Consider the following 72,089-nt stretch of genomic DNA (forward strand, 5'->3'; position numbering starts at 1 on the left):
TGAAGTTTTGAGTATTAAAGGCTAACAGAGAATTTCATACAACTTGCTATGCCATTACTCATTATTGGAATCATGAGAGCTTTATATATAGATATACACACAATGATTTTCAGGTACCAGTTTGTTTCTGTAATCTTCACCAACAGTGGCCTTAAGCCCATACACAATACTTTTCTTTTTTGTTCCTTGAAAAATACAATTATCAATTCAATTTCTAATTTTTCGTTGTCAGATATAACCATAAAAGAACTCTACTCATCATTATATCAACAATTCATTACAATGAACTCTGACTCAGTGTCTTATTCCTTAATAACTATAAACATTTGCTAATCATATACACATGCTAAAAACACTTATCTGTTATCGAGGATCTGAAATTCACAGATGAATCCTCTCCACCCTTCAAATGAGAAGTTGGCTATCACATCTAACCTTATGCCCCTAAGCTCGATGAATCCTCTCCACCCTTCCAATGAGAAGTTGACTATCACATCCAACCTTCTCCCCCTAAGCTCCTCAATTCCTTCAGAACAGTTTCTAAGGTAGCAGTTAGTGGTCTTGGCCTCAAGACTCCAAGTCCAGCCTACAAACATTTTCTTCCACCAAAAAAGATATATTCTAAAAGTTTTCCCACTGAATCTTGTTCAGCTCAGGGAACCCCCTCCTTCATTTTTTGCCAACCTCTACCCCTTCTCTCCCTTTCTTTTTTCTTGAAAAAAGAAGAGACAAGGAGATAACTGCTCCTAACTGATCACTCCTCTAGTAAAAAAGAGAGTTACTAAAATTCATCCGTAATTTCTCATATCTTCTCAAGAAAAAATAATATTATATTTTCTTTTATTTTAAAATAACCCAATTTATATTTACAATTTCCATTTACTATTGCCACTCACACAATAACTAATTATTAACAATTTACTTGTGTCCTTACTAACTACTTTCAAAAAAACCCCGGGGGTGTCACAATACTGAACGGTTGTTGAGATGGAAATGACGAGTAGTGAAAACGTGGGGCGAGGTTTCGAAACAGCCACTTGCCCCTGCCCAAAACCGTGTTTTCTGTGTTCTTTCCCTGAGCAAAACCACACTTAAAACCGGAAAGCATCCACAACAACCAAATGAAAAACCAGCCACGGAATGGATTGGATTTGTGACAGCCGCCGATAGAATTAATTAGTGGTTTGGGTTTTATGCAGTGTCGTCTTCCCTTCCTGTTGGCTTTGCGTATAACCTACACACATTTAAATATACAACTAAATCTCAGTACAATATCAGTCTGCAACTTCACAATAGTTATTTTGTTGTTTATTTTCTTTGCTCTACAAGTCCGAATCTAATTCCAAAGAAAGAAAGATGAGTTCTATTTCAAAGAGGGCTTCGTGTATGGCGGCCATGGTGGCCATTGAGGGTTTCAGGATCTTCAGAGATCAGCGGGCTTTCAATTTCAAGAATCTACTCATAACGCCCAAGTTATTCTCTATTTCTCCTAATACGTTGGGGATTGCTTCTGCCACTGCCATTGGTGCTGCTGCTGTTGCCCTGAAATCTGCTATTGCTTTTGAAAGGGATCTGAAACCCCATCTTCAAGAAACAGCAGCAAAATCAAAGAAAGCAGAAGTAAAGGATGAGTCCTTGAGATGCGTGATGTATCTCAGCTGTTGGACCCCAAACTGAAATTGAAATATGATTCAATTCGGTCGCAAAGGAGAGGAATGGGGAGAGGGATCGATCCCCTGCTGGTCGTCCAACCACCGCCGGCATATAATTTGTATATTATGGATGTATTTTGTAAATTAATGGATTGATTGCAATTTTATGGATTCAATAGGGACAGAAATTTGGTAATAAAGGTCATGGTTTCTTTTTTATCTCGATCTCTCTTTGGCAACCACTGCCATTTCGTTTTATTTCAGCATTAAACTACAATGGCAATTGACAGAGTTATGTAACCATCATGGTTTTCTGTAACCTCCTCTTCCTCTGAACTTCCGCAAATGTTTTTATCCCCGTGCTGGTAAGACTGTCTTTTAATCCTATAATTAATACTGTTTTCCAGGTTTTGATTTCTACTCGAATGAATCAAGCTATCTTAAACCACAAGAAATAAATCTCAGAATGATAATTTCAAATGCAACTTCAGAAATTCGAGCCATATGTATTGAAAGAAAATTCGAGGAGAAATTAAGCGCAGGGCAAAGACAACCAGTATACAACACATCAAAAAAAAAACCAAGACACTTCTTATTAAATGCTCGTACAGCGTTCAGGAATTCGAGCTACTTGTGACATTTTACAAGGGTGGAATATCTATTTTTAATCCTAAACGAAAACTTATAAGTCGTGCTTGATAAAGGTAAAGCTATTAAAATTTGGTCAAATCAAAGAGTTTAAATAAATATATTGAAAATAATAAAAATATTTCCAATAGAGTTTGTAATTCAAATAAATAAAATAAAATGTTAATTTATAATATTAAAATTAAAATTAATTATATATATGTATATTAAATATAAAAACTATTATTATTTTATAGTCATTTTATATTATTTATTTATTTAGTTTATATTTATTATTCATATCATTCTATTAATATTAATGACTAATAATTAAGTTAGAATTTTGTGTATATCAATAAAAGTCATGTGAATTTTGTTTTTAAGTTTTATAGTTTATATATATCTATATTCAAATTTTTGTATTTGTTTTTGTGTTTTTCAAATTTTTTATTAAATTCTAAATTTTTAAAAGTAAATAACAAAAGTTCAAACTTTCATGTGCCATTGTATTTTCAATATATTGTGTTTTTGGTAAGTTAGTCATCAAATTATATTAATTAAGTTGAAAAAATCAATTTTATGATTATTAGTATGTGCTAGGTAAATTAGACCGTTGTGGAACAATTTTCTTTGCCAAATCCACAATTTTCTTTGCCAAAGTGGACACCTTGTTATCTAATTTCTTTAATTGCAGCGACAAGGCATGTATGATGAGGAAAATTTCTTGTTGCACCTCACTCCTTTCCACTAAAACCTTCCCAACGGTGGTATTAATTTGTGAATAAATATCAATGGTCTACATGCATTGAGTTTTTCATGAGCGATCGTTGCGTGGGTTTGGTATCTAGTGACCAACATTCTCCTTGATTATACATCCAAATAAATCTCCTTTCTACCCATGCTTCATTTTGCGTCACATTAATGTCCTCCCACACAAAACTAGGGGTATTCTCCTAGTAACAAGTTACCAACACCTCAACATTGAGTTGGACTCTCATATGAGGATGGCCCTTGCTCCCACATCAACCATGATGACCATGGGAGGAGCTAGGATACACCATGGTGAAGGAAAAAACGTGGTTTGGAGGGACGAGGAGAAGGTTCATAGGGAAAGGGACACTTAAAAGCACCAAATTCAACCACGAACATGGAAGGGGAGGATATAGAGAGAGATTTGGAAGGAAAAACAAGGCCCCAAATAGAACACCAAGGAAACAAAATGTGAAAAAGGGAGTATGACAAAATGAACAAAGATGGACAAAGGGAGGAGGCCACCCAACCCCCTAGACAAAAGGGGAAAAAAACAAAACAAAACAAATAAACATTGTGCGGAGACCACAGATGAAATAGAATAATAGTCTAGGCCTAGAGAAACTTACCCAAACAACACATAAATATTTGATCTTTTAAAGCTAGTGATTTGTGAAACCAAGGTCATCTCTATCATGGTTCATTGAAGTGCCAAAGCTAAGCCACAATAATAGCAATGTGTGGGAGTAAACACTACATACACTTGAATTGATAACCCATCATTTATGTCAATTCCATCAAAGATTATGAAGTTGGTTCAAGTGGGTTGGGTGTCTTATGCTTGTTATTTGCATGTGGTGGAATGCACATTGGAAGGATTGACAACTCATGTGAGAGTCAAAGCCCCCAACCATTGTGGATATTTTTGAAAATCAAATTGTGGATATTTTTGAAAATCAAACACCATGGTGGGATTTGATGCACTTATGTGCATGAGCCACAGAACCATTTTGTATAATCTCTCTGGGTGCAACCACATGTATGACCACTACCTAAAAGGTATCCCCATGGTTTTAGGCTAGATCCTCATGCGAATTAAACCTTACCAAATAGTGAAATACTCCTCACTTTTCGCATTTAAATCCAACAATTTTAAACATTTTCAATATATTGTTAAAATATCAAACCTAAAGATTAAGATAAGTTTCTCTTCATTATCTTTTGTTATATTTAGTAATGTAAGCAATAGGATTTTTATTTCTAAACATTTTAAAAAGTAAATAAAAATAAATGATTTCTAAATTTTTATATTCCATATTTCCTTTTAAAAATTTAATTAAATTCCAAACTTCTAAATTGAAATAACAAAAAATTCCAGACTTTAGTGTTATTTTTATGCCGTAAGGTTCCCTCTAAGAAGAACCCCCTCCCATGCCACCTTTCTTTTTGTGTGCCATTGATTCAGGTGTTAGACGATAGAAATAAATTTAAATTTGACCAGTATTATTAGTTATGAAATCTTTCGATGGGTATTAAATAGTTATAAATCAGTTATGAGCAAAGCTCCCCTGCACAACATGGAGCAAACGACTCTAAAAATGAGCAAGTGGGTTAATTATTGGTAGGGTTTGAGTTCAAGGATGTTAAACTCAAGATTTTGGTTGGTGTTCTTCTCCAAAAAACTCTGCACTTGGAGAATCTAAGGTGATGATGTTACTGTGGAAGGCTTCTGTATGAGATGTGGATTCCATACCAATCTCTTGTGAAAGAAGAATGTTCATTTACCCTATGCCTAGGTAGGGAACTCCAAAACTCAATGCCTAGGGTAGTGTGCATCGATGGGATGATGATCAACATCCCCACTATTCTTGCTGGAGCAGTGACCAATCCCTTCCAGACTGGCTACTTCCCAGGCAACGTTGTTTCACCTATGGAGGTCGTGTCTGCCTGTTTGGGAATATATGGAATCGAGAATATATGGAAAAGGGGCTTATCCGAGGTTCCTTTGGAGTTACTGGTTACCAAGCTTCCAAGTTTAGTATTCTGCTTTCTTTGAACTATAGTACACTGCATTTTTCTGATTGACTCCTGTGAAAACATCTTCTTGCTATTTTCTAGATTTATCTCTTAGTAATTATTTCTTGTCAATTTTGACTAAACAGTTAGGATGAGATATGTCTATGCAATAATAAATTTGGGTTTGTTATTTTTCTCTTTAATCGTTCTTTGGTTATAACTACAATTAAGTTATTTGTGGAAAATCAAATACTAGAAAATTGTTGCAGAACTGGGGGTGGTGATACCAATTTCTTGATGATCAATCAACAATCTTTCAATCTTTCTATCGGCAGTGATCATGCAACTTATGCTATAGAATTTCTTTAATTCTTAGGATGAGATTAGGATGACATATGTCTATGCAATAATAAATTTGGATTTGTTGTTTTTTTCCTTAATCGTTTTTTTGGTTATAACTGCAATTAAATTATTTGTGGAAAATCGAATACCAAAGAATTGTTGCAAACCTGATGGTGGCGGTACCAATTTTCTGATGATCAATCAACAATATTTATGTCCGTAGTGCACATTTGATCATGTAACATATGCTTTTGAATATATAGAAATAAATCTAATAGGTCAAGTCATATATATATATGATTGGTGAATATTAAGCATTATAAGTGAAGTGACTTTGTTGAAACTAAATAATTTTTCCCAAAGAATAATTTGCAGCTTGAGTGGAAAGGACTAAGTTGTCTTGATTTTGTTGATATATTTAAATATAATAAAAATGAAACTAAAGAAATAAAATTACTAGAAATATAAATGGTGAAATAAGTAAAGAAAAGATGCTGAAAAATAATTAAGTTTAAAATTTGGGAAAATTATATATAATGAATTTTATGTAAATTTATTCATTATAATTTTTTTGGATGATTTATCTAGTAATTTTACTCTAGGATATTCATTGATTTGAATATATGGAAATAAATCTAATAGGTCAAGTCATATATATATGATCTATGAATATTAAGCATTTTAAGTGAAGTGACTTTGTTGAAACTAAATAATTTTTCCCAAAGCATAATTTGCAGCTTGAGTGGAAAGGACTAAGCTGCCCTAATTTTGTAGTTATATTTAAACATAATAAAAATGAAACTAAAGAAATAAAATTATTAGAAATCTAAATGGTGAAATAAGTAAAGAAAGATGTTGAAAAATAATTAAGTTATAAAATTTGGGAAAATTATAAATAGCGAATTTTATGTAAATTTATTCATTATATTTTTTTTGGATGATTTATCTATTAGTTTTATTCTAGGATATTCATTGATTTGAATATACAGAAATAAATCTAATAGGTCAAGTCATCTATATATATATATATATATATATATATATATATATATATATATATATATATATATATATATATATGATTTGTGAATATTAAGCATTATAAGTGAAGTGACTTTGTTGAAACTAAGTAATTTCTAAAGAAAAATTTACACATCATCATATCCAAATATAGGGTACAATGTTGCACTTGGAAGGTGCTAAGTACAAAGTAGAAAGAATGTTATCAAGATAATTGATTGGAAAAATAAATTTGTGAATGATAATAAAACTGAAATCTAAATAAATAAATAAGAAATGATAATAAATTTATAGATCTTATAGTCATATAAATATCCCCTTAAGTTTTATCATCTCAAACACTATAACTAATTTGCAATAGAATCTATGACTAAAATAAAATATTAAAAGTTTTAACATGACAAAAATAAAGTTTCATCATCTTAGACACTATAACTAATTTACAATAGAATCTATGACTAATTTAAAATATAAAAAGTTTTAACAGGACAAAAATATGCTTCATGAGATAAGGGATAAGGGATGTAAAAGAATTATCATTCTTAGAGAAAGAAATAGAGTATCACACTTAACTTGTAGGAATGGTGTGTCTTCTGAGCTTCATAAGGGAGACTATGGGGAGTTTTAAAAGTTCTTAGAAAATTCCTTCAAGAAAGTCATAAGGGAACTCATATTTTTCATGGAAATATCATGGATTTGATATTCATATAGACTAGTGACTTGCAAAATAAGAGTTACAAAATGAAAGAAATGAATATCACAATACAAAACATAGTAAATAAAAAAATTCTCTTATCTTTTATTAAATCAAGTTGTATTTCTCTTGAACCTTATACATTCACAAAGAGAATTCTTACACACTTTGGCTCCCTCCTACTCACTATCATAAACAATAAAAAAAGAAAACATAATAAATAGAAAATTTCTCCATTATCTTTTATTAAATCAAGTTGTATTTCTCTTGAACCTTATACATTCACAAAGAGAATTATTACACACTTTGGTTCCCTCCTACTCACTATCATAAACAATAAAAAAATAAAACATATTAAATAGAAAAATTCTCCATTATCTTTTATTAAATCAAGTTGTATTTCTCTTGAACCTTATACATTCACAAAGAGAATTCCTACACACTTTGGTTCCCTCCTACTCACTATTTCTTTCACATGCCACACCCTCATTATTTGAGTATGCTCGTCCTACAACACCACTAAAAACAACTTCTACAGTATAATAGCCAGTTATTGTTTTGTATCTATCAACAAAGGCTAAAGTGAGAACAAAAAAAAACAAATCAGAAAATTACTATGGATGAGGATGAGGGAAACATTTTTGGTGAAGCAGGACCCATGAAAGGCCCAAAATCTAGTGATAAGGAGGGGGAAGCAATGCAGGTAATTGCCACCTACAACTTGATTCCATACTTTTACAAGTTCTTAACATAAATGGGATATTTTTATTAAATGGCAGTTCATAAGTCAACATCTCTTTCTATCTGTTGTAGAGCACCTTTACCATTCATTGAACTGTTATTATAGTTAGAAGCTTACTTGTCAAATTTAATATCATAGCTATTTTAGTCTTGTCACCACTTACTGGTTTTTTCCCATTTCATATCTATCATATTTTTGTCTTATTGCCACCTTATTATATGTAATGGTTTTTTCTTCAGTGAAAATGGGCACAAAGGTTCTGTAGAGAATATTGTAGTTGAGATCTAGGAATGGAGTGTATCACACCATTGTTGTTTATGGTCATGGTTGTATTGAGAAAATCAGTGTCAATTTAACACTGTTATTTGAAGTTTATTTCTCCTTCATTTTATGATCTTGTGGTTCTTCTCAATTTTTCCATCTACATAACCCACCCTTCCTCTATGCTTATTCAGGTTAATTTCATTTTTGCAAGTGGATACTGCATCTAAAAGGAAAGTTGAAGCCAAGCCATTTTGTGAAATTCTTTCAACTATACCTTCAACATTATTATTTGTGTACTCATAGGGATTATTATTTGTGTCCTCATAGGGTGATCAGAATCCTATTTTCCTAGTCTTTATATTGTTCTTTTTCGTGGTAATAAATGTTGATTAAATGATCTTGAACATTGTAAATATATCATGTTGAAACATTATAACGTTGTGCAGAGATTGAATTGATTTTACAAGACACTTCAAACTACTAGTTCCTTTTATAGTGCCTTTCCTTACAATGGTTTCTTTGCAACATGGGGTGCAAATGCTAGTTTAAGAATATTTGGTTTGTATTCTCAATAAAGGGTTTGGAGTATTATTTTTTATATAAAATGAAATTTAATGAATATATTTTTTATATAAAATGAAATTTAATGAAAAAATGAATTATTAAAGTAAGTTAGAATAACATTAAAAAGTTGTCTTTTTTATTTTTGTGATTGTTTATTTCATTACATATCACCATTAAATTATATTAGTAATTGATACACATCTCCGACCATCTTATACCTTTTATTTGTAGAGATTTCCACACTTGTTGCAAGCTCGCTCTTAGTAACCACATAGATGTTTTGTTTGTAAGATTTTTATTTTTTTATTTTTTTTAATATAAAAACAAATTTATTTTTTATATATTTATTTAATTGAATTAATATTAAAAAATTATAATACAAATAATTTTAAATTATCTATATATATAAACCAATTGAGTTAAAATATTTATCATTATCAAATTTAATAATTAAAATTGAAAAAACTTTTACACGTATATAAATATTACTACAATTGAAACTCACCTTATAATCTTTTTATTAACAAAAAAAAAATTTATATACGGATTATTGTAATTTTATAACTTTTATTACAAATAAAATTGAATTTTGAATTTTATCATAATTTGCTTGAGCATTTTAAACCACATTGAATTCTTATATCATATTAATTTTTTATATTTTTTCTATATATAAATCTTAACAAAAATATCATTTTAAGTACATTAAGTCCTTATATCACATCCATACATGCTAACCCCAATTATTGAGGTTGCTCCATGAACACATTGTGAGTTTAGTTTGGCACCCTCCACCCTTTCATAGAGAATGAGGAGTTCTCTTAGCTGGCGTTTGTCAGTCGAGGCAGCGGAAGGCAAACCGTGTACTCAAACTACAGTGATGCAAACCTAACGAAAACAGCCCGCACCTTTTATCCCAAATCTGTCCCAGGGGGAGCTGTGATAAAGATAATGACAAATCCTATCCAAGATGTTATCCAAAGAATACTATATGAAGTTTCATGCAATCACATTGCTAAATCCAACCAAAAGCCCCGCAAGTGGGGACTCCACTTCCGCCCTTATCGAACTGGCATACAGTGGTTTGTACCAGAATGCGCCCACAAACAAAAACCAGCAACACAAATTGCAATCCTCAATTGGATTGAATTGTAATTCTGTGGACAACGCTGATTGGATGAATCGTACTTTTTTTAATTGCATTTTAGTGGTTTTGCGTTAATACCCTGTTTTCTTCTTTGTTCGTTGGCGTGCGGATAACTTCCACACTTCAAAATAAATAGATAATAAATCAGTCCAATCCATTCAATTCCAATCAAGTGCACTCACATCCTGCAATTTCACAATCGTTATTGTTGTTTGTTTGGTTTGGCATCCACATCTAAATCCAAAGAAAGGAATACAAAAAGATGAGTTGTATTTCCAAGAAAGGTAGGTTGTCTTATGCCGGCCGTGGTAGGGATCCAGGGTTTCAGAAACTTCACAGATCAGCAGGCCTTCCAACTTATTACCTGCTTTTCTAATTCATTTGGGGTTGCTTCTGCCACTCGCGCAAGTGTTGCTGCCGTTGCCTTGAAAACTCTGCTACTAGGGAGCCGCGCAGATTAAGTCAAGCAAGTCGTAAGAGGAGATTGTTGACTGGAGGACCTGAATTTTTCTGAAAATCGTGACACCAACAGGGTTGTCTCTGCCACCGAAAAATCATTTAGGGATAGCCGCATTCCTGAGTGAGCAGTCGGAGCCGAGAAAAGGGATAGGCGTATTCCTAAGTGAACAGTCGGAGCCGAGAAAAAGGATAGGCGCATTCCTAATAGCGATAGAGTCGTCATCTATGTGACCATCAATTGTGTAGAGAACAATTTTTCTTTCAGCAATCAGGGTTGTTATTCCTGTAAGCGGAGGGGTCTTAAGGAAACTGTGAACCGTTAAAAAGGAATACGCAGAACTACTGCAAACCCCTGAAGATATGCAGGAACATCCACATTTCCCACAATTTATTTGTTGACGATGTTCTAATTTTTGCGATGCTATGCAGGGTTATATGGAGATGCCTTTTGGACATTCTATACAGGTTCCAAAGGGACAAGGGTTTACAAATTAATATATCAAAGTCTACCCTATACCACAACGACGTCAATATGGAGATGGTGGCATGGATCGCTGATATGTTTGGTGTCACCACAAAGTCAATCAGGGAGGGTCTCAAATATCTAGGATTTTACTTAAAGGCAAAAGGATATTCAAAAGAGGACTAGAAATGGGTTATTGACAAATATTACAAAAAGATTTTCTCCTGGGAATATAAATGCAGGGAGGGTCTCAAATCTCTGGGATTTCACTTAAAGGCAAAAGGATATTCAAAAGAGGACTAGAAATGGCTTATTGACAAATATTACAAAAAGATTTCCTCCTGGGAATATAAATGCCTAACTCTGACTGGAAGAATAGTTCTAACTCGTGCTGTTCTCTTACAACTTGCTTTGTATTGGGCACACATCTTCTTCCTCCCGTCAAGCACTATTCAAAAAATGAACAAGATCACTTCAAATTTCATCTGGGGCGGCAATGCAGTTCAAGGTAAATATCATCTCACTTCTCTGGAGCAGATTTCTAGGCCGAAGTCAACATGAGGTTGGGGTTTACTAGTTTTAAGAACATTTCGAAAAGCTCTTCTATGCAAATCCTTGTGGAGAGGCATCTATGGAAATGGTCCTTGGAGTAACACCATAAAATTCAAATATATGAAGGGTAAACATATGGAGCACTGGTTCCGTTTGAAAAGGATTGGTGTAAAAAGCGGTTTTGCTATCTGGCATAGCTTTCGCAAAATTGAACCATTCTTCTTGAGCAATCTTAAATGGAGCCTCCAAACAGGTAAAAGAATCTTCATTGGAATCGACCCCATTATGAGTGGATGCGTTGACATTTCCATCCCCGATAGGATCCTTTCCTTTTTACACGGCAAAGGATACTTCACTTGGGACAAATTGATTGTTGACTGGCAGGGTCCCATTCCCATTTGGAAATCGGCGGATGATATTGGCCTGCCGGTCTCATTGCTTTATTTATGGAATCCATTCAGGAACGCGCTGAGGAATTGTGGTTTCCTCCGGTCCAATTTACAGGATTTTCTAGTATGGCATTTACCAAGTTCCAACAAACAGGTGACTGTCAAGAATATTTATACTGAAATGATGGCTTCTAAACATGCGCTCTCTCATCCACTGTTTCCTATTGTTTTTTGGAAATCAAGGTGCGCTCCCAAGCTCATTTATTTCTCATGGCTGGTTTTTTATAACAAAAACCTGTCCTGGGAGAACTTGCGGAAAAGAAACTGGCATGGCCCCAGCAGATGCCAAATGTGTGAATCGGCAGAGGAATCAAACTTTCATATGTTTTTTGAATGCAACTCCATTCAGCGGATCTGGCAGGAACTGGCTTTTCTATATGGATTTCCCCTTGTTTCACATATTTCTACTCAAGCCGCTTTTGTCTGGTGGGGTAAACAGCGAGAATCATGGAGGCCGATCGTTGTCACTGTTTTATGGTGCGCCTGGAGCTGGCGGAACAACAAAATTTTCAATGATGCAAGGGTGTCTCTTATGGACATTATACAAAACATTTATATCCTTCTTGGCTCTGTCCCCAAAGAGAGCCCAAAAATGACAAAGCCCAATAGGTTTGGACTGTCTGATCCTCTCAATAGGCCCCCAATGGCCTTTTTTGATGGAGCTGCCCAACGCAATTCTTGTGGCTGTGGGGTTTTCATAATCATCAGTGAGCACCTACACTACAGACTGGCTTGGAATGCTGGTAATGGGACAAACATCATGGCGGAGTCGATGGCCCTCGCGGGCCTGCTTGCTTTCTGTATCTATTTTGACATCCATACCATCTCCATTTTTGGGGATTCCAAGTTAATGGTAGATCATGTTAATGGTAAATGCTTCATCAGATGCCCTCATCTTGCTGGCTGGTTGGAGAGAGTCATGTTTTTTTGGGACCTCATGGTGGGCAGCTCTATTCAGCACATCTACAGGTCTAGGAATCAGGTTGCGGACTGTCTGTCTAAGCAGGGTCTTCTCCTCGGTACAGGTATCTGGTCTCTGGAGGTTTTGGCATATGGGGAGTCTTACTTCATACAGGATTTCTGTATCCCGGGTTTCTGATCACCTCCATTGGTTTCAAATGTTCATGCTGATGGTCCTTCCCCTTTCTGTATCCTTTTTTGTTTTCTCTCGAATATGGGTGGTCTTATATGATAGTATCCATCTCTACAGCATGCTCCATAGCGGGATGCTGAAGATATCTTTGCTAAAGTCATACCTTCCTGATCTGAGATTTTGTTAGTTTTTTTGTACAGAAGTTTCTCCCCTGGTATATGATATATGTAATTACATGATATGTTACTTTCTGTCACTGTTTATACAGGACCAGTATAATAAAATTTCGCTTTTTTCTTCCTGAAAAAAACGGGTATCCTTTTTTTGGTAGAAGAATTTCTTTTGGAATTGGATGTTTATTGGTGTAGTTCTATTGGAGTAGGGTTTTTTTTATAAGATTAGTGGAGATATTTGGGTTTCTGAATAAGCAAATGTATTTTTTTTTGAAGAAGAGAATTCTTTTTTGGAAAAGGGATGCATAATTTTGTCTAATAAATTGTGTATGATATTTCAACAAAAAGGAGGAGAAACAAACTCTAGTAAAAGAAGCTAAAATGAAATTCAAGAACCATAAAGAAATTCAAGAAAAACCTTAGTTGAAAACTTTAGCTGAGAGCATAAATTTAAAAGGGAAGAAAAACCCTAGGTGAAGGATTGATTTTTTGAAACCTTTAAAATAACCTGTGTAGAAAGAGAAATGGCTAAAATGACTAATGTTAAGTTTGAGGTGGAGAAGTTCATCACTAAGAACAATTTTTCATTGTGGAAACTAAAGGTACGGGATTTGCTGGTGCAACAAGGATCGCACAGATCATTAGATGGGGCTAGAAAGAAACCTGTTGGCATGATATATTTGGATTGGGAATATTTGGATGTCTGAGCTCTCAGTACCATCAGGTTGTGCCACGCAGATGAAATTATCTTCAACATTGTTGAAGAAACCTCAGCAGCAGGTTTGTGGGGAAAATTGGAAACATTATATATGACGTCTTTAAACAACAGAATTTATTTGAAGAGACAATTGTATAGCCTCTGGATGAATGAGGGTATTAATATTATAGAACACTTAAATGTGTTCAATACACTTGTTTTCCAGTTGTCAGATATGGATGTTAAATTTGAAGAAGAAGATAAGCTATTACTTTGTTATATTCATTTCTTGATTCTTAGGATCATTTTGTGACTTCTATCACTTTGAGCACAACCAAATATTTAGAATATGATTCTATTATGGGAGCTTTGTTATCTGAAGAGGTACGAAGGAAGTCTATAATTGAAACTTCCACACCATAAGCTATGGTACCTAGAGGTCGATCCAAGGAAAGAGGAGAGAAAGTAAGAAATTCTTCCAAATCAAAGTCAAGAGGCAAAAAGTGTAAAATCAAATGCTGGTACTACAACAAAACAGGCCATCTCAAGAAAGACTATTGGAAAAGAAAGGAGTTCGTTGAAAACCCAAAGAAGGAAAAAAATCAAGTTGAATCAGGTATGATTGATGAAGTTTTATCTGCTGAATCAAGTATGATAGATGAAGTTTTGCCTATTTGTAATGTTTATCAACATTATGAAGACTGGTTGTTAGATTCTAGAGCTTATCATCGCATGAGTCCACACATAAATTGGTTCACTTCATATCAAACTATGAATGACAGTTATGTGTTTATGGGTAATAATGTATCTTGTAAAATTGTTGCAGTGGCAAAATTCAAAATTAAATTGTATGACGATGTGATTAAAACAATGACTGGTGTTATACATGTACTAGAGTTGAAAAAAAGAATTAATTTCTTTGGGATTATTGGATTCGGAGGGTTATAAAATACAGGTCAATGTGGAGTATTGAAAGTTTCAAAGGGTGCTCTGGTTGTTATAAAGGAAGAGAAGATTAGAACCCTTTACAGACTTAAAGGAAGTACTCAGGTCAATGAGGCAACAACTGTATCTGAGAAGGTAGGAAAATATACACGCCTATGGCATCAACATTTGGATCACATGAGCGAGAAGGGCCTTTAGGTACCTTTGGGTACTGGTGAATTGCAAATTAATTCCTAATTTGAAATCATTGAGTTTGGATTTTTACAAACATTATGTATATGGAAAATAATGTAGACAAAAAATTTAAGCCGCTAGTCATAATAGTAAAGGTATTTTGGACTATATTCATTCTGATCTTTTGGGACCACCTCCAACAGTATCTTATGGAGGTACATCTTACTTCATAACATTTATTGATGATTACTCCATAAAAGTTTGGGTTTATACGTTAAAAAGAAAGGTTGATGTATTTAATGTTTTTAAACAATTTAATGCTATGGTAGAAATGAAAACAAACAAGACAATTAAATATTTATGAAATGACAATGGCGGTGAATTTACTTCCTTAGAATTTGAACAATATTTCAAGGATGAAGGGATTGTTAGGCATAAAACTATTGTATATGCCCCTCAACAAAATGGCGTTGTTGAATGTATAAACCAAACTCTTACGGATAGTGTTGGCACAAAAGTGACATCAGGGAAAGGCCCTGGGTTTAGGCGCAAAGGGCTAACAATGATTCATTGTAGTCTAGGACAACATTGGCACTTTTACCCTACCTCAAGGGATAAAGAGTCTCACCCGAGAAGTGCCACGACCGGAAGTAAGAAGGGTTCAGTACAAGATCTGGGATATATTAACCATTAGTCTATAAATGGTCTTGTGCATATACTCAAACTAACATTATAGCAATCATTAAGATCAACCTACAATGAGAATATATTTGTAACACATTCAAATTTTTAATGGGTCCACATAACATAATCAAGTACACACATCATACCAAGAAACCAGTTTAACTCTTCATTCATCTCAATTAAACAGGATAGCATTACATGATACATTGGCCTCAGCGACAGAGAACTACATGAAATACCTGATTACATTATCCGACTTCCTGCAATAGACGTAGCTCGCTTCTCAGCTACTGCTATGCTCTTCGGTTCGGATGCTCTGGGAGCTTGCATCCTCCTCGTTTCTCTTCTGTGACTAGAACTCTTCAACCAACCGATCAAAACCAAAACCCAACTCCTTTCTCCTTGCGGTCTTCTCTTATATTCCTTCTATCGCTTGCACTACCAATTCTCGCTCCGCTGTTTATTTCCTTGGCTGCCTCTCGTCCGCCTTGTCTGTTCGGCTACCCCTGCATTTTGTTAACACCTTACTGCAACCATCCTGCAACTGCATGTTCTTGTTTTCCTCCCCAACTGTCTTCTCCGCAACCTGACCCATGTTGTCGCCACCTGTTTCCTCTTCTTTGTATTTTCAAAATCTTTCAAAATAGAAACGAAGGCCCCAATAGGCCCCGACCACAGTTCTTTGACTCGTCCCTGAGTCAATTCATTTCGAGCTTTGCGAGTCTTGTTGATATCTCTGTAGATACTCTTGTTAGTGGTTGTGTTGGTTTTGTTGGATGATGAACTAATGCTCTCGTTGTCTCCTCTGTCATTTTCTGGGTGGTTTCTACTCCCATTGCTCCTTATTTTGCTTGCTACCCTTCTTTTCCAAACGAAGGCCACAACTCGGGAACATCAGTGGTCGTTTGCTGCCTGAATTCATTGTATTTTTGGAGCGCAAATTCCCATGCGACAATGATCGAGTCAACCTGTTGGGTGAAGTCTTCAGCTGTGTTGGACATTAGTTCACTTGGCCTTTGACTCTGTAGACGGTCCCATTGTTCTTCACTATTGTTGTAGACTTCCTTCAAGGCCAGAACTTGTAGTCGGACTGGTGGATGCAAGTCTCTTATTAGCTTTTTGGTTTTCCCCAATTCTTCTTCGATCTAATCAACCTGTGCTTGAATGGCCACTATCTACCCGTCAATATTCTAAAGTTGGGTGGAGTCCATGCATTCTCTACTGCTAGAAAATAGTATTTGTAGCTCCTCTCTCATAGGATACACTGGATGATTCTTTAGCACGAGGCTTCCCGGCCAGTCATGAACTCTATCCATCAGGGCATACCCGTCTGCTAGTGCTTCAGCGAGTGCTTGTTTGTTGGCTGCCGCTTCGCTGATATTTCCATCTATTGTTCTAGCATATATTTTGACCGGGTCTAGCAACGTTGATCTTCATGTTTCCAACTTCTTCTTCATATCAACTTCCATTGTCACAAGATTTGAACATGTCGCTTGAATGTGATTGCAACAAACCGCTAGTGTGCAAGCTACAATGTCCTTTGGAGCTTCTGCTTTGGCATCTATAATCATTGGCCATAGTGACCGAAATTTCTGTCACTTGATCGACCTGCGTCTGCAATCAGTGTTTGCATGTCGCAGATGATCTCTTTCCTCTGTCACTTCCTGTAGTTGTTGCCTTTGATGCTCATGCTCCCAGACTAGGTCGTCGTGTATTCTTTCGGCTCTTTGCATAGCTTGATGGATAAATGCAAACAGTTATGCCAATGACTAGTGCTGTAGGGTGTCAGTCTGCATTGTGCTTGGCTCTGGAAAATTTTGTTGAATTGGTAGGCCGCTGGAAATGGATTTTTTAGAATGGGAGGTGGGAGAATAAATTGGTTGTGATTGTGGGGTGAATTGAAGAGTGGAAGGAATGATACTAGGGTTGGTGACCACCAGGAAACTTATAGGGAATAATGGCTAGTACAGTTCACTCCCCCTAATTGCGGAAGGGTTGTGATTGGTTCTTTCTCCTGGAATGGGTCTGACCCAAAAAGTAAAGATACTAGTGAGGCTGGTTGGGCGCCACTACCAAAGGTGGCCCCTCTAGGCTGCTCCGTCAAATCGACCTCCATGTCTTCAGTTGCTAGTCGTGTGCTGGAGGGGATGGTTTCTGACAAGGTTGCGGAGTTGGAGGCTGTGTGGGGAGAAGGTTCCCACGACTGAGGTGGGATGGTAGAGGGATTTAGGGGAATTTCTTGAACAATCGGGAATGCAGATACTGAATGCCCGACCTCTTCAGAAAGGTCGACAATGTGAATAGCTGGGATAGTTCTGGGCTTCTTAGTTGTCGGGTTCCTAACTACTCTTTTCTTTCTGGGTTTTAGGACTGTTGGCTGAGACTAGGTCCCAGTGACACCAGTAGGAATTGCCACAACCAACGGAGTTGTAATTATAGGCGTAAGCATAGTAGAGCCTTGAAAATGCGTGTACTGATTAGCCTCACCTAATCATTCATCAAATCTTTTGCGATCTTGCCTTATTGCAAGCATTTGTTGTTCCATTTGCAGCACCATTAGGTGTATATCTTCCTCAACCGATCTCTTTCTATTGCTTTCTCCCGCTTCTCCTTCTTGTGACTATGGCTTTAATCCACCAAACAGATATCGGTACTTTCCTTATGTAATCTCGCATGCGACCCCCAGCCATGACCCAATCTCGCTATGGAGTGTTGCTTCAGTTAAAACGAATTTTTGCGGCCTCATCTTGAAGGTGTTAGGGTGGACACATCGAGGTCTAAGATAAGTGTGCCCATGTGAGGCTCCAAACCAAATTTCCCCAAAGAACTCATCCAGAAGTGGTTTGGGTATTCTCTTTGTCATCCTAATTGTATCCAGTATCAACTCATATGATTCAGAGAAAGCTACCACATTAATTTATTTGTTGTTGGGATCTCCAGAAGCTCTCCATGGCTCATACCAAAGCGCTAACAATTGTCCTTCAGTAATATGCATCATCTCCCTCCCCCTTGGTGGCCGCCACTTCCACATTGCCAGAGTCATCAATATGTATCCAAACAAGAAATTGGTACTCTGCTTGTAGATATCTTCATAGGCCTCGAAGAGATCATTTAGTACGAAAGCAGACCAGTTGAGCACTTCTCCATTACAGCAGTGCTCCGCAACCAAAATTGCGTCTAGAGTGCACTCATTTCTTGCGAAGTGTCTCATTGTTTTTCCTGCTATGATGTAGCAGGCGAACCTTATCTCAATTTGCTAATCAGGTCAATCTTGGCTCCCCTTTCCTCGCGCTTTGTTCCATATTTTGCATAATAATCATCTTCTCCCTGCTTCTTTGCCCTTTTCGCTCCTTCCTTGAACGTTGTGTTCACCACATTCCCTCCTGTTGACAGCTTTGTGAGACGATGGATATCGTCTACATGAATTGGATACTCCTTGTCAAGCCATAGGGATCCCCCATGCATTCTGTTGGCTAGTAGCTTTGTGCAGTTCATTGCATCCAGTTGAGTGTCGAAGACCGGTAAACTCCTCAAATTGATCAGCGTAGACCTTTGTAAACCTTTGAAATCTTCTTTGACTCTAGTTGTTCTTGTGCCATCTTCCGTCTAAATTTCCTCTGTATAGACCTCCCTCTTCAGCGTTGGAAACTGGAAATAATCGGTAAGGTTGTTGTCAACCAAGGTAGATTTGTCATATTTTCCAACAGAACCATTCTCTCATCGAGTTCATCCTCTGGGACTGAAATAACTCTCTTTGCCATTGCTCTTCGTCTCTGATAGACAATCGTTACTGGAGGCTTCAAACTTATGCACTTCTTTTGTTTCTGTTCTTCAGAGCAAATTTCGAGCTTCTCTACTACCTGCACTTGAACTTCCATAGCTTCCTGCATTATCATACAAATTAAGTAGCCGGACTTGACACAACAATTTCTGACTAGACTTTGGCAACTAATTACTAGGAAACTTTCCCCATGTATCCTAACGTGCTTTACTGATGTCGGCTAACCTAGACATGACATCTCTAACGTAGACTGGGAAAGGATAGAGTGGGCCGCATGGTTAATAAATTTTCTGTAACAAAGGGTATTTATTAGCTAAATTTGTTCCTAACGGGAAAAGATTTTACGGTTCCCACTTTGACATTTGCATTACTAGTTACTTATTATGGAAATGACTACTCCTACGACGGAAAGGACTGACAAAGCATGCGACTATTAACACTGAAAAAACATCTGTGTGAATTTTAATTCTACCTATCCCCCCAACCACAAATGGGTTGCGACATCATGCCATTTTTGTTGCAACCTTATTGACGCTTTTGCTTGTTATTTCTAAAAGACTACAAAAAACATAAACTTCAAATGGACTTTGGAATGACTTGGCTAGCTTTTATTGACTACTACCTACTTGCGGGCTCGTTTCCGAGACCCCCTTAACTTGATTGTGTGGCTTTTAGCATGTGGAAGGGTTTCAGGCGTGCTTCATTTACCCATCTATGTAGCATTTGTTCGTTCAGTTGCGCCAACCTTACTGCTCCAAAATCTTTGATTTCCGCAACTATAAACAGGCCCAACCAGTGCACCTGCAATTTTCCTGGGAACTTTTGGAACTTGTTGTCATATAACAATGCATGATCTCCGACTTGGAATGCCTTCATTCTGATATGCCTGTCATGCCAGGGTTTTTTCCTTCTTTGCTGTACTGACTAGTGAAATTCGGCTAAGAATATGGATTCATCAAGTTCCATCAGTTGATTCAATCTTTCTTTTAATGCTACATCCTCTGTCATTTTTGTTGCTTGAGAAATAAACATGTAAGCACTATGAACTCCGATAGGACTATTGCTTCTTTTCCATATACCAACTGAAATGGTGTTTGTTTATGAAGTCTTTTCATTTTTGTTCTGTATGCCCATAAAATTGTTGGTATGTGTTCGTCCCAGTCATCCCTATTGGCTGATACAATTTTCGTGATACCTTTCTCCAGTGTTTTATTGAATGCCTCAACAATCTCATTGTGCTATGGGTGATATGGCTACTTTTATGATGTTGAATCGTAAAGTTCTTCAGAAGAGACTCAACAGTTTCATTGATGAAATGTGTTCCTTGATCGTTGGTTAGGCTTCTTGGGCATCCAAATCTTGAAATTATATTTTCAAAAATGAATCTTGCGGTAGTATCGACCGTACAGTCCTTGACTCGTGTTGCTTCTGCCCATCGTGTGAGATATTTTGTAGTCGTTATTATGTACCTTGCGTGTGAATGTCACGCTGGTGGTGTTATGGGTCCGATGAAATCTATTGGCCACTTCTCAAAGATCTTCACTGTACGAATTGGGTTTAAAGGGAGTTCATCTCGACGTGAAGGCTTTCCAACCCTCTGACAGACATCACAATTCTTAGCATATTCCTTAGAGTCTTTGTGGATGGTTGGCCACCATAATCCTGCATGCAATATATTCCTTGTTGTGGCTTTTCCTCCTACATGGTCCCCCAAGACTCCAACGTGACATTTCCAGAGCACATCTTCTCTTTCATGCTGAAGTATGCAATGTCTCAAGACTTGGTCTAGACCCATATTATAGAGGTTCCCTGTGATTAGTTGATAGTTCACTTCCCTCACTATTAGATGTCACTTCTATGTCGTGTATACCCCTCCAGGCAATGCCCTGTTGTTAATAGCCCAACAATTTCTTCTAAGTAGTCTGAAACTGCCTCTATTCTGAATAAGTCAGCATCAGGTAGTTGATCATCTAATGACCCTTCATTCTCTCCAGTCTCTAGTCGTGACAGATGATCCGACCCCACATTTAGACTTTCGGGTTTGATGATTACCTTGAAAGTGAATTCTTGGAAGAGTAATAACCAACGGCATATTCTGCCTTCTAACATTGGTTTATTCACTAAATACTTTAGTGTTGAATGATCTGTGAAAAATTTAAATGGCGCTCCCAACAAGTACTTCCTGAATTTTTGCAGAGAGTAAACCATGGCCAATTCCTCCCTCTCTGTTGTCGTATAGTTCCTTTCTGCAATTGATAGTTTCATGTTGGCATAGTACATTGGGTGATCCATATTTCTTTCGGCAGGTTGTGCCAATACTGCTCCTAGCGTGATCCCTGACACATCAATATGTACATGGAATGTTTTGTTCCAATCTAGGTACACAAGGATAAGATCACTTACCAGTTTATCTTTCAACATATTCGATGTTGCTTGACAGTCCTCCGACCAAGTGAATGCTTCCATCATGTTAGCCTCACTCTCATGTGATGAAAACAATTCTAAGTCCAAAATAATTAAATAAATTAAAATCATGAAAGTTAGGATTTAATCCTACCTTTCTAGATTGAGTTTGTTCCTCATGGGTAGGAGTCAATTTAGACTTAGTTGGTTGAGAGATTCTCTCCAACTAGTTAGGCTCCTAGATTAGTGTGTTGTTGAGATATTTTCTCAACCATAGTGTCCAAGATAGACGTACTATCTTGAGACAAACTTCCTCATGTATTTATTTGTACTATTATAATTTCTTTGTACATTAGATTACATTGAGAGTGTGAGGAATATAATATAGTGAGGCTCTGGCCTTTTCCGTGTTGGCATTATGATACAAGTATTGTCCTTGAAGGCAACTCACGCAGATGACAGATCAGAGTGCAACAGGGCAGTATTGTCCTTGATGGCAACTCACACAGATGACAGATCAGAGTGCAGCAGGGTAGTAGAAAAATGTTGATGATCAGACTACAAAAGAATGTAGAAAATCAAAGGCCCGCAGGTTCCTGTTCACAAAGATGCGGCCTTAGGTTGGGTCCGCAGGTGCGCCGTTCAAAAGATGTGGACATGTTCGCAGGTGTCTCGAACAAAAGGTGCGGACCTAAAGTACACAAACTTTCATGCAGAGAAAAGCGCATTGGAGAAGTAGCCTACACACTGGCTTGGACGTCTACTGCAAAAATCCATCCAGTTTTCCATGTCTCATGCCTCAAGAAAGTGATTGGGAACAATTGCAGAATTCAAACCAGTCTACCTGAATTGGACGAGGAAGGGTCAATCTGGCTCCAACCTGAACAGGTCCTAGACACATGAGAAAGGCACCTGCGTGGCCACATGATTAGGGAAGTTCTCGTCAAGTGGAAAGACACCTCTCCGGAAGATGCAACTTGGGAACCAACCACTATTCTTCAGTAGTTTCCACAGCTTCAGCTTTGAGGACAAGGCTATTCTTAAGGGGGAGGGCATGTTAGGGTCCCACCATAACCTCCTTATTTATGTAGTGGGATCGTGTCTTATTTTTGTATCGAGCTCTACTCTATTGGAGGTTGCCCCCTCGAAGAGGCCAGTGAACATTGCTTTCTGAATAATAAAATATTTGCTGTTGTCTCTCACTATTCTATGTTTTGGGTATCTTTCTTCGCATATTCTGTATTTGGGTATCTTTTTGCAGGTTAAGAGCATAACAAGGTACCAGTTTGTTTCTGTAATCTTCACCAACAGTGGCCTTAAGCCCATACACAATACTTTTCTTTTTTGTTCCTGGAAAAATACAATTATCAATTCAATTTCTAATTTTTCACTGTCAGATATAACCATAAAAGAAATCTACTCATCATTATATCAACAACTCATTACAATGAACTTTGACTCAGTGTCTTATTCCTTAATAACTATAAACATTTGCTAATCATATACACATACTAAAAACACTTATCTGTTATCGAGGATCTGAAATTCACAGATGAATCCTCTCCACCCTTCCAATGAGAAGTTGGCTATCACATCCAACATTATGCCCCTAACCTTGATGAATCCTTTCCACCCTTCCAATGAGAAGTTGACTATCACATCCAACATTCTCCCCCTAAGCTCCTCGATTCCTTCATAACAGTTTCTAAGGTCACAGTTAGTTGTGGTAGCAGTTAGTTGTCTTGGCCTCAAGACTCCAAGTCCAGCTTACAGACATTTTCTTCCACCAGGGAAGATATATTCTAAAGGTTTTCCCATTGAATCTTGTTCAGCTCAGGGAACCCTCCTCCTTCGTTTTTTGCCAACCTCTACCCCTCTCTCCCTTTCTTTTTTCTTGAAAAGAGAAGAGACAAAGAGATAACTGCTCCTCAATGATCACTCCTAGTAAAAAGAAAATTCATCCATAATTTCTCATATCTTCCCTTAAAAAATAATATTATATCTTCTTTTATTTTAAAATAACCCAATTCTATTTACAATTTCCATTTACTATTGCCACTCACACAATAACTAACAATTTACTTGTGTCCTTACTAACTACTTTCAAAAGAAACCCGGGGGTGTCACAATACTAACGGTTGTTGAGATAGAAATGACGAGTAGTGAAAAGGTGGGGCGAGGTTTCGAAACAGCCACCTGCCCCTGCCCCTACCCAAAACCGTGTTTTCTGTGTTCTTTCCCTGAGCAAAACCACACTTAAAACCGGAAAGCATCCACAACAACCAAATGAAAAACCAGCCATGGAATGGATTGGATTTGTGACAGCCGCCGATAGAATTAATTAGTGGTTTGGGTTTTATGCAGTGTCGTCTTCCCTTCCTGTTGGCTTTGCGTATAAACTACACACATTTAAATATACAACTAAATCTCAGTGCAATATCAGTCTGCAACTTCACAATCGTTATTTTGTTTGCTCTACGAGTCCGAATCTAATTCCAAACAAAGAAAGATGACTTCTATTTCAAAGAGTGCTTCGTGTATCGCGGCCATGGTATCCATTGAGGGTTTCAGAATCTTCACAGATCAGCGCGCCTTCAATTTCAAGAATCTGCTAATAACGCCCAAGTTATTCTCTATTTCTCCTAATACCTTTGGGATTGCTTCTGCCACTGGCGTTGGCGTTGGCGCTGCTGCTGTTGCCCAGAAATCTGCTATTGCTTCTGAAAGGGATCAGAAATCCCATCTTCAAGAAACAGCAGCAAAATCAAAGAAAGCAGAACTAAAGGATGAGTCCTTGAGATGCGTGATGTATCTCAGCTGTTGGACCCCAAACTGAAATTGAAATACGATTCAATTCGGTCGCAATGGAGAGGAATTGGGAGAGGGATCGATCACCTGTTGGTCGTCCAACCACCACCGGCATATAATTTGTATATTATGGATGTATTTTGTAAATTAATGAATTGATTGCAATTTTATGAATTCAATAGGGACAGAAATTTGGTAATAAAGGTCATGGTTTCTTTTTTATCTCGATCTCTCTTTGGCAACCAGTGTCATTTCGTTTTATTTCAGCATTAAACTACAATGGCAATTGACAGAGTTATGTAACCATCATGGTTTTCTGTAACCTCCTCTTCCTCTGAACTTCCACAAATGTTTTTATCCCCGTGCTGGTAAGACTGTCTTTTAATCCTATAATTAATACTGTTTTCCAGGTTTTGATTTCTACCCGAATGAATCAAGCTATCTTAAACCACAAGAAATAAATCTCAGAATGATAATTTCAAATGCAACTTCAGAAATTCGAGCCATATGTATTGAAAGAAAATTCGAGGAGAAATTAAGCGCAGGCAAGGACAACCAGTATACAACACATCAAAATAAAGAAAGGCACTTCTTATTAAATGCTCGTACGGCGTTCTACTTGTGACCTTTTACAGTGGTGGAAATCTATTTTTTATCCTAAAAGAAAACTTAGAAACTCAGTGCTTGATAAAGGTAAAGCTATTAAAATTTGGTGAAATCAAAGAGTTTAAATAAACATATTGAAAATAATAAAATATTTACAATAGAGTTTATAATTCAAATAAATCCGGCCTGGAGTATGCCCTAAAACTGCTTCTGCTTGGCTAAGAGCTCGTCTTCCTCGGACGTAAGGAAACAGGTTAACGGCCCAAGACCCAGAGGCATCTGGCAGGAGTGAAAGCCTGCTCCCTTACGGACCACCAGCGGGTTATTACAGGTGGCGTGGTTTTCCTTGATAACAGTGATGAGTCAAACCGACATTCGCGGATAGCAGCCAGAGATGGCTGTCCTCACTGTTGGTTTGACACCTGAGTTTGATAGGTTTTGCCACCTTCGGAAAAAAAATAAAATAAATAAATAAATAAATAAATAAAATAAAATAAAAAATAAATTCAAATAAATGAAATAAAATGCTAATTTATAATATTAAAATTAAAATTAATTAAATATAAATTATATATATAACTACTATTATTTTATAGTCATTTTATATTAATTAATTAATTATTTTATATTTATTATTTATATTATTCTATTAATATTAATGACTAAGGTAGAATTTTCTATATAACAATAAAAGTCATGTGAATTTTGTTTTTAAGTTTTATAAATTTTTTTTTCCAAAGAAAAAAGCGCATTCAGTTTGTTGTTTGTTGTATGATAAGATCGTAGAGCCGCTGCAGAAAAATGACTGCCTTTTCTGTTCAAACAAGAAGCTTAGAAAAAGAACCCTCTGAAAGCGAAAGCCCCATTGAACAGCTCACGTTTCCAGCAAAAAGTCACTTGAGACAACCCATATAAACGATTCCATAAAAAGGTCCCAGTCACACATCTATTTCCCGGGTCTCCTCATAGGGGAAACAACCCGGCAGGAAATAGATACAAAGTAAAACTATTAAAAACAGTTTTTACATAAACAGCTATAGTCCCAGAAAAGATGCAGAAGACACAGAACAGTCTAACAGGAAAAGCAGAAAAAACTAAGTATGAAGAGACTGATCCGAGACACGGATCTGTCCATAATCTTCCTCTACTACTCTCCAGCTACCCAAAGCCTGCTGCATACCAGCTATAGTCTCAGAAAAGATGCAGAAGACAGAGAACAGTCTAACAGGAAAAGCAGAAAAAACTAAGTATGAAGAGACTGATCCGACACACGGATCTGTGCATAATCTTCCTCTACTACTCTCCAGCTATATTGTTTTTATGTTTTTCAAAAATTTAATTAAATTCCAAATTTTTAAAAGTAAATAACAAAAGCTCATATTTTAAGTTTTATAGTTTATATATATCTATATTTAAATTTTTCTATTTGTTTTTATGTTTTTCAAAAATCTAATTAAATTCCAAATTTTTAAAAGTAAATAACAAAAGCTCAAATTTCATGTGCGATTGTATTTTCAATATATTGTATTTTTGGTAAGTTAGTCATCAAATTGTATTAATTAAGTTGAAAAAATCAATTTTATGATTATTAGTAGGTGCTAAGTAAATTAACTGTTGTGGAACAATTTTCTTTGCCAAAGTGGAAACTTTGTATCTAATTTCTTTAATTGCAGCGACAAGGCATGTATGATGAGGAAAATTTCTTGTTGCACCTCACTCCTTTCCACTAAAACCTTCCCAACAGTGGTATTAATTTGTGAATAAAGATCAATGGTCTACATGCATTGAGTTTTTCATGAGCGATCGTTGTGTGGGTTTGGTATCTAGTGACCAACATTCTCCTTGATTATACATCCAAATAAAGCTCCTTTCTACCCATGCTTCATTTTGCATCACATTAATGTCCTCCCACACAGAACTAGGGGTATTCTCCTAGTAACAAGTTACTAACACCTCAACATTGAGTTGGACTCTCATATGAGGATGCCCCCTGCTCCCATGTCAACCATGATGACCATGGGAGGAGCTAGGATACACCATGGTGAAGGAAGAAAATGTGGTTTGGAGGGATGAGGAGAAGGTTCATAGGGAAAGGGACACTGAAAAGCACCAAACTCAACGACGAACACGAAAGGGGAGGACATAGAGATAGATTTGGAAGGAAAAACAAGGCCCCAAATAGAACACCAAAGAAACAAAATGTGAAAAAGGGAGTATGAAAAAATGAACAAAGATGGGCAAAGGGAGGAGGCCACCCGACCTCCTGGACAAAAGGGGGAAAAACAAAACAAAACAAATAAACATTGTGTAGAGACCACAGATGAAATAGAATAATAGTCTAGGCCTAGAGAAACTTACCCGAACAACACATAAATATTTGATCTTTTAAAGCTAGTGATTTGTGAAACCAAAGTCATCACTATCATGATTCATTGAAGTGCCAGAGCTAAGCCACAATAATAGCAATGTGTGGGAGTAAACACTACATACACTTGAACTGATAACTCATCATTTATGTCAATTCCATCAAAGATTATGAAATTGGTTCAAGTGGGTTGGGTGTCTTACGCTTGTTATTTGCCTGTGGTGGAATGCACATTGGAAGGATTGACAACTCGTGTGAGAGTCAGAGCCCCCAATCATTGTGGAGATATTTGAAAATCAAACACCATGGTGGGATTTGATGCACTTATGTGCATGAGCCACAAAACCATTTCATATAATCTCTCTGGGTGTAACCACATGTATGACCACTACCTAAAAGGTATCCCCATGGTTTTAGGCTAGATCCTCATGCGAATTAAACCATACCAAATAGTGAAATACTCCTCACTTTTCACATTTAAATCCAACAATTTTAAACATTTTCAATATATTGTTAAAATATCAAACCTAAAGATTAAGATAAATTTCTCTTCATTATCTTTTGTTATATTTAGTAATCTAAGCAATAGGATTTTTATTTCTAAACATTTCAAAAAGTAAATAAAAATAAATGATTTCTAAATTTTTATATTCCATATTTCCTTTTAAAAATTTAATTGAATTCCAAACTTCTAAATTGAAATTCCAGACTTTAGTATTTTTACGCCGTAAAGCGTTCCCTTTGGGAGGAACTCCCCTCCCATGCCACCTGTCTTTTTGTGTGCCATTGATTCAGGGGTTAAACGATAGAAATAAATTTGACCATTAGATTAATTTGACCAGTATTATTAGTTATGAAATCTTTCGACGGGTATTAAACAGTTATAAATCAGCTGTGAGCAAAGCTCCCCTGCACAACATGGAGAAAACGACTCTAAAAATGAGCAAGTGGGTTAATTATGGATAGGGTTCAAGTTCAAGGATGTTAAACTCAAGATTCTGGTTGGGGTGCTTCTCCAAAAAGCTCTGCACTCGGAGAATCTAAGGCGATGATGTTACCGTGGAAGGCTTCTGTATGAGATGTGGATTCCATACCAATCTCTTGCGGAAGAAGAATGTTCATTTACCCTACGCCTGGATAGGGAACTCCAAAACTCAATGCCTGGGGTAGTGCGCATCGACGGGATGATGATCAAAATCCCTACTATTCTTGCTGGAGCAGTGACCAATCCCTTCAGGATTGGCTACTTCCTAGGCAACATTGTTTCATCTATGGAGGTCGTGTCTACCTGTTCGGGAATATATGGAAAAGGGGCTTATCCGGGTTCCCTGGGAGTTACTGGTTACCAAGCTTCCAAGTTTGGTATTCTACTTTCTTTGAACTGTAGTACAATGCATTCTTCTGATTAACTCCTGTGAATACATCTTCTTGCTATTTTCCAGATTTATCTCTTAGTAATTATTTCTTGTCAATTCTGACTAAACAGTTAGGATGAGATATGTCTATGCAATAATAAATTTGGGTTTTTTATTTTCTCTTTAATCGTTCTTTGGTTATAAGTGCAATTAAGTTATTTGTGGAAAATCAAATACTAGAAAATTGTTGCAGAACTGGGGGCGGTGATACCAATTTCTTGATGATCAATCAGCAATCTTTCAATATTTCTATCGGCAGTGATCATGTAACTTATGCTATATAATTTCTTTAATTCTTAGGATGATATTAGGATGACATATGTCTATGCAATAATAAATTTGGGTTGTTTTTTTCTTTAATAATTTTTTTTTAGTTATAACTGCAATTAAATTATTTGTGGAAAATTGAATACCAAAGAATTGTTTGCAGACCTGACGGTGGCAGTACCAATTTCCTGATGATTAATCAACAATATTTCTGTCTGCAGTGCACATTTGATCATGTAACATATGCTTTTGAATATATAGAAATAAATCTAATAGGTCAAGTCATATATATATATATATATATATGTATGATTTGTGAATATTAAGCATTATAAGTGAAGTGACTTTGTTGAAACTAAGTAATTTTTCCCAAAGCATAATTTGCATCTTGAGTGGAAAGGACTAAGTTGCCCTAATTTTGTTGTTATATTTAAATATAATAAAAATGAAACACAACAAACAATAAACAATAAAAAAAGAAAACATAGTAAATAAAAAATAAAAAAATAAAACATAGTAAATAGAAAATTTCTCCATTATCTTTTATTAAATCAAGTTGTATTTCTCTTGAACCTTATACATTCACAAAGAGAATTATTACACACTTTGGTTCCCTCCTATTCACTATCATAAACAATAAAAAAATAAAACATATTAAATAGAAAAATTCTCCATTATCTTTTATTAAATCAAGTTGTATTTCTCTTGAACCTTATACATTCACAAAGAGAATTCTTACATACTTTGGTTCCCTCATACTCACTATTTCTTTCACACGCCACACCCTCATTATTTGAGTATCCTCGTCCTACAACACCTCCAAAAATAACTTCTACAGTATAATTGCCAGTTATCAGAAAAGGCTAAAGTGAGAACAAAGAAACAAACACATCAGAAAATTGCTATGGATTAGGATGAGGGAAACATTTTTGGTGAAGCAGGACCCATGAAAGGCCCAAAATCTAGTGATAAGGAGGGGGAAGAAATGCAGGTAATTGCCACCTACAACTTGATTCCATACTTTTACAAGTTATTAACATAAATGAGATATTTTCATTAAATGGCAGTTCATAAGTCAACATCTCTTTCTGTCTTGTGTAGAGCTCCTTTACCATTCATTGAATTGTTATTATAATTAGAAGCTTATTTGTCAAATTTAATATCATAGCTATTTTAGTCTTGTCACCGCTTATTGGTTACTTCCCATTTCATATCTATCATATCTTTGTCTTATTGCCACCTTATTATGTGTCATGGCTTTTTCTTCAGTGAAAATGGGCACATCCTTTACCATTCATTGAATTGTTATTATAATTAGAAGCTTATTTGTCAAATTTAATATCATAGCTATTTTAGTCTTGTCACCGCTTATTGGTTACTTCCCATTTCATATCTATCATATCTTTGTCTTATTGCCACCTTATTATGTGTCATGGTTTTTTCTTCAGTGAAAATGGGCACAAAGGTTCTGTAGAGAATATTGTAGTTGAGATCTAGGAATGGAGTGTATCACACCATTGTTTTTTTATGGTTATGGTTGTATTGAGAAAATCAATGTCAATTTAACACTGTTATTTGAAGTTTATTTCTCCTTCATTTTATGATCTTGTGCTTCTTCTCAATTTTTCCATCTACATAATCCACTCTTCCTCTATGCTTATTCAGGTTAATTTCATTTTTGCAAGTGGATATTGCATCGAAAAGGAAATCATTTTTGCAAGTGGATATTGCATCTAAAAGGAAAGTTGAAGCCGAGCCATTTTGTGAAATTCTCTCAACTGTACCTTCAACATTATTATTTGTGTACTCATAGGGATTATTATTTGTGTCCTCATAGGGTGATCAAAATCTTATTTTCCAAGTCTTTATATTGTTCTTTTTCGTGGTAATAAATGTTGGTTAAATGATCTTGAACATTGTAAATATATCGTTTTGAAACATTATAATGTTGTGTAGAGATTGCATTGATTTTACAAGACACTTCAAACTCTAGTTCCTTTTCTACTGCCTTTCTTTATGCATATTTATTTGCAACATGGGGTGCAAATGCTAGTTTAAGAATATTTGGTTTGTATTCTCAATAAAGGGTTTGGAGTATAATTTTTTATATAAAATGAAATTTAATGAAAAAATGAATTGTTAAATTAAGTTAGAATAACATTAAAAGGTTGTCTTTTTATTGTTTGTGGTTGTTTATTTCATTACATATCACCATTAAATTATATTAGTAATTGATACACATCTCCAACCATCATCATACCTTTTATTTGTAGAGATTTCCACACTTGTTGCAAGCTCTTACTTAGTAACCACATAGATGGTTTGTTTGTAAGATATTTTTTATTTTATAATATAAAAACAAATTTATTTTTTATATATACAACTATAATTATTAAATTTAATTTAATTGATAATTTATATAATTTTTTTTATTTTAATATTTTATTTTTTATATATTTATTTAATTGAATTAATATTGTAAAATAATATTAATTTTTTTCTAATAAAAATAATTTTAAATTATATATATATATATATATATATATATATATATAAACCAATTGAGTTAAAATATTTGTCTTTATCAAATTTAATAATTAAAATTTAAAAAACTTTTACACATATATAAATATTACTACAATTGAAACTCACCTTATAATCTCTTTATCAACAAAAACTTTATATATAAATTATTATAATTTTATAGAATAATATTGAATTTTAAATTTTATCATAATTTGCTTGAGCATTTTAAACCACATTGAATTCTTTTTTTTTCAGAAAGAAAAGCATTATATTTATATTGAGGCAATATATACAACATATACTTGATGAGTTCTCATGAAAAACATGACTGTCCAGGAAAGACAGTATGGCAATCAGAAAAAGATGAGCTGAAGCATCACATAAGAGGAGATTTAAAATCTGATAAAAGATTTCACCACCATTGTCTCCTTTAAAACATCAGGAGAGGGAAGAATCCCACAGCCAAACTATAAACAAACTTTAGAATCAAAATTATAATCATTGTACCCTCCGAACGATCTGCGGTCATGTGATAGGAGGATAGAGTGCTGTGACAGATGACAGCACATATTTGAAGGAAATGTTTGAATTCTCAAAAAATTTTAAATTCCTCCATTTCCACAGGCACCAGATTGTTGTAGGGAGGACAGGGCGCTTGTTTACATCTTGACGTCCCCACCATTGAAAAGCTGCATCCACAGAAGAGAAGTTAGGGAGTTGAAAAGAAAAATGCATGGCAAGTTCATACCAGATTTGTTGGGATGTCCTGCAAGAGAAGAACATATGGAAGTTGGTTTCCTCCTCCATATTGCAAAATACACATCTGCTGGGACCATGCCAAGATCGCTTTCTTAAGTTTTCCCAAGTTAAATTCTTGTTGTAGAAGACAAGCCAAGAGAATATGATCACTTTTAGGGGGCAAGCGAGCTTCCACCATTTCGATGGGAAGATCTTTCTAGCCGGAATAATTTTCTTGGAGATGAGATCCGAGTAAATATCCTTGATAGTTGCTCTTGAGGAGGAAAAAGACCAGACCAAATGATCGTCATTCCCAGCGCGCTTCAAACCTACTTGTTCAATAGATAATTTGAGGTTATCCCATAGCGAAGACAATGCCTGCGGGATGCCGAGATCAGCTGCACTCTTGATCACAGGATAGAGCCCATTCCATTTATCAATGATCCAACCACATTGAATTCTTATATCATATTAATTTTTTATATTTTTTCTATATATAAATCTTAACAAATATATCATTTTAAGTACATTAATTCCTTATATCACATCGATTTCTTATAATTCTCTATTAAAAAAAGAAATACCATGCGTCCATACCTGCTAAACCCAATTATTGAGGTTGCTCCATGAACACATTGTGAGTTTAGTTTGGCACCCTCCACCCTTTCATAGAGAATGAGGAGTTCTCTTAGCTGGCGTTTGTCAGTCGAGGCAACGGAAGCCAAACCGTGTACTTAAACTACAATGATGTAAACCTAACGAAAACAGCCCGCACCTTTTATCCCAAAATCTGTCCTAGTGGGGGAGCTGTGATAAAGATAATAACAAATCCTATCCAAGATGTTATCCATACGTTTTCAAAGATGTTATCCATAATACCAAATCCAACCAAAAGCCCCGCAAGTGGGGACTCCACTTCCGCCCTTATCGAACTGTCTACAGTGGTTTGTACCAGAATACGCCCACAAACAAAAACCAGCAACACAAATTGCAATCCTCAATTGGATTGAAGAATTGTAATTCTGTGGAAAACGCTCATTTGATGAATCATACTTTTTTTAATTGCATTTTAGTGGTTTTGCGTTAGTACCCTGTTTTCTTCTTTGTTCTTTGGCGTGTGGATAACTTCCACACTTCAAAATAAATAGGTGATAAATCAGTCCAATGCATTCAATTCAAATCAAGTGCACTCACATCCTGCAATTTTAGAATCGTTATTGTTGTTTGTTTGGTTTGGCATCCACATCTAAATCCAAAGAAAGGAATACAAAAAGATGAGTTGTATTTCCAAGAAAGGTAGGTTGTCTTATGTCGGCCGTGGTAGGGATCCATGGTTTCAGAAACTACACAAATCAACATGCTTTCCAACTTATTACCTGCTTTTCTAATTCATTTGGGGTTGCTTCTGCCACTCGCGCAAGCGTTGCTGTCGTTGCCTTGAAAACTGCTACTAGGGAGTTATGTAACAAAAAATCTCATATTAAAAAGTTTTTATAATTCATTTGCGGTTGCTTTTGCCGCTCACGCAAGTGTTGTTGCCGTTGCCTTGAAAACTGCTACTAGGGAGTTATGTAACAAAAAATTTCACCCTGAGCTCGGTCCACCCCCCTTAAATTCCACATACATAGCTCTTATCTCCAAAAAGAATTCCCTTCCTACATTCTCTGACTTCCGGCCCATATCGCTTTGTAATCTTGTTTATAAAATCATATCCAAGTTTATAGCAAATCTCCTGAAGTCAATTCTGTTTAAATTCATCTTTCCTCAACAATATGGCTTTCTTAAGTACAAACAAATACATGACGTTGTTGCCACAGCGCAGGAATGTATACATTCCATCCAATCGAAAAACCTTGACGCTGCAATTATGAAAGTCGACCTTGAAAAAGCATTCGAATGTCTGAACTGGGGATACCTGACACTGGTTCTCCACAAGATCGATATACAAGCTCAGGAAATAAATTGGATCATGGTCTGTGTCACTTCTCTTCAGTTTGCTATTATCATAAATGGATACCCGACCACTTTTTTTGGAGCAGGCAGGGGGCTCAAGCAGCGCTGTTCATTATCACCCCTTTTATTCATCCTTGCAATGGATGATCTTAGCCTACATATTTCTGATGTTGTGGCCACAGGGCTCTTCTCTCCTCTGAAGCTTGGTAGAAATATTCAGATTTCACATAGCTTTTTTGTGGATGATGTTCTCATTCTGGGGCTAGTAAACATGTTTGCTTGGCTTCACTTATTTCAATTTTTTCAAAGATTTGGAATTGCATCGGGGCTTAAAATGAATCAATCCAAATCAGTTATAATGTATAATCTGGAAATTTCTGAAACTATTGCTTATATTACTAACATATTTGGTATTCCTTCTAAATGCTTCTCATCTGGACTGAAATATCTTGGCTTCCACTTAAAACCATGCAAGTACAGAAATATGGATTGCAATTGGTTAGTTGACAGATATTTTTTGAAAATATCCGCGTGGGAGAATAAATGTCTTTCTTTGGGTGGACGTTTCACTCTGGTCCAAGCGGTGACAACACAAATCAGCGTATACTGGGCACACTTGTTCCATCTCCCGGCTGCCATCATTAAAAAACTAGACAAAATCACAACGATCTTTATTTGGTCCAGCATGGGATTTTTGGCGTGGGATTTTTGGGATCGGTATCTGGAGTGATATCATTAATAGTAAATATCTTAGCAACATTGACTTTAAAGTCTGGATGAGAAATGGCCATATCGGGAAAGCTGCTGGCTCTGCTATCTGGCAAAGTTTCATTAAAATTCAAAATATATTTATTAATATGTTGGCTTGGAACCTGGGCTCTGGTCACCATATAATTATGGGCCGCGACCACATCAAAGGATTGTCTGACTTCGTCCTCCTCCCGGACCACTTCATTGAAACTCTTCATCGCAGTGGTATCTTCTTTTGGCACCAAGTGATTTCTACTTGGGAAAACGACAGACCAATATGGAAAGAGGCTGCTCAGCTAAATCTCTCCGGCGTTGCTGCTGTCGATTGGAAGCTCATATGCTCTCATTTGAATCTGGTGGGTCTTTACAGAAATGATTCTATGGATTCTATTACCTGGACCGGTAAATTATCAGAAAACAATATTGTAGTTGTTGATGCATACTATCAATTATGTTTACTACAATCTGACCACCCGGGGAATGGGTGGTTCGCTAAATTTTGGAGTCCACTTCTTCCCATAAAAATAACAATCTTTCTCTGGCTTGTGTGGAAGAATAAGAATTTGACCTGGGAAAATCTGCAAGTGAGGAACTAGTCTGGCCCTGGATAATGTGTTCTATGTGGAAATGAAGCTGAGAACAATACTCACCTCTTCAGAACTTGTAATTCGGTCTCCATTTTATGGCATCAATTGGAGCACAGAATTGGCAGCCTGGGACCATACATTTGCGACATTGAACTCTGGCTGACTTGGTGGAGCAACCAATCTAGCCCGCGAAGACTCATTCCTGCCATATTCATTTGGGAAATTTGGAAATGGCGCAACAACATCATATTCAACAATCACAGGGAGCTGGCATCAAATGCGCTGGAGAAAATTGCTCAAAAATCAAATGATGTTCTACAATCCTCCCCAAAGTAGAAGCCTTCTCGGCCCTTGCGAATTATGGAGTTGGTATATCTATCCAATTTCTTTGATGGGGCTTCAAAAGATCACAAATGTAGTAGTGGTTTCATAATCAACATTCATTCAGAACTATCATACCATGTCTACTGGAAGCTGGCTCTAGAACAAACAATAAGGCAGAAGTAATGGCTATGTGTGGATTACTTTGGTTCACAAATTTTCTAGACATTCCAAACTTACATGTTTTCGACGACTCCAAGGTAGTCATTGACTATGTTTGTTTTCAGGCTTATATTCATAAATCCTCACTACAAGGTTGTCTAAAGCAAATTAAAAACATTTAGAGTTCCCTCAAAAATCCCACAATCCAACATATTAGTAGAAACTTAAATTCTGAGGCAGACGGATTATCAAAGAATGCTCTAGATTTGGATCTTGATGGTTTACATGCGACCATTAAATTGTAGGAGACTTGGCTCGATGCTGGGAACTTTCCAATTCCTTGCTAATTCTTGGATTTCTCTATTCCAAAAATTTTCCCTATTTTCAGATTGCATACTATCTTTTTTGGTTGATTTTTGATGGCATTACCCAATATCTCAGATGGCTGCTTCAGCGTTTTTTTTGTATTATGATCGAAGACTCTATCCATCTGATGTCTGAAATCCTATAGATAGTCTTTGACAACACAAAGACCTGTAAGTACTTCTTAATATTTGAATATATATCTCCTTTTTTCATCTGAAAATAAAAAATAAAAAATAAAAATAAAAACAATTCATATTACAAATCTTTTCATATTAAATTGATGATGGCGCAAAACAACCATTTTAGCCCTTGAGCAATAAGAATTCCAATCCTTTGCCCTCTGGAAATTTAATTGACACACTATCAGATTTTATCACATAATTCCTTGTATTTTCTCTTGTGTGATTCAGTTTCTCATTATGTACATTTCTTTCTTATTTATATATTTAATGGGGGTGGAATACCAACAAGTGGCATCAGGAAGAAGAAAAGAATTATGTGGTTTAAGAAGGCTTGAGTGAGGTTGTGTAATAAGTGTGAAGAAATCCAAGGTGAAAGGCAGTCTTATTAAAAGCTATATCTTTCTTTAAATTCTATAAAGTTTTATTTGAAGATTGATCACCCACCTAGACTTTAAGTCTGGTGCTAGAAGAAAGTGCAAAGATGCTACTACTATTTCTTAGAACCCTGATGCAGCCAATATAAGAACAGTTGACACCAAGCCATGTTCAGTACGCCGCACAGATTAAGTCAAGCAAGTTGTAAGAGCAGATTGTTGACTGCTGCTTGACTGGAGGAGCTGAATTTTTCTGAAAATCGTGGCACCAACAGGGTTGTCTCTGCCACTGTAAAATCATTTAGTGATAGCCGCATTCCTGAGTGAGCAGTCGGAGCCGAGAAAAGGGATAGGCACATTCCTAAGTGAGCGGCGAGGTCTGGTAGGGATAGAGTTGCCATCTATGTGACCAGCAATTGTGTAGAGAACAATTTTTCTTTCAGCAATCATGGTTGTTATTCCTGTAAGCGGAGGGGTCTTAAGGAAACTGTGAACCATTAAAAAGGAATACGTAGAATTTGCAAGTTTCCTGTAACAAAACGAGTATATTTTTTTTTGTAGAAGAATTTATTTTGGAATTGGAAGTTTATTGGTGGAGATATATGGGTTTCTGAATAAGCAATTTTTTTTTTTTTTTTTTTTTTAAGAAGAGAATTCCCTTTTGGAAAAGGGATGCATAATTTTGTCTAATAAATTTTGTATGATATTTCAAAAAAAAGGGGGAGAAACAAACTCTAGTAAAAGAAACTAAAAGGAAATTCAAGAACCATAAAGAAATTCAAGAAAACCCCTAGTTGAAAACTTTAGCTGGGAGCATAAATTTAAAAGGGAAGAAAAACCCTAGGTGAAGGATTGATTTTTTGAAACCTTTAAAAGAACCCGTGTAGAAAGAGAAATGGCTAAAATGACTAATGTTAAGTTTGAGGTGAAGAAGTTCATCAGTAAGAATAGTTTTTCATTGTGGAAACTAAAGGTACGGGATTTGCTGGTGCAACAAGGATTGCACAGATCATTAGATGGGGTTAGAAAGAAACTTGTTGCCGTGACAGATTTGGATTGGGAAGATTTGGATATTTGAGCTCTCAGTACCATCAGGTTGTGCCTAGCAGATGAAATTATCTTCAACATTGTTGAAGAAACCTCAGCAGCAGGTTTGTGGGGAAAATTGGAAACATTATATATGACGTCTTTAAACAACAGAATTTATTTGAAGAGACAGTTGTATAGCCTCTGGATGAATGAGGGTACTAAAATTGTGGAACATTGTGTTCACTACACTTGTTTTCCAGTTTTCAGATACGGATGTTAAATTTGAAGAAGAAGATAAAGCTATTACCTTGTTATATTCATTTCCTGATTCTTGACATCATTTTGTGACTTCTATCAGTTTGAGCACAACCAAATATTTAGAATTTGATTCTGTTATGGGAGCTTTGTTATCTGAAGAGGTACGGAGGAAGTCTATAATTGAAACTTCCACACCATAAGCTATGGTAGCCAGAGGTCGGTCCAAGGAAAGAGGAAAAAAAGTAAGAAGTTCTTCTAGATCTAAGTCAAGAGGCAAAAAGTGTAAAATCAAACGCTGGTACTACAACAAAATAGGGCATCTCAAGAAAGACTATTGGAAAAAAAAGGAGTTTGTTGAAAACCCAATGAAGGAAACAAATCAAGTTGAATTAGGTATGATTGATGAAGTTTTATCTACTGAATCAAGTATGATAGATGAAGTTTTGCCTATTTGTAATGTTTATCAACATTATGAAGATTGGTTGTTAGATTCTAGAGCTTATCATCACATGAGTCCACACATAAATTGATATCAAGTCCTGATGATGAGTCTTGCTCTAGACTCGAAACGTCGACAAGAAAAAGATGAACACTGTGGATTATCCGAATTCTATCTCTCAAAAACCACTCCACAGAAACCTGCAATCCAAAATGGTTCACTTCATATCAAGCTATGAATGACAGTTATGTGTTTATGGGTAATAATGTATCTTGTAAAACTGTTAGGGTGGCAAAAGTCAAAATTAAAATGTATGATGATGTGATTAAAACAATGACTGGTGTTATACATGTACCGGAGTTGAAAAAAAGAATTGATTTATTTGGGATTATTGGATTCGGAGGGTTATAAATTTACAGGTCAATGTGGAGTATTGAAAGTTTCAAGGGGTGCTCTGGTCGTTATAAAGGCATAGAAGATTAGAGCCCTTTACAGACTTAAAGTACTAAGGTCAATGAGGCAACCACTGTATCTGAGAAGGCAGGAGAAGATACACGCCTATGGCATCAACATCTGGACCACATGAGTGAGAAGGGCCTTCAGGTACCTTCAGGTACTGGTGAATTGAAAATTAATTCCTAATTTGAAATCATCGAGTTTGGATTTTTACAAACATTATGTATATGGAAAATAATGTAGAAATTTTTTTTAAGCCGCTAGTCATAATAGCAAAGGTATTTTGGACTATATTCATTATGATATTTTGGGACCATCTCCAACAATATCTTATGGAGGTGCATCTTACTTCGTAACATTTATTGATGATTACTCCAGGAAAGTTTGGGTTTATACGTTAAAAAGAAAGGTTGATGTATTTAATGTTTTTAAACAATTTAACGCTATGGTAGAAACGAAAACAGGGAAGACAATTAAATATTTATGAAATGACAATGGCGGTGAATTTACTTCCTTAGAATTTGAACAATATTTCAAGGATGAAGGGATTGTTAGACATAAAACTATTGTCTATGCCCCTCAACAAAATGGTGTTGTTGAATGTATAAACCAAACTCTTATGGAGAGTGTTGGCATAAAAGTGAGATCAGGGAAAGGCCCTGGGTTTAGGCGCAGAGGGCCAACAATGGTTCATTGTAGTCTAGGACAACATCGGCATTTTCACCCTACCCCAAGGGATAAGGAGTCTCACCTGAGGCGTGACGCGACCGGAAGTAAGAAGGGTTCAGTACAGGATCGGGGATATATTAACCATTAGTCTATAAGTGGTCTTGTGCATATACTCAGACTAACATTATACCAATCATTAAGATCAACCTACAATGAGCATATATTTGTAATGCATTCAAATTTTTAATGGGTCAACATAACATAATCAAGTACACGCATCATACCAAGAAACCAGTTTAACTCTTCATTCATCTCAATTAAACATGATAGCATTACATGATACATTGGCCTCAGCCACAGAGAACTACATGAAATACCTGATTACATGATCCGACTTCCTGCAATAGACGTAGCCCACTTCTCAGCTATTGCTATGGTCTTCGGGTCGGATGCTCTGAGAGATTGCATCCTCCTCGTTGCTCTTCTATGACTAGAACTCTTCAACCAACCGATCAAAACCAAAACCCAACCCATTTCTCCTTGCGGTCTTCTCTTATATTCCTTCTACTGCTTGCACTGCCAGTTCTCGCTCGGTTGTTTCTTTCCTTCGCTGCCTCTCATCTGCCTTGTCTGTTCAGCTACCCCTAATTTCTGCTGACACCTTGTTGCAACAATCCTGCAACTACATATTCTTGTTTTCCTCCCTAACTGCCTTCTCCGCAACCTGACCATTATTGCCGCCACCCATTTCCTCTTCTTTGTATCTTCAAAATCTTTCAAAATCGAAATAAAGGCCCCAACAGGCCATGACCACAGTTCTTTGACTCGTCCCCGAGTCAATTCATTTCGACCTTTGCGGGTTTTGTTGGTGTCTCTGCAGATACTCTTGTTAGTGGTTGTGTTGGTTTTGTTGGATGATGAGCTAATGCTCTCGTTGTCTCCTCTATCATTTGCTGGGTGGTTTCTACTCCCATTGCTCCTTCTTCTACTTGCTTCCCTTCTTTTCCAAATGAAAGCCCCAACTCGAAAACATCAGTGGTCGTTTGCTGCCTAAATTCATTGTATTTTTGGAGAGTAGCTTCCCATGTGACAATGATCGAGTCAGCCTGTTGGGTGAAGTCTTCAGCTATGTTGGATGTTAGTTCACTTGCCCTTTGACTCTGCAGATGGTCCCATTGTTCTTCACTGTTGTTGTAGACTTCCTTCAGGGCCAGAACTTGTAGTCGAACCGGTGGACGCAAGTCTCTTATTAGATTTTTGGTTTTCGCCAACTCCTCTTCGATCTGATCAACTTGTGCTTGAATGGCGGCTATCTACTCGTCAATATTTTAGAGTTGGGTGGAGTCCATGCATTCTCTACTGCTGTAAAACAGTATGTGTAGCTCCTCTCCCATAGGATACACTGGCTGATTCTTTAGTGCGAGGCTTCTCGGCCAGTCGTGAACTCTATCCATCAGGGCATACACATCTGCTAGTGCTTCAACGAGTGCTTGTTTCTTGGCTGCCACTCCGCTGATCTTTCCATCTATCATTCTCGCATATATTTCGACCAGGTCTGGCAACGTTGATCTTCCTGTTTCCAACTTCTTCTTCATATCAACTTTCGTTGCCACAAGATTTGAACATATCGCCTGAATGTGATTGCAGCAAACCGCTAGTGTGCAGGCTACAATGTCCTTTGGAGCTTTTGCATTGGCATCTGTACTCGTCAGCCATAGTGACCGAAATTTCTGTCACCTGATCGACCTGCACCTGCAAATCAGTGTTTGCATGTCGCAGATGATCTCTTTCCTCTGTCACTTCCTATAGTTGTTGCCTTTGATGCTCATTCTCCCAGACCAGGTCATCGTGTATTCTTTCGGCTCTTTGCGCAGCTTGATGGATAAATGCAAACAGTTATGCCGATGACCAGTGTTGTAGGGTGTCAGTCTGTGTTATGAAACCAGCTCACAAAAAGATAGAAAAGAGAGATCCACGCCTTAGAATTCAGCCTCTTCGAGGGGGCAACCTCCTTTACATTACATAAATGAACAATTCTTCGATGATACAAATGAAAAGACCTCCTTTCTATATATAGGAGTCTAAGGGGTTATAACATAACCAGAGCCGACATAACAATAATAATGTAAGGGCACAATAATAACAATAGTGGGCTTCTATGTGGCACAATAGTAACAATATGGGCACTACATGGGTACATCAATATAATAAGTGGGTTATAATAACAACAATAGGGGGTTACACTAGTAGTATAGGGGCCTAACATGCCCCTCTCCTTCAAAAAGCGTTGTCCTCAACGCTTGAGTAGTTCTTGATGCTTCTGTATAAAATTCTTGTCCTCCCATGTGGAATATCCAGCGGGTAAGTTCTTCCACTTGATGAAATACTCTGAAATTGATCGATTTCGTAGCTGTCGGGTTCTTCTTTCTGTGACTGCTCCAGGTTCCAGTATGATTTTTCCTTCCTCTTCAATTTCTGACAATATTGCTTGAATTGGGATCTTTTGCAACTTTTGAATAAGTGGCCATACTTCTTCGTCCTTCATCCATTCATCCCTTGCTTGGTTTATCCAATTTGGTTGGATAATATAAATAGCAAAAAACAATGCTTCCACATCCTCATCCTTGAAGAGTATTCTCATTCGGTAAGGTCGCCATTTTTTAAGTGCATGTAGTATTGCCAACATTTCCTTCTCATAAATAGCTTGCTTGAGATGTAGCAGTAAAAATACCCAATCACCTACATCAAAACATTTTTCACTACGATGTTGATCTACCTGTTGTTTCGTTTGATTTTGCACCGAAGTGGCGTTATCCTTTAAAAGTTGGAGAACTTGCTGTTGATGCTCGATGTGATCTTTCTCTGCTTGAACCTTTTTCTTCTTGATATGTCCTTCTATCTTTTGAGGAGTGGTAATTTCTTCCGGTCCTTTACAAGATATGGTCGGATTCATTTCTTGATGCTCAATGTGATCTTTCACTTCTTGAACATTTTTCTTCTTGATGTGTCCTTCTATCTTGATAGTTTGAGGAGTGGTAATTTCGTCCATTGAATTACAAGATATGGTTGGATTCATTTCTTCTTTCTCGATGTGATCTTTCACTACTTGCACCTTTTTCTTCTTGATATGTCCTTCTATCTTGAGAGTTTGATGAGTGGTAATTCTTTCCAATGCTTTACAAGATATGGTCTGATTCATTTCTTCTTTCTCTGGGGTGGTGTCCTGGCGTATATCCTCTTCTTTTGATGTTTCTTGATCCTTTTCTTCCTCCTCTTCATATTCTATGTAAAATAATTTCTTCTCAGCACACCTATGACCTTTAGTGCATTTGCTATCACAATTGTAACAAAGCCCTTTTTCTCTTTTTTCTTCCAATTGTTGTGGTGTAACCCTTGTAGGTTGTGGAAGGCTGGGAGAAACAACACTTCCATCTTTATAGTTGTGAGGGGTATGCTTCCTGGTTTCCATAATTTTTCTTTCCATTATGTCACAAAGCCCTTTTACTCTTTCCAGTTGTTGTGGTGTTGCTCTAAAGAAGGTGTTGCTCTTTGTATCCTCATAATGTGCTATCATTTCCTCCGTGAAAATTGACCACGTAACAAGTTTTTTACGAGAACAAAGCCCTTCATACCATAAAAATTGATCTGGTTCTAAATATGAAGATGCAATACATACCTTTTGTAACAGTTGTACACCATGTAGATCAAAATATTGCTCCATTTGAAGTATCCAATTTACCGGATCCTTGCCATCAAACTTCCTCATCTTGCTTTTTCTTGATTTTAGGAGCTCGACCTTGAAATGACTGTAACTCTGTACTTTCAATCGCCTAGTTCTGAATTTGTGACCTGCAGTAGCCCTCTGCGTCCTCTTTCCAATGCCACAAGTCTGACCCAAATTGGATTCTCCAAGGAAGAGTTATGCGAAATCTCCCACAGTGACTTGATTATAGACTAGTTCAGTAGAGCGAACTTGTACGACGTGCCACGAGTCACTGTTTCGACCTTTGGATCTGAAAAATACCCACAAGAAACTACAGTCCATCCTCTTTCTGTACCTTCTTACGAAACTTCAATCCAATGCTCAAAAAGAAAGTTATGACGATTTTCCCCAGGTCACCTGTTTTGAGTGTAATTCAGGAGTCTGCAAAAAGACCAACTTCCTGAGATCATATCTCCGAAAATATAGCGCGAAAAGCTCTGAAATTCGAACCCAAGGTTCAGCGCGATTTCTTCTCAAATGGGTTTTTTCTGCGACTTCTGAAACGTCACAGAAAAAACGTTATAGCGAAAATGCCACGATGACCTGTTTGGAGCAGCGAAACCCTAGAATCCAAAGCTCTGATACCAAATGTTATGAAACCAGCTCACAAAAAGATAGAAAAGAGAGATCCACGCCTTATAATTCAGCCTCTTCAAGGGGGCAACCTCCTTTACATTACATAAATGAACAATTCTTCAATGATACAAATGAAAAGACCTCCTTTCTATATATAGGAGTCTAAGGGGTTATAACATAATCAGAGCCGACATAACAATAATAATGTAAGGGCACAATAATAACAATAGTGGGCTTTTATGTGGCACAATAGTAACAATATGGGCACTACATGGGTACATCAATATAATAAGTGGGTTATACTAACAACAATAGGGGGTTACACTAGTAGTATAGGGGCCTAACAGTCTGCATTGTGCTTGGCTCTGGAAAATTTTATTGAATTGGTAGGCCACTGGAAATGGAATTTTCAGAATGGGAGGTGGGAGAATAAATTGGCTGTGATTGTGGGGTGAATTGAGGAGTGGAAGGAATGATACTAGGGTTGGGGACCACCAGGGAACTTATAGGGAATAATTGCTGGTATGTTTCGCTCCACCCTAATTGCGAAAGGGCTGTGATTGGTTCTTTCTCCTGGAGTGGGTCCAACCCAAAAAGTAAAGATACTAGCGAGGCTGGTTGGGCGCCACTGCCAGAGGTGGCCCCTCTAGGCTGCTCAATCGAATCGACCTCCAAGTCTATAGTTGTTAGTCGTGTGCCGGAGGGGATCGTTTCTGATAGGGTTGCGGAGTTGGAGGTCATGTTGGGAGAAGTTTCCCATGACTAAGGTGGGATGGTAGAGGGATTCGGGGGAATTTCTTGAACAATCGGGGATGCAGAGATTGATTTCTCGACCTCATCAGAAAGGTCGACAATGTGAATAGCTGGGATAGTTATGGGCTTCTTAGTTGTCAGGTTCCTAACTACTCTTTTCTTTCTGGGTTTCAGGACTGTTGGCTGAGACTAGGTCCCAGTGACACCAGTAGGAATTTCCACAGCCAACGAAGTTGTAATTATAGCGTAAACATAGTAGAGCCTTGAAAATGCGTGTACTGATTAGCCTCACCTGAGCATTCATCAAAGCTTGCGATCGTGCCTTATTACAAGCATTTGTTGTTCCATTTGCAGCACCATTGGGTGTATATCTTCCTCAACCGGTCTCTTTCTATTACTTTCTCCCGCTTCTCCTTCTTGTGACTGTGGCTTTAATCCGCCAAACAGATATCAGTACTTTCCTTCTGTAATGTCGCATCCGACCCCCGGCCATGACCTAATCTCGCTATGGAGTGCTGCTTCAGTTAAAACGAATTTTTGTGGCCTCATCTTGAAGGTGTTAGGGTGGACACATCGAGGTCTAAGATAAGTGTGCCCATGTGAGGCTCCAAACCAAATTTCCCTAGAGAACTCATCCAGAAGTGGTTTGGGTATTCTCTCTTTCATCCTGATTGTATCCAGTATCAACTCATACGATTCAGAGAAAGCTACCACATTAATTTATTTGCTGCTTGGGTCTCCCGAAGCTCTCCATGGCTCATACTGAAGCACTAACAGTTGTCCTTGAATAATATACATCATCTCCCTCCCCCTTGGTGGCCGCCACTTCCACATTGCCAGAGTCATCAATATGTATCCAAACAAGAAATTGGTACTCCGCTTGTAGATATCTTCATAGGCCATTGAGTTAAAATATTTATCATTATCAAATTTAATAATTAAAATTGGAAAAACTTTTACACATATATAAATATTACTACAATTGAAACTCACCTTATAATCTCTTTATTAACAAAAACTTTATATATAAATTATTATAATTTTATAGAATAAAATTGAATTTTGAATTTTATGATAATTTGCTTGAGCATTTAAACCACATTGAATTCTTATATCATATTAATTTTTTATATTTTTTTCTATATATAAATCTTAACAAATATATCATTTTAAGTACATTAATTCCTTATATCACATCAATTTCTTATAGTTCTCTATTAAAAAAAAATACCATGCATCCATACCTGCTAAACCCAATTATTGAGGTTGCTCCATGAACACATTGTGAGTTTAATTTGGCACCCTCCACCCTTTCATAGAGAATGAGGAGTTCTCATAGCTGGCGTTTGTCAGTCGAGGCAACGGAAGCCAAACCGTGTACTTAAACTACAGTGATGCAAACCTAACGAAAACAACCTGCACCTTTTATCCCAAATCTGTCCCAGTGGGGGAGCTGTGATAAAGATAATAACAAATCCTATCCAAGATGTTATCCATACGTTTTCAAAGATGTTATCCATAATACCAAATCCAACCAAAAGCCCCGCAAGTGGGGACTCCTGTTCCGCCCTTATCGAACTGTCATACAGTGGTTTGTACCAGAATGCGCCCACAAACAAAAACCAGCAACACAAATTGCAACCCTCAATTGGATTGAAGGATTGTAATTCTGTGGACAACGCGGATTAGATGAATCGTACTTTTTTTAGTTGCATTTTAGTGGTTTTGCATTAGTACCTTGTTTTCTTCTTTGTTCGTTGGCGTGTGGATAACTTCCACACTTCAAAATAAATAGATGATAAATCAGTCCAATCCATTCAATTCAAATCAAGTGCACTCACATCCTGCAATTTCAGAATCATTATTGTTGTTTGTTTGGTTTGGCATCCACATCTAAATCCAAAGAAAGGAATGCAAAAAGATGTGTTATATTTCCAAGAAAGGTAGGTTGTCTTATGCTGGCCGTGGTAGGGATCCAGGGTTTCAGAAACTTCACAGATCAACACGCCTTCCAACTTATTATCTGCTTTTCTAATTCATTTGGGGTTGCTTATGCCACTCGCGCAAGCATTGCTGTCATTGCCTTGAAAGCTACTACTAGGGAGTTATGTAACAAAAAATCTCATATTAAAAAGTTTTTATAATTTATTTGCGGTTGCTTCTGTTGCTCGCGCAAGTGTTGCTACCGTTGCCTTGAAAACTGCTATTAGGGAGTTATGTAACAAAAAATTTCACCGTGGGCTCGGTCCACCCCCTCTTAAATTCCACATACATAGCTCTTATCTCCAAAAAGAATTCCCTTCATACATTCTCTAACTTCCGGCCCATATCGCTCTGTAATATTGTTTATAAAATCATATCCAAGTCTATAGCAAATCCCCTGAAGTCAATTCTGTCTAAATTCATCTCTCCTCAACAATATGGCTTTCTTAAGCACAAACAAATACATGACGTTGTTGCCACAGCGCAGGAATGTATACATTCCATCCAATCGAAAAACCTTGACGCTGCGATTATGAAAGTCGACCTTGAAAAAGCATTCGACTGTCTGAACTGGGGATACCTGAGGCTGGTTCTCCACAAGATCGGTATACAAGCTCAGGCAATAAATTGGATCATGGCCTGTGTCACTTCTGTTCAGTTTGCTATTATCATAAATGGATACCCGACCACTTTTTTTCGAGCAGGCAGGGGGCTCAGGCAGGGCTGTTCATTATCACCCCTTTTATTCATCCTTGCAATGGATGATCTTAGCCTACATATTTCTGATGTTGTGGCCACGGGGCTCTTCTCTCTTTTGAAGCTTGGTAGAAATATTCAGATTTCACATAGCTTTTTTGTGGATGATGTTCTCATTCTGGGGCTACTAAACATGTTTGCTTGGCTTCACTTATTTCAATTTTTTCATAGATTTGGAATTGCATCGGGCCTCAAAATGAATCAATCCAAATCAGTTATAATGTATAATCTGGAAATTTCTGAAACTATTGCTTATATTACTAACATATTTGGTATTCCTTCTAAATGCTTCTCATCTGGACTGAAATATCTTGGCTTCCACTTAAAACCATGCAAGTATAGAAATATGGATTGCAATTGGTTAGTTGACAAATATTTTTTGAAAATATCCGCGTGGGAGAATAAATGTCTCTCTTTGGGTGGACGTTTCACTCTAGTCCAAGCGGTGACAACACAAATCAACGTATACTGGGCACACTTGTTCCATCTCCTGGCTACCATCATTAAAAAACTAGACAAAATCACAACGATCTTTATTTCGTCCGGCATGGGATTTTTGGGATCGGTATATGGAGTGATATCATTAATAGTAAATATCTTGGCAACATTGACTTTAAAGTCTGGATGAGAAATGGCCATATCGGGAAAGCTGTTGGCTCTGCTATCTGGCGAAGTTTCATAAAATTCAAAATATATTTATTAATATGTTGGCTTGGAACCTGGGCTCTGGTCACCATATAAGTATGGGTCGTGATCACATCAAATGATTGTCTGACTTCGTCCTCCTCCCAGACCACTTCATTGAAACTCTTCATCGCAGTGGTATCTTTTTTTGGCACCAAGTGATTTCTACTTGGGAAAACGACAGATCAATATGGAAAGAGGCTACTCAGGTAAATCTCTCCGGCGTTGCTGCTATTGTTTGGAAGCTCATATGCTCTCATTTGAATCTGGCGGGTTTTTACAGAAATGATTATGTGGATTCTATTACCTGGACCAGTAAATTATCAGAAAACAATATTGTAGCTGTTTATGCACACTATCAATTATGTTTACGGCAATCTGACCACCCTTGGAATGGGTGGTTCGCTAAATTTTGGATTCCACTTCTTCCCATAAAAATAAAAATATTTCTCTGGCTTGTGTGGAAGAATAAGAATTTGACCTGGGAAAATCTGCAAGTGAGGAACTGGTCTGGCCCTGGATAATGTGTTCTATGTGGAAATGAAGCTGAGAACAATACTCACCTCTTCAGAACTTGTAATTCAGTCTCCATTTTATGGCATCAATTGGAGCACAGAATTGGAAACCTGGGACCATACATTTGCGACATTGAACTCTGGTTGACTTGGTGGAGCAACCAATCTAGCCCGCGAAGACTCATTCCTGCCATATTCATTTGGGAAATTTGGAAATGGCGCAACAACATCATATTCAACAATCACAGGGAGCTGGCGTCAAATGTGCTGGAGAAAATTGCTCAAAAATCAAATGATGTTCTACAATCCTCCCCAAAACAGAAGCCTTCTCGGCCCTTGCGAATTATGGAGTTGGTATATCCATCCGGTTTCTTCGATGGGGCTTCAAAAGATCACAAATGTAGTTGTGGTTTCATAATCAACATTCATTCAGAACTATCATACCATGTCTACTGGAGGCTGGCTCTAGAACAAACAATAAGGCAGAAGTAATGGCTCTGTGTGGATTACTTTGGTTCACAAATTTTCTGGACATTCCAAACTTACATGTTTTCGGCGACTCCAAGGTAGTCATTGACTATGTTTGTTTACAGGCTTATATTCATAAATCCTCACTACAAGGTTGGCTAAAGCAAATCAAAAACATTTAGAGTTCCCTCAAAAATCCCACAATCCAGCATATTAGCAGAAACTTAAATTCTGAGGCAGACAGATTATCAAAGAATGCTCTGGATTTGGATCTTGATGGTTTACATGTGACCATTAAATTGCAGGAGACTTGGCTCGATGTTGGGAACTTTCCAATTCCTTGCTAATACTTGGATTTCTCTATTCCAAAAATTTTCCCTATTTTCAGATTGCATACTATCTTTTTTGGTTGATTTTTGATGGCATTACCCAATATCTCAGATGGCTGCTTCAACATTTTTTTTGTATTATGATCGAAGACTCTATCCATCTGATGTCTGAAATCCTATAGATAGTCTTTGAGAATATGAAGACCTGTAAGAACTTCTTAATATTTGAATATATATCTGCTTTTTTCATCTGAAAATAAAAAATAAAAAAATTCATATTAAAAAGTTTTTCATATTAAATTGATGATGGCGCAAAACAACCATTTTAGCCCTTGAGCAATAAGAATTCCAATCCTTTACCCTCTAGAAATTTAATTGACACACTATCAGATTTTATCACATAATTCCTTGTATTTTCTCTTGCGTGATTCAGTTTCTCATTATGTACATTTCTTTCTTATTTATATATTTAATGGGGGTGGAATACCAACAAGTGGCATCAGGAAGAAGAAAAGAATTATGTGGTTTAAGAAGGCTTGAGTGAGGTTGTGTAATAAGTGTGAAGAAATCCAAGGTGAAAGGCAGATTTATTAAAAACTATATCTTTCTTTAAATTCTATACAGTTTTATTTGAAGATTGATCACCCACCTAGACTTTAAGTCTGGCGCTAGAAGAAAGTGCAAAGACGCTACTACTGTTTCTTAGAACCCTGCTGCAGCCAATATAAGAACAGTCGACACCAAGCCATGTTCACTAAGCCGCACAGATTAAGTCAAGCAAGTTGTAAGAGGAGATTGTTGACTGGAGGAGCTGAATTTTTCTGAAAATCGTGACACCAACAGGGTTGTCTCTGCCACCGTAAAATCATTTAGTGATAGCCGCATTCCTGAGTGAGCAGTCGGAGCCGAGAAAAGGGATAGGCACATTCCTAAGTGAGCGGCGAAGTCTGGTAGGGATAGAGTTGCCATCTATGTGACCAGCAATTGTGTAGAGAACAATTTTTCTTTCAGCAATCATGGTTGTTATTCCTATAAGCGGAGGGGTCTTAAGGAAACTGTGAACCATTAAAAAGGAATACGCAGAATCTGCAAGTTTCCTATAACAAAACGGGTATCCTTTCTTTTTGTAGAAGAATTTATTTTGGAATTGGAAGTTTATTGGTGTAGAATAAAAATTGTATTTTTATTCTTTCTATTGGAGTAGGGTTTTTTATAAGATTAGTGGAGATATTTGGGTTTCTGAATAAGCAAAAAAAAAATTTAAGAGGAGAATTCTTTTTTGGAAAAGGGATGCATAATTTTGTCTAATAAATTTTGTATGATATTTCAAAAAAAAGGGGGAGAAACAAACTCTAGTAAAAGAAACTAAAAGGAAATTCAAGAACCATAAATAAATTCAAGAAAAACCCTAGTTGAAAACTTTAGCTGAGAGCATAAATTTAAAAGGGAAGAAAAACCCTAGGTGAATGATTGATTTTTTGAAACCTTTAAAAGAACCCGTGTAGAAAGAGAAATGGCTAAAATGACTAATGTTAAGTTTGAGGTGAAGAAGTTCATCAGTAAGAATAGTTTTTCATTGTGGAAACTAAAGGTACGGGATTTGTTGGTGCAACAAGGATTGCATAGATCATTAGATGGGTTTAGAAAGAAACCTGTTGCCGTGACAGATTTGGATTGGGAAGATTTGGATGTCTGAGCCCTCAGTACCATCAGGTTGTGCCTAGTGGATGAAATTATCTTCAACATTGTTGAAGAAACCTCAACAGCAGGTTTGTGGGGAAAATTGGAAACATTATATATGACTTCTTTAAACAACAGAATTTATTTGAAGAGACAGTTGTATAGCCTCTGGATGAATGAGGGTACTAAAATTGTAGAACACTGTGTTCACTACACTTGTTTTCCAGTTGTCAGATATGGATTTTAAATTTGAAGAAGAAGATAAAGCTATTACCTTGTTATATTCATTTCCTGATTCTTGACATCATTTTGTGACTTCTATCAGTTTGAGCACAACCAAATATTTCGAATTTGATTCTGTTATGGGAGCTTTTTTATCTGAAGAGGTACGAAGGAAGTCTATAATTGAAACTTCCACACCATAAGCTATGGTAGCCAGAGGTCGGTCCAAGGAAAGAGGAAAGAAAGTAAGAAGTTCTTCCAGATCAAAGTCAAGAGGCAAAAAGTGTAAAATCAAATGCTGGTACTACAACAAAACAAGGCATCTCAAGAAAGACTATTGGAAAAAAAAGGAGTTTGTTGAAAACCCAAAGAAGGAAACAAATCAAGTTGAATTAGGTATGATTGATGAAGTTTTATCTACTGAATCAAGTATGATAGATGAAGTTTTTCCTATTTGTAATGTTTATCAACATTATGAAGATTGGTTGTTAGATTCTAGAGCTTATCATCACATGAGTCCACACATAAATTGGTTCACTTCATATCAAGCTATGAATGACAGTTATGTGTTTATGGGTAATAATGTATCTTTTAAAACTGTTGGGGTGGCAAAAGTCAGAATTAAAATGTATGATGATGTGATTAAAACAATGACTGGTGTTATACATGTACCGGAGTTGAAAAAATAATTGATTTCTTTGGGATTATTGGATTCGGAGGGTTATAAATTTACAGGTCAATGTGGAGTATTGAAAGTTTCAAAGGGGGCTCTGGTCGTTATAAAGGCAGAGAAGATTATAACCCTTTACAGACTTAAAGTACTCAAGTCAATGAGGCAACCACTGTATCTGAGAAGGCAAGAGAAGATACACTCCTATGGCATCAACATCTGGACCACATGAGTGAGAAGGGCCTTCAGGTACCTTCAGGTACTGGTGAATTGAAAATTAATTCCTAATTTGAAATCATCGAGTTTGGATTTTTACAAACATTATGTATATGGAAAATAATGTAGACAAAAATTTTAAGCCGCTAGTCATAATAGTAAAGGTATTTTGGACTATATTCATTCTGATCTTTTGGGACCATCTCCAACAATATCTTATGGAGGTGCATCTTACTTCGTAACATTTATTGATGATTACTCCAGGAAAGTTTGGGTTTATACGTTAAAAATAAAGGTTGATGTATTTAATGTTTTTAAACAATTTAACGCTATGGTAGAAACGAAACCAGGCAAGACAATTAAATATTTATGAAATGACAATGGCGGTGCATTTACTTCCTTAGAATTTGAACAATATTTCAAGGATGAAGGGATTGTTAGACATAAAACTATTGTCTATGCCCCTCAACAAAATGGTGTTGTTGAATGTATAAACCAAACTCTTATGGAGAGTGTTGGCATAAAAGTGACATCAGGGAAAGGCCCTGGGTTTAGGCGCAGAGGGCCAACAATGGTTCATTGTAGTCTAGGACAACATCAGCATTTTCACCCTACCCCAAGGGATAAGGAGTCTCACCCGAGGCGTGACGCGACCGGAAGTAAGAAGGGTTCAGTACAGGATCAGGGATATATTAACCATTAGTCTATAAGTGGTCCTGTGCATATACTCAGACTAACATTATACCAATCATTAAGATCAACCTAAAATGAGCATATATTTGTAACGCATTCAAATTTTTAGTGGGTCAACATAACATAATCAAGTACACGCATCATACAAAGAAACCAGTTTAACTCTTCATTCATCTCAATTCAACAGGATAGTATTACATGATACATTGGCCTCAGCCACAGAGAACTACATGAAATACTTGATTACATGATCCGAATTCCTGTAATAGACGTAGCCCACTTCTCAGCTATTGCTATGGTTTTCGGCCGGATGCTCTGAGAGATTGCATCCTCCTCGTTGCTTTTCTGTGACTATAACTCTTCAACCAACCGATCAAAACCAAAACCCAACCCCTTTCTCCTTGCAGTCTTCTCTTATATTCCTTCTGTCGCTTGCACTGCCAGTTCTCGCTCGGTTGTTTCTTTCCTTGGCTGCCTCTCGTCCGCCTTGTCTGTTCGGCTACCCCTGCTTTCTGCTGACACCTTGTTGCGACAATCCTACAACTACATGTTCTTGTTTTCCTCCCTAGTTGTCTTCTCCGCAACCTGACCATTATTGCCGCCACCCATTTCCTCTTCTTTGTATCTTCAAAATCTTTCAAAATCGAAACAAAGGCCCCAACAGGCCCCGACCACAGTTCTTTGACTCGTCCCCGAGTCAATTCATTTCGAGCTTTGCGGGTTTTGTTGGTGTCTCTGTAGATACTCTTGTTAGTGGCTGTGTTGGTTTTGTTGGATGATGAGCTAATGCTCTCGTTGTCTCCTCTGTCAGTTTCTAGGTGGTTTCTACTCCCATTGCTCCTTCTTCTACTTGTTTCCCTTCTTTTCCAAACGAAAACCCCAACTCGAGAACATCAGTGGTCGTTTGCTGCCTGAATTCATTGTATTTTTGGAGAGCAGCTTCCCATGCGAAAATGATCGAGTCAGCCTGTTGGGTGAAGTCTTCAGCTATGTTGAATGTTAGTTCACTTGCCCTTTGACTCTGTAGACAATCCCATTGTTCTTCACTGTTGTTGTATACTTCCTTCAGGGCCAGAACATGTAGTCGAACTGGTGGACGCAAGTCTGTTATTAGATTTTTGGTTTTCGCCAACTCTTCTTCGATCTGATCAACCTGTGCTTGAATGGCGGCTATCTACTCGTCAATATTTTAGAGTTGGGTGGAGTCCATGCATTCTCTATTGTTGGAAAACAGTATGTGTAGCTCCTCTCTCATAGGATACACTGGCTGATTCTTTAGTGCGAGGCTTCCCGGCCAGTCGTGAACTCTATCCATCAGGGCATACACATCTGCTAGTGCTTCAACGAGTGCTTGTTTCTTGGCTGCCACTCCGGTGATCTTTCCATCTATCATTCTAGCATATATTTCGACCGAGTCTGGCAATGTTGATCTTCCTGTTTCCAACTTCTTCTTCATATCAACTTTCGTTGCCACAAGATTTGAACATATCGCTTGAATGTGATTGCAGCAAACTGCCAGTGTGCAGGCTACAATGTCCTTTGGAGCTTTTGCATTGGCATCTGTAATCATCAGCCATAGTGACCGAAATTTCTGTCACCTAATCGACCTGCGCCTACAAATCAGTATTTGCATGTCGCAGATGATCTCTTTCCTCTGTCACTTCCTATAGTTGTTGCCTTTGATGCTCATTCTCCCAGACCAGGTCATCATGTATTCTTTCGGCTCTTTACGCAGCTTGATGGATAAATGCAAACAGTTATGCCGATGACCAGTGTTGTAGGGTGTCAGTCTACATTGTGCTTGGCTCTGGAAAATTTTGTTGAATTGGTAAGCCACTGGAAATGGATTTTTCAGAATGGGGGGTGGGAGAATAAATTGGCTGTGATTATGGGGTGAATTGAGGAGTGGAAGGAATGATACTAGGGTTGGGGACCACCAGGAAACTTATAGGGAATAATGGCTAGTATGGTTCACTCCCCCCTAATTACGAAAGGGTTGTGATTGGTTCTTTCTCCTGGAGTGGGTCCAACCCAAAAAGTAAAGATACTAGCGAGGCTGGTTGGGCGCCATTGCCAGAGGTGGCCCCTCTAGGCTGCTCTGTCAAATCGAACTCCATGTCTTTAGTTGCTAGTCATGTGCCAGAGGGGATCTTTTCTGACATGGTTGTGGAGTTGGAGGTCGTGTGGGGAGAAGGTTCCCACGACTGAGGTGGGATGGTAGAGGGATTTGGGGGAATTTCTTGAAAAATCGGGGATGCAGAGATTGATTTCGTTACCTCATCAAAAGGTCGACAATGTGAACAGCTGGGATAGTTATGGGCTTCTTAGTTGTCGGGTTCCTAACTACTCTTTTCTTTCTGGGTTTCAGGATTGTTGGCTGAGACTAGGTCCTAGTGACACCAGTAGGAATTTCCACAGCCAACGGAGTTGTAATTATAGGCGTAAACATAGTAGAGCCTTGAAAATGCATGTAATGATTAGCCTCACCTGAGTGTTCATCAAAGCTTGCGATCGTGCCTTATTACAAGCATTTGTTGTTCCATTTGCAGCACCATTGGGTGTATATCTTCCTCAACCGGTTTCTTTCTATTACTTTCTCCCGCTTCTCCTTCTTGTGACTGTGGCTTTAATCCGCCAAACAGATATCGGTACTTTCCTTCTGTAATGTCACATCTGACCCCCGGCCATGACTTAATCTCGCTCTAGAGTGCTGCTTCAGTTAAAACGAATTTATGTGGCCTCATCTTTAAGGTGTTAGGGTGGACACATCGAGGTCTAAGATAAGTGTGCCCATGTGAGGCTCCAAACCAAATTTCCCAGAGAACTCATCCAGAAGTGGTTTGGGTATTCTCTCTTTCATCTTGATTGTATCCAGTATCAACTGATACAATTCGGAGAAAGCTACCACGTTAATTTATTTGCTGGTTGGGTCTCCCAAAGCTCTCCATGGCTCATACCGAAGCGCTAACAGTTGTCCTTCAATAATATGCATCATCTCCCTCCCCCTTGGTGGCCGCCACTTCCACATTGCCAGAGTCATCAATATGTATCCAAACAAGAAATTGGTACTCCGCTTGTAGATATCTTCATAGGCCTCGAAGAGCTCATTTAGTACGAAAGTAGACCAGTTGAGCACTTCTCCATTACAGCAGTGCTCTGCAACCAAAATTTCGTCCAGAGTGCACTCATTTCTTACGAAGTGTCTCATTTTTTTTCCTGCTATGATGTAGCAGGCGAACTTTATATCAATTTTCTAATCAAGTCAATCTTGGCTCCCCTTCCCCTATGCTTCGTTCCATATTTTTCATAATAATCATCTTCTCCCTGTTTCTTTTCTCTTTTCGCTCCTTCCTGGAATGTTGTGTTCACCACATTCCCTCCTATTGATAGCTCTGTGAGACGATGGATATCATCCACGTGAATTGTATACTCCTTGTCGAGCCATAGGGATCCCCCATGCATTCTGTTGGCTAGTAGCTTTGTGCAGTTCATTGCATCCAGTTGAGTGTCGAAGACCGGTAAACTTCTCAAATTGATCAGCGTAGACCTCTGTAAACCTCTGAAATCTTCTTTGACTCTGGCTATTCTTGTGCCATCTTCCTTCTAAATTTCCTCTATATAGACCTCCCTCTTCAGCATTGGAAACTGGAAATAATCGGTAAGGTCGTTGTCAACCAAGGTAGATTTGTCATATTTTCCATACATATTCTCCAACAGGACCATTCTCTCATCTAGTTTGTCCTCTGGGACTGAAATAATTCACTTTGCTATTGCTCTTCGTCTTTGATAGACAATTGTTACAGGAGGCTTCGAACTTATGCACTTCTTCTATTGCTGTTCTTTAGAGCAAATTTTGAGCTTCTCTGCTACCTGCACTAGAACTTCTATAGCTTTCTGCATTATCATGCAAATTAAGTAGTTGGACTTGACACGACATTTTCTGACTGGACTTTGGAAATTAATTACTACGGAAACTTTCCCCATGTATCCTAACGTGCTTTACTGATGTCGGCTGACCCAAACCTAACATCTCTAATGTAGACTGGGGAAGGATAGAGTGGGCTGCATGGTTAATAAATTTTCCGTAATGGAGGGTATTTATTAGCTAAATTTGTTCCTAACGGGAAAAGATTTTACGGCTCCCACTTTGACATTTGCATTATTAGTTACTTATTATGGAAATTACTACTCGTACGATGGAAAGGACTGACAAAGCATGGGACTATTAAGACTGAAATAACGTCTGTGTGAATTTTAATTCTACCTATCCCCCCAACCACAAATGGATTGCAGCATCATGACATTTTTGTTGCAACCTTATTGACGCTTTTGCTTATTATTTCTAAAAGACTACAAAAAACATAACTTCAAATGGACATTGGAATGACTTGGCTAACTTTTATTGACTACTACCTACTTGCAGGCTCGTTTCCGAGACCCCCTTAACTTGATTGTGTGGCCTTTAGCATGTGGAAGGGTTTCAGACGTGCTTCGTTTACCCATCCGTGTAGCATTTCTCCATTCAGTTGCACCAACCTTACCACTCCAGAATCTTTGATTTCGGCAACTATAAACGGGCCTAGCCAGTGCATCTGCAATTTTCCTGGGAACTTTTGGAACTTGTTGTCATATAACAATGCATGATCTCTGACTTGGAATGCCTTCATTCTGGTATGCCTATCATGCCAGGGTTTTTTCCTTCTTTGCTGTATTGACTAGTGAAATTCGGCTAAGAATATGGATTCATCAAGTTCCATCAGTTGATTCAATCTTTCTTAAAATGCTATATCCTCTGTCATTTTTGTTGCTTAAGAAATGAACATGTTGGGCACTATGAACTCCGATGGGGCTACTACTTCTTTTCCATATACCAGCTGAAATGTTGTTTGTTTATGAAGTCTTTTCATTGTTGTTCTGTATGCCCATAAAATTGTTGGTATGCGTTCGTTGCAGTCGTCCCTATTGGCTGATACAATTTTCGTGATACCTTTGTCTAGTATTTTATTGAATGGCTCAACAGTCTCATTGGCCTATGGGTGATATGGGCTACTTTTATGATGTTGAATAATAAAGTTCTTGAGAGGAGACTCAATAGTTTCATTGATGAAATGTGTTCCTTGATCACTGGTCAGGATTCTGGGGCATCCAAATCTTGAAATTATATTTTCAAAAATGAATCTTGTGGCAGTATTGGCTGTACAGTCCTTGACTAGTTTTGCTTCTGCTCATCGTGTGAGATATTCTGTAGATGTGTTAGAAAATTATATATTACGGAGCAATGGAACACATAAAATATTGCAGAAATATAAACACAGAAAACGCACAAAACAAGAGAGACACAGATATACGTGGTTCACCCAGTTTGGGCTACGTCCACCCCAAACAGCCAGTCCTTCCTTTCTATTATCCAGCAAAATGAAGAGACACAACCTACAGCAAATCCGCTGTAATATCCTCTGTTTTCTCTCACAGTCTCACCTCTCTGTTTCTCGCTCACAGAATACACATCTATATATCAGCCTCCAATACAATGCCCTCATACAAAGAGAGGGGTTGCCTTCTAGGGAAAAAAACCCTAAACTAAACATAAGTTCTACCGTCAGATCATTTGCCTAATGAACGGCCCAGATTGACTAGAAATTACTATACTTTTACAAGGCAATTTTACATTTGTTTTTAGCTTCGGGGGCGCTGCCCCCGAGCTCCTGAGCCCCCGCCGGGGGACCGCTGGCCCCCGGACCCCCCAGCCGGGGGGGATGGGCCCCGCTGGACCCTCGCGGGGGGGACAAGTCCCCCCCGCACCCTCCCGCGTGGAGGGGTGTACAAAACTTCCTGGGGTATACATCCGGCTGAAACAAAGACCTCTGAACAATCATGCTCCACACACAACAATCTCCCACTTGGAGAATGATTGTAGCAACTCCACCGCTGCTCCATTTGCTGGAAAATGACTCCTCTTTGGACCTGGCTGTTTCTCATCTTCATCGTCATCCTTGAAGACCAACTAAAACTGAGCATATTCTCAGTTTCTCCCTGGTTACAACTTTTGTTAGCATATCTGCAGGATTCTAGCTAGTGTGTATCTTTTCTAGCTTCAACTCTCCATCTTCCAACACTGATCGTATGAAATGGTACTTGAGCTGTATGTGTTTAGTCCTGGAATGAAATGTTGAGTTCTTTGCAAGATGAATGGCACTTTGGTTATCACTGTATAACGTGCCCATATCATGCTCCTTACCCAATTCACCCATAAACCTTTGTAACCAAATCATTTCTTTACTAGCCTCTGTAGCAGCAACATACTCTGCTTCTGTTATTGAAAGTGCAACAACACTTTGGATTTTTGAAACCCAACTGACAGCTGTTCCTCCAACAGTAAATACATATCCTGTAGTGCTCCTCCTGTTATCTCTGTCACCTGCCATATCTGCATCAACATATCCTTGTAGGGAGATGTTTGAACCACCAAAGCATAATGCTTGATTTGTGGTACCTTTCAAATATCTGAGAATCCATTTCACTGCCATTCAATGTTCCTTTCCTGGATTGTTCATGTACCTGCTTACAACTCCCACTGCATGTGCAATATCAGGCCTTGTGCAGACCATTGTATACATTAAGCTTCCAATTGCTGATGCATATGGAACTTTAGACATATAATCCATGTCTTCTTGGGTCTTTGGGCACATTTCCTTGCTAAGTTTGAAATGGCTAGCAAAAGGTGTACTAACTGGTTTTGCATTGTGCATGTTAAATCTTTTCAACACCTTTTCTATGTACTCATTCTGAGACAATGTTAATTTACGATTTTTCCTGTCTCTAGTTATTCTCATACCAAGGATTTGTTTTGCAGCTCCCAAATCCTTCATTGCAAATGAATTTGCCAATTTTCTTTTGAGTACATTTATTTCCTGCATGTTAGATCCTGCAACAAGCATGTCATCCACATACAATAACAATATAATATAGCTACCATCATTTTGCTTTTCCATATAAACACAATGATCAGAGTGACATCTAGTATAACCTTGTTCAGACATAAACTTGTCAAATTTTAGATACCACTGCCTTGGAGCCTGTTTTAAGCCATACAAGCTCTTCTTCAACCTGCACACTAGTTTCTCCTTCCCTTTCACCTCATATCCTTGTAGCTGCTGCATATATATCTCTTCCTCCAAATCCCCACGGAGAAAGGCTGTCTTTACATCTAACTGCTCAAGATGCAAATCTTCAGCTGCTACAAGACTTAAAATGGTTCTGATTGAAGTCATTTTAACAACAGGAGAAAATATTTCATCAAAATCAATACCTTTCTTCTGTTCAAACCCCTTCACCACAAGTCTAGCTTTGTACCTATGTTTTCCTCCATCTTCTTCCTTCAGCCTGTAAACCCATTTATTCTTCAATGTAGTTTTTCCTGCAGGCAACCTGACTAAATCCCAAGTCTAGTTATGCATTAAGGAGTCCATCTCTTCTTCCATGGCTACCTCCCACTTCTTCCTGCTTTCAACCTGCATTATTTCTTCATAACATTCGGGTTCACCAGAATCAGTCAACAATAAATAATATAATGAAGGAGAGTATCGCTCAGGGGGTCTACTTATCCTGGTAGATCTTCTAACACCACTTTCAGGTGTTTGGGGTGCCTGTTGCTGTTGTGGTGGTTGTTGTTGTTGATTATTATTATTTTCAGGCACCTTTACCTTTTCAGTGATTTCATCAAGAACTGCGTATTCCTTGTTTTCTTTTTCCTGTTTCTTTTCCTGCAACTGATTCTTATACAAGACCTTTTCATTGAATATTACATCTCTGCTCCTAATGATTTTGTGATTTTCATAATCATATAAGCGATAACCAAAATCATTAACACCATATCCAATAAAGGTACATTTCTTTGACTTTGCCTCAAGCTTTGTTCTATTTTCTTTATCAATATGGACAAAGGCCTCACAACCAAAAGGCTTTAAAAAGGAGTAGTTTACCTTTTTACCTGTCCATGCTTCCTCCGGAACACCACCATCCAAGGAACTTGAAGGCCCTCTGTTTATTAGATAAACAGCAGTATCTACAGCATTTGCCCAAAACTGTAAAGGCAATCCTGCATGCAATCTCATGCACCTTGCACGCTCCATGATTGTTCTGTTCATCCTTTCTGACACACCATTTTCTTGTGGTGTTCTTGGAACTGTCTTCTCTCTGCGAATTCCATGTTCTGAACAGTACCTATCAAACTCTTTGCTGCAATATTCACCTCCATTGTCTGATCTAAGACACTTCAATTTCTTTCCTGTCTCAATCTCAACCAAAGCTTTCCATTTCTTGAAAGTATCAAATACATCAAATTTATTCTTAATACAATAAATCCAAATTTTCTAGTTGCATCATCAATAAAAGTAACATAATAACGAGAGCCACCGAGAGATGATACCTGAGCAGGTCCCCATACATCTGTATGCACAAGCTCTAATTTTTCATTCTTCTTTTCTTTCCCAACTCTGAGAAATCTGACTCTCTTCTGTTTTCCATAAATGAAATTCTCACAGAAGTCCAAATCAAAATTCTTCAAACCCGGCAACAAATTCCTTGAGTGAAGAATCTTCATCCCCTTTTCACTCATGTGTCCGAGCCTATGATGCCATAATGTTGCATCTGCTCCTTTGGAAGTCAAAGCATTAACAGAGTTAGAAATACCATTGCATAAATACAATGTACCAACCTTTTCGCCTTTTTCTATTACCAGGGCTCCTTTGGTAACCTTCCAAGCTTTATCTGTGAAAGTTGTCACACAACCTTCACCGCCTAACTGCCCTGTTGAAATCAGATTTTTCTTTAGATCTGGAACATGCCTTACCTCCTTTAATAGCCATTGGTTTCCATTCTGTTGTCTTACAAGAACCTTACCCATTCCAACGATTTTACAGGGCTTATCATCACCCAGACGAACTTGTCCAAAATCTCTTTGAACATAGTCATGAAAGTATTTCTTATCAGGTGTAGCATGGAATGAAGCCCCTGAATCTACCACCCAGGAATCAGTAATATTTTCGAAAGAAAGAATCAAAGCATCTTGTAACACCTCACCTGTCGCATTTGCTTCATGATTGTTTTCTTGTTGTGCATCTCCTTCTTTTCCCTTTCGAGATCTACAGTCTTTCTTTAGGTGTCCTTTCTTTCCACATTTCAAGCACACTATCCTCAATCTGGACTTGGATCTACCTTTCCTTGATTTACTGCGATATACTGAGCTCTTTCCTCTTTCCATTTTTCTTCCTCTAGACTCTGCACTCAAAGCATTTCCCGATGTCTCACCGGAGCTTTTCCGTCACATTTCCTCGCTAAGGATAGCACCGACAACATCATCAAACTTTAAAGTACTAGATCCAGAAACGGAGTTACTAATGGCCATTACCAAACCATTCCAACTTTCTGGTAATGAGCACAATAATAACAGAGCTCTAACTTCATCATCAAAGTTTACCCCTACAAAACTTAACTGACTTGTAACTGTATTAAAATCATTTAAATGGTTTGCAACAGATCCACCTTCCGACATATTCATATTAAATAATCGTTTCATAAGAAATACCTTGTTTGAGGCCGAGGGTTTTTCATATAGCTTCGACAACGTCTGCATCAAACCCTCTGTCATGGTTTCCTTCGAAATGTTGAAGGCAACTGACGCAGCAAGGCATAACCGTATTGTTCCGAGTGCCTTTCTATCGAGAAGGTTCCATTCTTCGTCTTTCATACCCATCGGCATCTTTGTTTTTCTGCCCAATGGTAGGTATAGATCTTTCTGATACAGATAATCTTCCATCTGCATCTTCCACAGCGAGAAGTTTTGGCCGTTAAATTTCTCGACCCTAGACTTACCATCTTCCACCATTGCTCCCACTCAAACCAGGAACCCTTCTTTCCTGCGAGTTTATCAGCCAAATAGACCTTTGGCTCTGATACCAATTGTTAGAAAATTATATATTACGGAGCAATGGAACACATAAAATATTGCAGAAATATAAACACAGAAAACGCACAAAACAAGAGAGACATAGATATACGTGGTTCACCCAGTTTGGGCTACGTCCACCCCAAACAGCCAGTCCTTCCTTTCTATTATCCAGCAAAATGAAGAGACACAACCTACAGCAAATCCGCTGTAATATCCTTTGTTTTCTCTCACAGTCTCACCTCTATGTTTCTCGCTCACAGAATACACATCTATATATCAGCCTCCAATACAATGCCCTCATACAAAGAGAGGGGTTGCCTTCTAGGGCAAAAAACCCTAAACTAAACATAAGTTCTACCGTCAGATCATTTGCCTAATGAATGGCCCAGATTGACTAGAAATTACTATACTTTTACAAGGCAATTTTACATTTGTTTTTAGCTTCGGGGGTGCTGCCCCCGAGCCCCCGCCGGGGGACCGCTGGCCCCCGGACCCCCCAGCCGGGGGGGATGGGCCCCCCCCCGGACCCTCACGGGGAGGACAAGTCCCCCCCGCATCCTCCCGCGTGGAGGGGTGTACAAAACTTCCTGGGGTATACATTCGGCTGAAACAAAGACCTCTGAACAATCATGCTCCACACACAACAAGATGTTATTATGTACCTTGTGTGTGAATGTCACGCTGGTGGTGTTATGGGTCTGATGAAATCTATTGCCCACTTCTCAAAAATCTTCACTCTACGAATTGGGTTTAAAGGGAGTTCATCTCGACGTGAAGGTTTTCCAACCCTCTAATAGACATCACAATTATTAGCATATTCCTTAGAGTCTTTGTGGATGGTTGGCCACCATAATCCTGCATGCAATATCTTCCTTGCTATGGCTTTTCCTCCTACATGGCCCCCCGTGACTCCAGCATGATGTTCCCAAAGCACATATTCTCTTTCATGTTGAAGTATGCAGCGTCTTAGGACTTGATCTAGACCCATCTTATAGAGGTGCCCTGCGATTAGTTGATAGTTCACTTCCCTCACTATTAGATGTCACTTCTATGTTGGTGTATACCCCTCCGGGCAGTGCCCTATTGTTAATAGCCTAGAAATTTCTTCTAAGTAGTCCGAAACTGCCTCTATTATAAATAAGTCGGCATCAGGTAGTTGATCATCTAATGACCCTTCATTCTCTCCAGTCTCCAATCATGACAGATGATCTAGCCCCACATTCAGCCTTCCGGGTTTGATGACTACCTCGAAAGTGAATTCTTGGAAGAGTAATAACCAACGACATATTCTACCTTCTAACACTAGTTTGTTCACTAAATACTTTAGTGCTAAATGATCTGTGAAAAATTTAAATGGCGCTCCCAATAAGTACTTCTTGAATTTTTACAGAGAGTAAACCATGGCCAATGCCTCCCTTTTTGTTGTCGTATAGTTCCTTTATGCAGTTGATATTTTCATGCTGGCATAGTACATTGGGTGATCCATATTTCTTTCGCCTGGTTGCGCCAATACTGCTCCTAGCGTGATCCCTAACACATCAATATGTACATGGAATGTTTTGTTCCAATCTAGGTACACAAGGATAGGATCGCTTACCAGTTTCTCTTTCAACTTATTCAAAGCTGCTTGACAATCCTCCGACCAAGTGAATGCTTTCACCCTGTTAGCCTCATTCTCATGTGATGAAAACAATTCTAAGTCCAAAATAATTAAATAAATTAAAATCATGAAATTTAGGATTTAATCTTACCTTTCTAGATTGAGTTTGTTCCTCATGTGTAGGAGTCAATTTAGGCCTAGTTGGTTGAGAGATTCTCTCCAACTAGTTAGGCTCCTAGATTAGTTTGTTGTTGAGATATTTTCTCAACCATAGTGTCCAAGATATACGTACTATCTTGAGACAAACTTCCTCATGTATTTATTTGCACTATTATCATTTCTTTGTACATTAGATTATAGTGAGAGTGTGAGGAATATAATACAGCGAGGCTCTGGCCTTTTCCGCCCTGTCTGGTTTGGGTATATTTTTTATATTTATTTTATGAGTGTTTTATTATTAGTTTGTTAAATTTCTTCAATTGGTATCAAAGCTATAGCCTGTTGAGGAATCTAATGCTCCTGTTCGAATGTAGAAGCAACTGGAACTGAAATCCAAGCAAGATCAGCAAGAGTTCTGTATCAAAATCAAAGGTTAATCCTACCTTTCTAGATTGAGTTTGTTCCTCATGGGTAGGAGTCAGTTTAGGCTTAGTTGGTTGATAGATTCTCTCTAACTAGTTAGGCTCCTAGATTAGTGTGTTGTAGAGATATTTTCTCAACCATAGTGTCCAAGATAGACGTACTATCTTGAGACAAACTTCCTCATGTATTTATTTGTACTATTATCATTATTTGTACATTGCATTACATGATGAGAGGAATATAGTAAGGTTGAGGCCTTTTCCACCATTTCTATGTCTAGTATGGGTATATTTTTGCTATTTATTTTATTACTTGTTTATTAAATTTCTTTATGTCCTTTTCAATAACTTCTCCACTGGTGCTGTAATTGATGCGTAGTTTATGATAAACCGCCTATAATACCCTGTGTAACCCAAAGTGGACCGCAGTTGCTTTACATTGTGTGGTGGTTCCATGTTAACAATTTTTGCAACCTTTGCGGGGTTCACACACACTCCATCTTTACAAACAATGTGGCCCAATAGTGTTCCAAATGGAACCTCAAAAATGCAGTTTTTTAGATTCAAGGAAATATGCAACTGTCAACATCTTTCAAACATGAACCTTAGTAAGCTTGTGTGTTTCTTCAACAGATTGTATATTGTCCAGTCATCCATGTACACGTCCAAGAACCTATGAATATAGTCTCTGAATATAGCTATAACAATTCTTGAGAAGACAACAGTTGTGTTCTTCAATCTGAACGACATTACATGGTAAGCATATGACCCCCATTAGGTGGTGAACGTTGTATTCCTCTTATCCTCTTCTGCTATTCGAACCTGATGATAGCCCGAGAATCCATAAGCGAATGAATATGCCTCATTGCCCACTACATTGTCCAGGACTTCATCACTAAAGGGTGTTGGGAAGGGATCATCCACACATGCATTATTCAGACTTCGATAATCAACACAGACTCTGATCTATGTTGTGTCTTTCTTGTTCTGTATGACTATTGGGTTGATCCATTCTGCTTCATCTACTGGAAATATATTCCCAAATTCTAGCATTTTGTCAACCTCCCTCTTAAACTTTTCTTTCACTCTGGAGTTTAACCTATATGGCATGTTCTTTACTGGACAAGCATCCAGTTTTAGAATGATTTTCATCTCCCCTATGTCCCCTTTTATCCCTTTTAGCTCAACTACCAATGCTGGGAACAAGTCTTAATATTCTTACAACATATCAAATATCTCCTTTGTTGTTTGTTCGTCCCAATAATCCCTAATAGATGCCCATTTTGGGTTTATCCCCTATTCCAATATTTTGCACTCTCAATTTCATCGCTAGTAGGTGTGCGGCTTCTCCTGCAGGACTTTATTGTATATCCCTTTCCCCTGTTATTTCCTCAAAGATCATATGTCTCAATCCTTCTAAACCATCTTCATCTGGTTCTATGTCTATCTTATCACGGGCCATATATTATGGATAACCTGTGTCATAAAGGTGCTGTAATAATTTCTCATCAATGTAGCCTTCTCATAATTGTCCTGGGGTGAACAAGATTCTTTTAATAACATATAATGTTTATGTCATGCGTTGATCAACATCTCTGAATGAGAAGATGTTGATGAACTGGGTAGCCATTGTATTCCAATCCGCCATTTGTTTATGGATCTCCTCTTGTACATACCAAGCTTGTGGGATGGTACCTAGGGTATGTATAAATATATGCACCCAAAGTTCTTTCAGAGTCCTTTCCTTTTCCCAATTTTCTATGTAGTCTTCTAAATGCTTCTTAGGATCTGAATTGCCTCTATATTTCACTTTATTTTGTGGCCGATCTTCTTCTTGACTAAACCTCTCTCTCATGGCTCGCTTTATAGTTCCCCATTCACGCAACGTGTTGCAGTGCATTCTCCACCACCTTGCCGGGGTGGTGAGTAATGCAATATCAAGCAATGGAACCTTGTGATCTTCTCTTATTTCTCTGTCTACTTTGTTTAAGAAAATGTCTACTGGTTCAATACCGTGGAATTTGGGATAGTCACTTACCTTTGCCCCTATCCATTTTATCTTGCCTATCTTCGCGCAACGTCTGGTATCAAGTTCATATCCCCCTTGCTTCCATGCATCCCACGCGGCTTTCGAACCAGCTTCTGAGCTTTGAATACTCCTCCAGCTAACAGATCCTCCTGCTGTAGGATTTATATAATCCTCTCTCTTACCTGTTGTTAGTGTGTATAGCTGGTCTAGCATTCCCGGCTCGTCCCTGCCATCTACAAGTTCTATGAATCTAGGTCCTTGATATGGGTCCAAGGGTTGTATCACCTGCATCCCTTCTACTTCAAAGATCATTAGTTCTTTCTTCAGGTCGATGATAGCATAGTTTTCATAGGCCCAGTCAATCCCAAGGGGTGTTGGATACGGGTCCTTATCACCCATTATGTCAATTACCTCAAATTCAGTGTATGTCTTCACTCTCACTACATCCATCTCTACATTTTCTAACCTTCCAATAGGTAAGATACAGTACTGATTCACCATACTCAATTGTATTAGTGAATACTTCAGTTGTGGCTTCCCCATCGCCTCCCATGTTTTCCAGGGCATAATGTTTATATCCGACCCCAAGTCTAGCATTGTGTCTTTGATCTGGAATCCTGCAATCTGAGCATTGATTTAGAATTCGCTTCCACTTCTCTTTTTATTCTTCCGCACTCTTCTTGTATGCCTTTCTGGTAAGTTTGCAGATGGTAGTTCTCCTTCCTCTTCATCTTCTGGCAATACGCTTTTAAACTTTTGCGCAACTCTTTCAACATCCGCTCATCATCGACAATCTGTAGAAATAATTTAAACCATTCTTCTATCGAGTAAGCTTTGTTGAGCACGTTGTTGTTCTATTTCTGTTTCTCCTTTGTCTCGGTCATCCCTTCAAAAAATTTAGCTGCCTCTTGATAATGTTGTTTTTTTTTCCATAGGCTTGTATGATGTCTTTGGGGATGCTACCTTAACAATCGAGGGTGGTTCCACCGTACCTCGATCTTCCCCAGTTTTCTTTCCTCCTCTTGTAACTATATTTATGTTAGTTACAAGAAGAGCATTGCTTGTACAAGGTTTAACATTAATCAGGTTAGCCCCTCTCTGTCTAGTCATTTCCTCCCATTTTGCGATGAGCTCAGGGAAATCCTTTGTGGCATGTGCATTGATTCTACATTGTGAACACCATGGTCTCCTAGGGAGTGGACATTCCCTGGAAACATGCCCCTCTTGATCACAGTTATAGCACCTTACGGGATCTCTTCCTCTCGTATTTCCTCCTCATCCTCCCCTATTGGACTCATTGATTCTGAACTTCAACCTTTCCAACCGTTCTACTAAGGCATCCAATGCCCTGCACTGGTCAGTGTGATGCGTTGTAGATGCAAAAAACTCACAATAACTATTATTTAGGACATTGGAGTACTTTTTTAATATCGGGCACATCCGCGGTTGATGTTCGTACATCTTAAAAATTTCACAATATTCTTGGTTATTCCGTCCTAGGAAAGGTGCCCCTATTGCCGCAACTCCTACTATTGACAGGGTTCATGATGGTCCTGTGATATCCCCTGCATGGTTGATTTCCCATAACCTTGGACATTCTGTCGCAACATGTCCTTCCACCATGCAGTGTGTGCACCATACATTGGGTCTAGCTGGCCAAACCGGTTGTAGATCCTTTAGTTTCTCCGTTAGGTTGGCAATCTAATTTTGCAGGCCCGTGATTGACGGATCCTATAATCCCCCCCCCACCGATATTCATGCGAGTATCCATCCATGGCCTCTATATGTGACGCTTGTTCTAAAGCATCCTGGAGAGTCCCAATCTTCTGTTGCGTTAACAACGTCCTTGTAAGGGGTAAGAGCACCTTGATGAACCAGACTCTCTGGTGATTAGGATCTAGGGTGTAACTCAACTTAGCAATAGCATCCTTAAATATTTGCATTAGTTCCCAAGCAGTTTCACCTTCCTTCTACTTGATTTCCCATAGCTCCGATAACCCCTGCTGGTCAGTTTGAGGTACTTTGAATTCTTGCACGAATCCTCTCTTGATATCATATACTGTGGGATTCTGGTTGTTTTCTGCCCATTTTATAAACCAACACAGAGCTCTCTCCCTCAACGTGGTCTGGAATTCAACTGATTTAGCATTGTCTGGTGTCTGACGTGCTCTCCATATAGCTTCACAGAGATACCAGTGTTGTTCTACATCTTCATTTCCTCGACCCACAAATTCAGGGTATCTAGTGAAAGATCCCGCCATGTTTACTCAAGTATGTGCCAATAACACAAATCCTTTGGTTTCGGGCTGCTGAGATCCTTGCAATCCCAGATTACTAATACCGCTAATTCCCCTATTATTTATTGTATTGGAACTTGCCTTATATTTCTCATGTACGTTGTGTACTCATATCGCTTTGGCTAACTTAGCAACAAGTTTCTCCAGATTATTGTAAGGCACCATGGGAAGGCCGAGAGGGATACTACCTATACTTAGGGGATGTTGTTGCTGATCTCTTGCGGATGTTTCACCTTTGGAAAATAAACTTCTCATGACATTACCCATTTCCTCTTCCATTTCCTCCTTGCGACTGCTTGACATTTGTTCCCCAATTATCTTTCCCTCAACCTGTTAGGAAGAATCCTCATTATTATGTTGGCTTTTGTCTTTCCTATCACCATTCTCATCTTGTCCTACATCTTCTTCCATTTTCTTTCCCTCTTCTGATCTCCCCGACATCGCTCCTATTTGGTGGGGTCCCATTCATCTCTTCTTCAGAGTCTGAACCACTCTCACCTGCCACTTGTCAGCTAAAAACACTCTCCTCTGCACCCTAACATCTCTAGCTTTCTGCAATCCTTCTACATCCATTCCTTCAACGACATCTCTATTCCCAAACTAGTAGCATCCTTCCCTTAAGTCCTTCCCCTAGTACTGGAGTTTTACGCTACCATCGTTGTTGTAGATAAGGGTAGCAACCCTTCTTTTACCATGAACATCTTAATCCACAACAACATTTCCCTCACCAACATTCCTCTTAATCTTGACTTGAACACCGCTTCCACCCTCGAAAAGGATTGATAATTATCTACGACAAACTTGACTATGTTCTACGGCAAACTTGACTATGTACCCCTCCACTATGGTCTATACCCAAAAGTCAACTTCCTTTGTCAGGTTGTTGTCCAATTGTCGGAGTGATACAAGGTCTGAAGGAGCTCAGTCGTGATGAGCTGACGTCATTCCTTCTGATCGATTCTACACTTTTAACCTCCTTAAATAGTTATACAACTCTTCTGGAAACTTACACTAGAAGATCTCGTATTGGTCACTCGCAACCTCAGCATACAAAGTCTCTCTACTTACTTTGGAAATCGGTTGACCCCTTTGAATAGCTTGTTCTGCTATAAACTGATCTACTCTTTTATCCCACCAATCCCTAATCTCTTTCTTAAATATCCTCGACACCATATTCCAACTGGTTCTTGTAGCTTCAGGTCCAAGCAACGGAACCATTTGTTGGCACAAAAGTGACATCAGGGAAAGACCCTGGGTTCAGGCGCAAAGGGCCAACAATGATTCGTTGTAGTCTAGGACAACACCGACATTTTCACCCTACCCCAAGGGATAATGAGTCTCACCCGAGGAGTGCCGCGACCGGAAGTAAGAAGGGTTCAGTATAGGATCAGGGATATATTAACCATTAGTCTATAAGTGGTCCTGTGCATATACTTAGACTAACATTATATCAATCATTAAGATCAACCTACCATGAGCATAGATTCGTAACACATTCAAATTTTTAGTGGGTCCACATAACATAATCAAATACACGCATCATACCAAGAAACCAGTCTAACTCTTCATTCATCTCAATTCAACAAGATAACATTACATGATATATTGGCCTTAGCCACAAAGAGCTACATGAAATACTTGATTACATGATCCGACTACCTGCAACAGACGTAGCCCACTTCTCAACTACTGATATGGTCTTTGGGTTGGATTCTTTGAGAGCTCGCATCCTCCTTGTTGCTCGTCCGTGATCATAACTTTTCAACCAACTGATCAAAACCAAAACCCAACCCCTTTATCCTTGCGGCCTTCTCCTTTTTTATTCCTTCTGCCGCTTGCACTGCCAGTTCTCACTCGGTTGTTTCTTTCCTTGGCTGCATCTCGTCCCCCTTGTCTCCTCGGTTGCCCCTACTTTCTGCTAACACCTTGCCGCAACCACCTCGCAACTACCTGTTCCTATTTTCCTCCCCAGCTATCTTCTCCGCAACCTGACCATTGATTTCGCCACCCATTTCCTCTTCATTGTATCTTCAAAATATTTCAAAATCGAAATGAAGGCCCCAAAAGAGAGATCCAGAAGCATGATTAATAATGGTAACTTGCAGAAGGAGTAATGGGCAGAAGCCATATTCAGTGCTTGTTATTTGGTAAAATTATCAACTAGTTGTTATTAATTGTAAAATTCCTGAAGAAGTTTGGTCGAGTCAATCTTGTGATTTTTCATATTTGAATTTTTTGTTGTTGTAATGCATATGGTCTTATTCGAAATAGTCGTCATTCTAAGTTAGACCCAAAAGCAAAATGTTATGTCTTTGTTGGATATGACAATGTTGTGAAAGTATACAGGTTGTGGGATCCTTCTT

The 72,089-nt window shown here is 37.9% G+C and overlaps 2 protein-coding genes across 2 annotated transcripts; both read left to right on the top strand.

Annotated features, from left to right (window-relative positions):
- Window positions 1-1,118: 1,118 nt before the first annotated feature.
- Window positions 1,119-1,874, top strand: LOC149193781 (uncharacterized). The gene has a single exon (XM_089406939.1). The coding sequence runs from the start codon at window positions 1,357-1,359 to the stop codon at window positions 1,675-1,677; it is 321 nt and encodes a 106-aa protein (XP_089263065.1). The 5' UTR covers window positions 1,119-1,356; the 3' UTR covers window positions 1,678-1,874.
- Window positions 1,875-23,981: 22,107 nt separating this feature from the next.
- Window positions 23,982-24,578, top strand: LOC149193782 (uncharacterized). Its single transcript, XM_089406940.1, has one exon. The coding sequence runs from the start codon at window positions 24,201-24,203 to the stop codon at window positions 24,525-24,527; it is 327 nt and encodes a 108-aa protein (XP_089263066.1). The 5' UTR covers window positions 23,982-24,200; the 3' UTR covers window positions 24,528-24,578.
- The last annotated feature ends 47,511 nt before the right edge of the window (window positions 24,579-72,089 follow it).

The sequence above is a fragment of the Pinus tabuliformis genome, chromosome 2_2 (genome assembly GCF_031772625.1).
Source record: "Pinus tabuliformis cultivar Carrire ecotype Pingquan chromosome 2_2, CPIR1, whole genome shotgun sequence".
Classification (NCBI taxonomy): domain Eukaryota; kingdom Viridiplantae; phylum Streptophyta; class Pinopsida; order Pinales; family Pinaceae; genus Pinus; species Pinus tabuliformis.

What these genes read in the sequence shown, in the direction of transcription:
- LOC149193782 (XM_089406940.1), top strand. Translation starts at nt 24,201, where the DNA reads ATGACTTCTATTTCAAAGAGTGCTTCGTGTATCGCGGCCATGGTATCC.
- LOC149193781 (XM_089406939.1), top strand. Translation starts at nt 1,357, where the DNA reads ATGAGTTCTATTTCAAAGAGGGCTTCGTGTATGGCGGCCATGGTGGCC.